Source organism: Lygodium microphyllum, chromosome 19 (assembly GCF_053477565.2).
Source record: "Lygodium microphyllum isolate KBCC chromosome 19, Lygodium_microphyllum_v1.1.10, whole genome shotgun sequence".
Taxonomy (NCBI): domain Eukaryota; kingdom Viridiplantae; phylum Streptophyta; class Polypodiopsida; order Schizaeales; family Lygodiaceae; genus Lygodium; species Lygodium microphyllum.
This window is the reverse complement of record NC_141153.1, coordinates 37,336,753-37,408,841: the sequence shown is the minus strand read 5'-3', so window position 1 is coordinate 37,408,841 and position 72,089 is coordinate 37,336,753. Positions and strand designations below refer to the sequence as shown.

The following is a 72,089-nucleotide window of genomic DNA, read 5'->3' as shown; positions in this document are numbered from 1 at the left end:
CATGGCACCATAACATGACTCGACACAACATGTCACTGCTCCCCCTTCAGGCTAGGAACCCAACACGACATAATAACTCGACATGCAAGTCGACATGACACGATATTGTGCCATGGCACGATGCCAACGCGTCACAATGGTCCACCTTAATTCCTCCCCCCAACGAGCAAGGAGTTCACGATGTCACCGGACATTTTTAGGTGCTCACGCAAAGACGCACCCTTGAAACCCTTCACTGTGTCACAACACCCCACTCACCTCTCACCCTACAAAAATTCTACCCATCCCCCTCACTCCCACTAAATGCACTCACCATCCCTACTCACCTATTCCGGGTGGAAGCCCCGAGCCATCTAACCATGCCTAGGCGATACCAACTACGGCCCCATGGCGCCGCAATGCACCTGGAGAGCCATGTATGTATGTATGTATGTATGTATGTATGTATGTATGTATGTATGTATGTATGTATGTATGTATGTATGTATGTATGTATGTATGTATGTATGTATGTATGTATGTATGTATGTATGTATGTATGCAAAGTTATATATATGACTCTGTGTGTGTGTGTGTGTGTGTGTGTGTGTGTGTGTGTGTGTGTGTGTGTGTGTGTGTGTGTGTGTGTGTGTGTGTGTGTGTGTGAATATATCTCAAACAACATAAAATACAAGAGTCAAAAGAGAACTGTATGTACATCAAAGAAACTAAAAAGACCACAACATGCCAAGAAGCCAAATCATCCTTGGAAAATAAGACCGACATGGTGTATGGTACTAGACTACCAATGTAGAAGATCTCTCCAGCAACTAATATTGTTATACATTTCAAAATGGGAATTGGATTTACCAAAAACCCAATCTTATGGGTGCATGGATACCCTAATAACAAGGGTTCTTCACATCTGATGCAGCAATGATGCACTCGATGGTGGTGAGAATTAAGTGTAGCCATGAGCTAGAGAGCAGTTCCTTTTTTGTTTTATTCACTAGATAAAAGCTTTATATGTGCAACCCACAAAGCTACGTTAATCAATTTTCCAACCATGCACTAGGCTATAAGAACCACTCCCAATCAAGCAAATATGTCATTATAAGAATACTTGGACATTGTCAAGAAATCTAATAACATGAAACCACCAATTATCATCTCATGTGGTTCCCAACATATATAGGCTAATTGAGAGTCTATTTATGCTCAAATGAAGACTTTCTCAAATTCATGAAAGTTAATAATCATTATTTTATCATAGCAACCAAGTCACTAGAGGTTTCCTTCATTGCATAATACATCCAAGTTCACTAAATCTAAACCATCATTTCTTTCAAGTAATTTACATCATGTCTACAATGAGGATTGTAATTACCATTTTTATGTCTTCGTAATCACAATATCAATTGAGTCCTTATTACCACAACCTATAAAGATTCTTCAATCCTTTCAAATCTATAGCTAATATACTTGCAACTCAACACTTTTTGTACAATCACATTGACACTACCAACTTGTAGCTTCATTAAGTCCAATGCAAATATTGCTTCTTTGGGCTAGTATTATGCTACCTAAAGGCTACCTAGACATTGCATTACTTACATTGTGGATGGCACTACCTAGACATTGCATTACTTCCATTATGGATGGCACTATCCTTAAACCATTCACTTTTGATAAGTAAATTAAAAATTATTTGGCTACATCCTTCTAATGTGATGGTGCTCAAAAGTGTACTCTAGTATAGCTCTATTAGAGCTTACAACATGTCATATTCTAAGTATTTGCCTTATTGATTCCAATAAGAATCAATGCCACTAATATTCATCTCCATTGATAATTTTTGCAATTGATTATTGTGATATCCTAAATTTTGATTTAAAATCTTCCCAACTTCTCGCAAAATGGACTTGAAGAACTCTAAAATCATTAAACAGAGAATATCTCGAGCAAAAAAAAACCCCCCGAGGATCGTAACTCGACATTTTTTTCAGATTGACAAGCATTGTAGCCACCCGTCACGAAAGTTACCACATGAACAAGAGTTATGAGCCATGTTAGTCATTAGTGTCAGTGTATATAGTATGGATGGTCCAAAAATACTAGATTTTTGGACAAAACTTGCATTTTTTTTTATATTTTGGATATTATTTATTATAAATATCCTAAAAAGCTATGAAAACTTCTAGAACATGTCATGTAAAAAAAGCAAGTGGCTTTTTTACCCAGTTTTGGAGAGTTAATGCAAAAAGAAGGATTGGCAAAATCGCACACATCGCGATCGCAATTTACAGGCAGTAAACAACACTCCGAATGGGGAAGAGTAATCTGAAAGATTTTTGACCAAGTGTCTTAATGTTTTATCCCCCTTTCGGATTCAAGGGAACCATCAAATTTGCGATTTGAGCATCAGATTGGATTTTGGAAGCTTTAGATTGTTGATTTTGCCAAGATCTCCTCCATAAAGAACTCTTCTTCTTAGCCACAACCCTTCTTCTCTAATTTAGCTATAAATAAGAGACATGGGAAGCAATTGGGAGGGGTCCAAGCAAGAGGAGAGAGACCCTTCTCAGGAGTATAGAGCAAGAGGGAGGAAAAGAGAGGGAGGTAGAAGGATACCCCCCCGAGAGGCCATGAGAGGGAGCTAGAGGGGGGGAGAATTAGAAAGAGAAAGAGAGGGAAGAAGATCCCAAGAGGCTACGAGAGAGAGAATTAGAGAGGGGATTAGAGAGGAAACGAATTAACTCAACCTCCTCTGTCTCAATCTTCAACTCGGCAAGCTGCTCTCATGCTCTCCCATCCTGAATTCATTTCACCTTCTATCTCTCGAACCCACTCACAAACAATGGCTCCAAAGCAATAAGACGGAAAGACCATGAAATCCACTGCAATAAATCAAAGAACGAGTATTGCCAGAGATACGGGAGTGCTCATGGTTGCCAGAATTACCACTACCATTAGAATATTGAGAGTGGCGAACACAAGCACAAGCAAATACGAAATTTTCAATGATGTTGTACCAAACTAGGTTATTCACAACTCAAAAATAGGCTATTATTTTCATATTGCCATATAAAATAATAGGATTTTTGCTAATATTTTTTTCATAAAATGTTAGGTTTTGCATTAATTGATACAAAAACTACTTGTTAAATTGCATGGATAACATCCATATAAAAAGTAAGTACATAAAATATTAGCTTCCATATTTACACTTACACAAGATGTCGATTTCATCTAGAGAGTATTAATATACGCACAAACGGTTAACTACTACCTATGATTTGTAGATAGATTAATCGAGATTATAATTCACAGAATCATGATGGAAATAGTTACATGAGGTTATTGCACGAAATGAGTAAATGACATTATGCGCACTCGAGATTAGTAAAATGACTCGATATATTTATTACCAAACGCGACAATGGTTAAAATTTGATTAACGCTTAAAAAGTGAAAGCCTATTTAAATAATCTTATAAATCATCTCGTTGAATTATTATCGCAATACTTTTCTAAGTACCAACTAAAGAAAATTCGCTTATGTTAAGTAAGTTAGTCCTAAACAAAAAATTCATGTCTTTCTTAGCAATGTTGAGAGATTTGTACTCCACACTTATTTATAGAAAGAATAATCCTCACTAGAATGTAATGTTACCTTGGGTTAAGGATCTACCTTGGCTATGTGAAGATGTGAACTGTACAATGGTGTGATTGTCATTATTTAAAAGGATTGTTTGTGTTTGCTAGAATCTAAATCTCTAATTAAAAACATTGACAAACAAGATAAAATGATAAATCCCGCTAGGCTATCCCCAAGCTAGCTGCAAGATCCTACTCCAATGGGTCATGATTATCACTTCAAGAGACTTAGACGGGCTGCATAATGGAAAGATCTATCCGTAGGAATAGTCTCAAGCAGTAGAAAATGTGGATGCCAGGGGGGACTCTGGCCGTAAATTATGCATTACTCCTAAAATCCAACGAGCCCCTTCGCGACCCAAGATGGGATCTTGGAACCCTAATACTAGTTACAAGAAAGGAATCTTGGTGGATAGAATACCCTCGTGAAATTCTGTATATCTTTCATGGGATCAGAAAGATGAAAATTGTAATAAACTTCCAATATAATAAAGAAATTTATTTTTTTTCACAGATTGTTTGAATTGTATGTATGTCTGTGAAATAAATTACGTAAAGAAACTTATGATTTAACAGAATAATTAAGGAAGCTGGTTGTATATGTTTCAATAAATGTGATGTAGGTAATTAAAAAACTAAAGATGATACTGTCATCAAAGAAAAGCGAGTGGGCATGATCCTCAAAGAGTCCGTCCAATGGTAGAGTGGTCCCGGTTAGCGAGGAGCTTTTCTAAATTGGCAATAGAAATAGGAATATGATAAATTGACCAACTAAATTGTTAGGTAGAACCGACTTGCATTGTTTTAGGGGAACGGAATGAAATTTTTCCTTATGGGCAGAAGGGTTCATATACTGCACTTCCTGTGTCTCCCATTCTCTTTAAACCAAGTACAATGGCAAGTTCACTTTAGTTCGAGTAATCCTGTAGGAAGTTGAACCTCAAAATTATTGACACTAACTGACTGTTAAGAGACTCATCTGATTTTAGGAACCCGAAAATTCAAATCAATCCTAGTAAGTTCGACCGAAACTCTTCTGTTGCGATGTAGACTCGATAGAGCCTAAGTGATAAACCCCGTGACACTCCAAGGGAACATTGGGTGGCGTCATTTTGAAAAACCTACTAATTAACTACTAAAAGGTGCGCCTTGGATTGAGACTACTGGACACCTCACAATTATTTATATAGTTTGTATACTATATGCATCCTATTGTGTAATTTATAAAACTAAGACTAAACAAGCAATTCGTTGCCTCCAATTATCATGGTAAAAGAGACTTCCATTAAATTTATATCTAAAGTAAGGAATCCAAGAGAAATCAAACCTCGCCACATTTTTCTTGCTTTGTCTATCCTAAAATGTTCAATGATTAGATTCGATGACTTGTCTCTAGAAGAGACACAAGGAGTAGCTAGGTTTGTGATTAAGCTTAATGAGAGTGAGAGTTTTAAGTGTATAAAATTAGACAATGTCTCTTACATCTTAATAAATAGAGCACTTTCATCAAGTACACATAGTGATTCAATGTCATTTAATGTTTGATCTAAACACAATGTCTAATGGCCATTAGCTTCTAATGTAGATACAAAGAATTTTGATATAGTATATTGGGTTTTCCATTAGACTTCAATGCATAATGTTATTAAGAGGCAACAAGTAAGAGAAAAGCTATTTGTCAAGGGATTTGGATACTACAAGTGGCTTGTTTAACTTTATGTGCACAATGCCTTGTTGCATGACTAATCATGGTTGGATTAGCTAGACCCACTTTCTTATAACCTTAGTTTCACCAAACCCTTGCCTATTGCATATAACCAGTTGCAATTAGGGTGGTTTTTGTTAAGTCGTATAATGGAAGAACAAGAATAAAAGTTGATTTGGGGAGGAATTAAGGCACACCTAATTGACATGCGATGCTTTAATCATGCTAAGTGATGTAGCACACATCCTCCCCACACAAGTTATGAGTGAAAGCATATTATTTTTGGATGAGGGGAAAGTGGCCTTGCTACATCATAAAAAAGTACTCACCATGGTTCTCGCACACATGACCATGTGTGTGCGTGTTGTTGTTGTTGGGGGAATTGATGGCCCATGGGGTCTATCCGAGCATGGATTATGGATATTTCGTACAAGGTCCCACATATGGATCCCGAATTGATGGCCCATGGGGTCTATCCGAGCATGGATTATGGATATTTCGTACAAGGTCCCACATATGGATCCCGTTATGACAAAATAAAGTGAATGACCTGCAGTGAAGGGAGTTGGAGAACTCAGCCCCTCATGGCAACGTGGTTACCCCCTTTAATCGAATTCATGCCCTATTCCTCTGCAGGCAGCGTTTCCACCAAGTCACGTAGATGGGGAATTTCCTCGGGGGAGAGATTCGCTCTTCAAGGCTCAAGCCACCAATTCACCAAAGTTCAGACCACCAATTCCTCGGGGACTCGGGAGAGACACATGGTCGCCCCCACGGGCTCATTGATCCGAGCCTGCCAAGTGGTGTGCCAACTTCTGGCAAGTCCGATAAAAAAAGCATGAGGAAAAAGAGAACTTTGCCCTTTCCTCCCGCGTACATGGTGGAGATCTTGACAGATGTCCACCTGTTTATTAGACCCCTAACGATTGTGTATATGAATGGAGATCTGGCGGCCGATAATGGATGCATGTGATATTATTATTAGATAATTTAGACGCAGAGAAATCAGGTCCCATGCACTCATGACTCGTGACTGGCTCATCACATGGGTGATGGGACAAGATAAGGACTAGGGCAGGCGGCCCGCGAGCCGCCACAGAAGCATGAGAACAGATGGCATCACGGCCGTGATATGGTGTCCACAGCATATACGATAAGCCTTGGGAGCTGCACATTATCAGTCTATCAGGGAGAGAGAGTATGTGTGCGCGAGAAGCTTTGGGAGCTGCAGAGTCCAGACTAGCAGAAACACAGAGAGAAAGAGAGAGGGAGAGATAACCAGCCCGGGTCATACGCGGATTAGAGAAGGAGAGAATTTTTTTAATTATTAGTAACTATAATTGTAATATTGAGAGCATTCGGAGCTAGAATACCATCGAGGGAAGCTCGCTAGCTACGCGCGTCTACAAGAAGTGTTGTATGTGTACACCCTGTGTGTGCGCCAACGCTGCAAGCTGCAGAAGCTCGCGTGGTTGCCATATAGCTAGCTAGACCGATGACGGACAAGAGGCTTGGTGGTCGCTCAAGAGATCAGCTCGATCGTTCCCGTTTGCCCGCTTCTGTTTCGACGAGCCCTCCCCCAGTGGACTCCCTCATTCCTGGCCTTCCCGACCAAGTGTCGCGCCTCTGTCTGCTAAAGGTGCCGCGTGTCTACCATTCGTGTCTGATCTCGGTGTGCAGCTCCTGGCGCCAGCTAGTGCGCTGCCGGGACTTCTACCAGGACAGGCGCAGCTATGGCTTCGCCGACGCCTGGCTGGTGCTTGTGTCGACGGACACGATGGTGTCGACGGCGCTGACGTACACGGCCTACGATTTGGGGGGGAAGCAACTGCTCTTCAAGGCGAGCCTGCCGAAGCAACTGCGGGGCGGCAGGAGGGATGGGGCCGAGCGGCCAGGCTCGGAGGCTGGAGCTGCTGCTGGTGGAAGGTTGGGCAACAGCGGCGGCGGGGTGTGCTTCGGAGGCTTGGAGTACTACCGGGTGGCGGCGCGGGACGAGTACGTGGCGGTGGTGGGGAAGAGCGGGGAGACGAATTTCATGGCGGTGTGCGACACGGTGAGGAACGAGTGGAGGCTCGGCGGGGAGATGGAGGTGTGGCGGCGGAGGTTCGGGTGCGGGGTGATGAACGGGAAGCTGTACGTGGCGGGGGGGGTGAACGGGCAGGGGCAGGTGGAGGGATCGACAGAGGTGTACGACTTTGGGGAGGGGAGGTGGGCGAGGGCGGGGGCGCGGCTGCCGGCGGGCATGGGGGAGGCCATAGAAGGGGACGCGGTCTTCGAGGGGAAGCTGTACCTGCGGTGCGCTGGGTCGACGCCAGGCGGGTCGGGCAGCTACCGGGCCGTGTTCTGGGTCTACGACGCGGAGGCGGACGAGTGGGCGGAGGCGGGCGGGCTGGGTTGCGGGGCCGAGGCCCTCCGGCCCGGCGGCCTGGTCTCCTCCGAGAGCTGCATGTACGCTCTCAGCCTCGACGCCGAGCTCCACCGCTGGGAACCGGCCTTTGGGGAGTGGACCCCCGCGGGCTGCGCCGCCCCAGCATCGTCGCCGCCGCTCTTGGCCCCCTTCTCGTCCACCTCAGCATTTTCGCCATCGCCTTGTCCTCTCCCGGGCCTTGCAGCTCCCTCCGGCCCCGCTCCCCATCCCTCCTCTGGCCAGCGCGCCTTCGCCTACCGCGACGAGCTCTACATCCTTGACTCCGCCTGCCCCCGCCGCCCCACCAGCTTCGCTTCCTGCTGCAACGGCCTCGTCAAGTGCCATCCCCTCTTCGTCGACCGACCTTGGTTCCGAGCTGGGGCCATCGTGCGAACCTAACCATCTGGAATCCATCCATCATCATCGCCATCGTCGCAATCACGATCAATGGCAAGGAAGAAACATGCTTGGACGGTACAGTATGAGGCATGCATGCATTCGCAGGCTGGTCTTAGCCTGGTACTCGTGAAGATGAACAATCTGGGTCGCTCTGCCTGCAGTCGACTCTGGTTCTTTCACGCTTGGATTCGTTATAAGTTGGATGTTACTCTTGAGCCTGTGCCACACGAAGCCTCGTTGCACGCCAAATGGCCGATGCCCGCTCTGCAAAGTATTAACCCAATCAAACAAGTCAAACTCCCTACCCTCTTTTGGACCAAGAAACTTCCCTTAAACAAGTGAAGTCCTACCCACTTCTGGACAAGGAATCTCCCCGCCCAATTTATAAAGTGATAGATAAGGGTATACGTTTTGCATATGCAACGATAAAAAGATTATAAATATAATAATTTTCACTTTTTTGCAAAGTGTCTTTTTCATGTGAGTCTTTTTTGAAGGCTTGGTGCCCAGTTTTAAAAATTGCATGCCCACTATTGGCAAGGTTTGGACATCCGCCATTTCGTGTGTGGCCAACCTCAACCTCTCACTATCACATATTGCAACATCAAGTATGTGTCAATCATGTATATTATCTCCTACAATTTTACATAAAACTCTTGCCATTCTACCATATATTTCTCATTTCGAACAAAGGATCCCAATGTAAGGTTCACAACAAAATTGAGCTTTTATATGAACTACATGGCAAATTTTTTAAAATACCTTCTAAAAAATATGTGCAAAATCTTATTATGAGTTTGATATTAGTGAGGTCAAAAACTCATTTGTTTAAGAGGATACATATGAATAGTCCATAAAGAGAGAGTTTTTTAGGTCCAAAGGTGTTTGAATGAGTTACACATACATTGTATAAATACTGAAGAGAAATATTGCAGTTACAATTTTGGCAAATGGAACTAGAGCTATTTTTGTTAGGTGAGTAACTTGAGAGTAACTTGTTAGGTGGTTCCCAACATGTATAGGTTGAGTAACTTGTGAGTCGAATTTATGCTCAAATGAAGCTTGCCTTACAATTTTGGCAAATGGAACTAGAGCTATTTTTGTTAGGTGAGTAACTTGAGAGTAACTTGTTAGGTGGTTCCCAACATGTATAGGTTGAGTAACTTGTGAGTCAAATTTATGCTCAAATGAAGCTTGCCTCGAATTCATAAAAGTTAATAACCATTATTTTATCATATCAACCAAGTCACTAGAGGTTGCCTTCGTTGCAAATAACATTACGTAATACATCCAAGTTCACTAAATGTAAACCATCATTTCTTTCAAGTAATATACAACCTCTACAACGAGGGTTATTAATTACCGCTTCTATGTCTTCTTAATCACAATATCAATGGAGTCCTCATTACCATATCTAAAAAAGATTCCTCAATCCTTTCAAATCTATAGCTCATATACTTGCAACTCAACACCTTTCATACAATCACATTGACGTTATGCAACTTGTAGCTTCACTAAGTACAATGCAAATATCACTTCTTTGGGCTAGTGGTGTGCTACCTAAAAACTGCCTAAACATTGCATTGCTGACATTGTGGATGGCACTACTTCCATTGTGGACGATGCTATCCTTAAACCATTCACTTTTGATAGGTAAATTAAGCATTATTTGACTACATCCTCCTAACATGATGGTGCTCAAAAGCGTACTCTAGTATAGCTCTATAACTTACAACATGCCATTTTCTAAGTATTCGACTTATTGATTCCAATAAGAATTAATGCCACTAATGTTCATCTCCATTGATAATTTTTACAATTGATTATTTATATGGTTTATATGCTACATGCAACCTATTGTGTGATTTATAAGACTAAACAAGCAATTGGTTGCCTCCAATGACGGTAAACGTGACTTTCATTAAGTTCATATCTAAAGTAAGGAATCAAAGAGAAATCAACCCTCACCACATTTTTCTGGACTTGCCTATCTTGTAATGTTTGATGATTAGATTCAATGACTTGTCTTTCGAAGAGACGCAAGGAATAGCCATGTTTGTGATTAAGCTTAATGAAAGTGAAATTTTGAAGTATATAAAATTAGACAAGGTCTCTTATACCTTAATAAATAGAGCACTTTCATCAAGTCCACATTATGATTCAATGTCATTTATTGTTAAATCTAAACACAATGTTTGGTGGCTATTAGCTTTTAATGTAGATACAAAGGATTTTGATATACTATATTGGGTTTTCCATTAGACTTCAATGCATGATGCAATTAAGAGCCAAAATGTAGGGAAAAATCTATTTGTCGCACGATTTGGATACTACAAGTGGTTGTTTAACTTTATGTGCACAATGCCTTGTCACATCATCAAGCCTTAAAGAACTTGTCTCTTACTAGGCCAAGCTTGCTAATGGGTGACTTTAATATGTACATTAACCCTTTGTTCCATAAGTTATTTAATCTATTGGAGTTTAAAGGGTATAATATGTCATACCATGCTAAAAGCACACTTAAGAATAACAGAGGATTCATTAGTAGAGATATTTTGAATATTGTGCACAAGAAATGCCCAAACTTAAAGAATCTTGCACAAGAAACAAGCCTAAAGATATACTTGAGACGATAAAGATACAAATATCATATTCTTTATGAAGGATGCAAAATCATGCGATTACAAATCCATGGATGATATCCCCTTTTGTACCATTCACCCAGGAAAAACAATAGTAAAAGGCTACATATAAAAGGTAATGGCAAATATTAAAATTTTACATGTAAAAGCATTCTTCATAGTTTGTGACTTGGGGACAACAAACACTATTCCATTTCATTCTTCATTTCAATCTCTTGGCATACAATCTTTAGTAAGCCATATATTGCCTTGCTTTTCATGCATCATGAGCCCATGCATAGTTAATCTGTCAACCAACAATGATACAATTTTCTCCTCTCATGTGCTTTATAAATGATTACATGTGGGTCTATGACTACAAGAGAGACCCAAACACAAGAGAATCATTGACTAGACTCTAGTACATGTACCTCCATTTCACAAGGCTACCGACATTTCTCTAGCTAAAAGTTCAAGCTTTATATCATGTATGCTTATAAAGCATGATTAAGCAATGCCAACCTTTACATTTGCATCAAAACTATAGAGATAGCAATAAGATTGCAAGGTGCAAATATGTGCAAATATCATTATTGACTACTATCAAGTAAAGCTATAATAATTCACACTTGAAGCTCATTTTAGGATGTTAAAAGAGTATGGTGTCATGAAGCCACTATGAATTTCTAACTTCACTTTAAGTTTAGCTTTTAGATGTCACAAGTTGATGTATGTTTTCTTTTACCTCCAAATATGGAAGTTGATCATCCAACTTAAGAAATCCTAGCTCATAACACGACATATAGTAATTCTTAAGATGGTAAATTTTAAACAATTATAGTAATTGAACCAAATTTTTAATTGTAAGCAACTATAACCATGAATATAATATCAATGTGCAAAAGGATGACAAAAACGAAACTATATGAAAGGTGAGAAGGATCGAGGCTTGCACTCCAGAGCTATGGCGAGAGAGCAAGAGCAAGAAAGAGAGAGGCAAGAAATGGGAACTCCAACAGTCACAATGTGTGACCGAGCCTTCCTTTATTCAAACTGTCACTAAAAGAATAAAGAATAAAGTGATGGTGATAGGCGCCCGCCACCTGTAATGTGCAGTGGCCGTGACTGTCAATGTAGTAATACACGGGCGCCTAGGCGGAGGCGCCTTTATCCCCAACAACCTTCCACTTAAAGACGAATTTGTCCTAGTGAGGAGTAAAAAGAAAAAGAAAAAGACAGTACAATATGTACACATGTACAACAGGATGAGAAAAGACATCATCTCAACCCACGCCCATCAACCTCCTAAGAAAGGCAAAGCACTCTGTAGAGAGGCTTTTCGTGAGCAGATCTGCAAGATTCTGGTCAATCAAGATCTTAACAAGATCAACAGACTTGTCCTCAACGACCCCATGTATAAAGTAATACCTTACCTCAATGCGTTTCGTCTTCGCATGAAAGATCAGATTCTTGGCTAACTAAATAGCACTCATAGAATCCGAATGCAGTGTAGGGATAGCATCAATACCAAGATCAGCAACCAAACGACCCAACCAAATGGCCTCCTTGCAAGCCTTAGTGGCTACAACATACTCGGCCTCTGTAGTAGAAAGGACCGTGCATTTCTGCACCCTGGACATCCAAGAAACAACACCTCCAACATATGTGAATACATAGCCAGAAGTGGAGTTTCTACTATCTGCATGTCCTACATAATCAGATTCAGTGTACCCCAGGACTCCCATATCTTGGCTGCCATAGCATATACACATATCTACAGTGCCCTTCAGGTACCTCATGATACCCTTCACAGCATCCCAATGCTTCTTGCCAAGTGTAGCCATATAGCATGCCACAACACCAACTGCAAAGGCAATATCTGGACGAGTGGCTATCATGCATACATCAGACTACCCACTGCGGATGCATAGGGAATCTTGGCTATCTCAGCCCTCTACTCATCTATCTGCGAACAATCAACATGTGATACCTTTATATAAGAAGGCAATGGACAACCAATAAGCTTTACGTCTTACATGCGAAAGCGCTCAAGGACTTTATGAATGTACTCCCTCTGTGACAAGTAGAGGAGTCCCTAATGTGTGTCGTGTCTAATGCACATACCAAGTATGTGAGCAACATGTCCCAGATCTTTCATCTCAAAGCTCTTCTTGAGCTGAGCCTTAAGAGTATCTAGCTCATCATGAGCTTTCCCTGCTATCAACATATTATCCACATAGAGGACCAAAATCAATAAAGAACCATCACGAGCTTTCTTTGTATAAAGACACGAATCCATAGCACTCCTGCTGTAGCCCTGTGACTGCATAAAGACGTCAAACTTATGATACTACTCCCTGGGTGTCTGTTTCAAGCCATAAAGACTTTTCTTCAATTTGCACACTAGGTGCTCCCTACCAGGTTCTGCAAAGCCCTTGGGTTGCTCCATATAAATCTCATCATGCAAGTCCCCATGTAAGAAAGCCGTCTTAACATCCATCTGGTATAATTCCAAGTCAAGCTGAGCAACCAAAGCCAAGACTAAGCGCAGGGTGGTCATCTTAACCACAGGAGAAAAGACATCATCAAAGTCCACACCATGCTCCTGCTTAAAACCCTTTGCTATCAATTTAGCCTTGTATACCGGCTTGGGGTGTCCAGAGGTACTTTTCAACTTATACACCCACTTGCATGGCAAAGCCTTCTTACCCGTAGGCAAGGAAACCAAATCCCAAGTGTCATTCTTATGCAAGAAGTCTATCTCAGACTCCATAGCCCTCTCTCAGAAGCGACTGTCACCCCTGCGCATAGCCTCATCATAAGTGAAAGGCTCTCCTGCATTTGTAACCAAGACATAATGTATTGAGGGCTGAAATCTATTAGGTGGACGTCTGTCTCTAGTAGACCGTCTCACGGCAGACTGTGACGCATGCCCAGCTGCATGTCCAATACCCTAACCATGAGCATCTGCTACAGCTGTAGGCTGTCCAACTAGCTGTGCCGGAGCTCTCGGCTCCTCTTGAAATATGACCATGCGGATCTCAACAACTCTCTCAAGCTGCCGATGCATCTTATCTTCATGGAAGACTACATCATGAGACTGTGGATGACTTTCCGCGCCTGTGGATCCCAGAGACGATAACCCATCTCGCCTGCATCCCCATAACCAAGGAAAATACATTTGACACTCTTAGGATCCAGCTTACTTCTCTTGTCCCTGGACACATAGCAAAATGCCTCACATCCAAAGATACGGAGATGCGCATAAGCGGAAGGTTTTCCAATCTATACCTCCTCTACCACATGGAAATCCAAACCACTAGAAGGTGATTTGTTTATGACATGCACAGACAGCTGTACTAACTACCTCAGCCCAAAAGCTCTGTGGTAGGCTTGCATAGCTAAGCATACTACGTACACGCTCCTGGATGGTTCCATTCATCCGCTTAGCCAAACATTCTTGCTTAATACCCCTCAAATCACATAGCTACTTAAAAGCACATGAGACATATTCACCCCCATTATTTGTCCTTAGGCATTTTAGCCTATACCCAGGCTAGTTCTCAACCAATGCAAGCCATCTCTAAAGCACAACCAAGACATCGGATTTTAGCTTAATGGGATAAGCCCAAACTTTCCATGAAAAATCATATATAAAAGTAACAAAATTCTTGGCACCACCCATAGACTGACAAGGCATGGATCCACAGACATCTGAATGTACCAATGCCAAGGGCTCACTCATGCGTAGCCTACCAGACTTCTTATGCGTAGACCTAGTCTCCTGTCATAAAGACAATGCTCACATGAATCAAAACATGCATAATCAAGAGGCGATAAGTACTGCAAACGAGAAAGTATTTTCATTCCCTTCAAAGACATATGGCCCAAATGAGCATGCCAAAGAGATACATGTGGGATAGAACCCACAGACAAAACATGATCAAGGAAAGAAGCTGATGCAATCAAGGGATAGAGGCTGCCAACCTTGGCACCTCTCACAATCACAAGTCTGCCATGAGTGATCTTCCATGCAGAGTCTCCAAAAGATACATGATAACCTGCGTCATCAAGCTGTCCAACTGACATGAGATTGCGTGTCAAAGCAGGTACATGACGTACATCCTGCATAACAAAATTGCTGCCAAAAGGAAACTACAACCTAACATCACTAATATCCACAATATCAAGAGAGTTGTCATCACCCAAGCGTACAGAACTCGAAATAGTACAGTATAAATGAAACCACTCTCGACAAGGTGTCACATGAAAGGACGCACTTGAGTCCAAGAGCCAACACTGTGCATACATAGAGTGTATCTCTATCATCTGCGAAGCACTAGAAGAAGCTGCAAGAATATAATCATCATCATTAACATCCTCAGGCTGCATAACATTGATCTCTTCAATTTTAACACTAGACTTTGCAGGCACTATCCTGCGATCAGAAGACTTATCATGCACTTTGTCTTTCCCCTTATCTTTGCGTCGTTCATTGCGCAAGTCATGGCATTGTAGCCTGATATGACCCTTTTTCCCACAATGGTAATAAGTAACATTTGTATTTTATGCCATGGGATTTGCTACATGATTTCCCACGAGAGACCGAGATTTCAGAGAATCCCGTCCATGGCCATGGCCACTGCCACTATCACTGCGATGCTTTCCATATCCATCATTCCTGCCTCTAACTGTCGTAGCATGCGATACACGAGAGGCATCCAGATTCTTACGGTTAACCTCTTTCTGCAAAAGAGCACTCTCAACATCAGATAATTTCAAGGTAGCAGTAGAGACACATAATACAGTGCGAAATACATCCGATGACTCATTAAGAGTACCAAGCAAGAAAATAGGAGTGACATCCTCTACAAAAGAGATGTCCTGCGAAGTCAAGTTCTTGAGTATAGCATGGAACTGGCTCAAGTGAGCAGACATAGTCATACTCTCCTTCATGCGCAGATCTATAAGTTGCTTCATCCAATACATCTAACTCGCTGGACTTATCTTGTCATAGAGATTCTTGATTTTATCCCACTACCATGCACTCTGTTCTCCCTCAAATACATTGTAATAAACATGTTCTGTGAGAGATAATACAATAGTGGACTTGCATAACTCATCAAGCTCAAGCCATTTCTCATCTGGCATAGTTGCAAGCGAATGCTTGCTCAACTTCAAAGATTTAATCTGCGATTTTTGCACCAACACCTGCAAAACCTGACTCTTCCAATAAGACTAATTCGTACCATCAAGCTTAGTAATGTTGAAAATAGCATGATTAGTGGACAAACTCACCATAATGCTGGCTCAAAGACCGTAGACAATTCAAAACTGCTTGTTGCTTGCTACAGAAAATGACAAAAATCACCAAAATCGAGAGAAAATTGTAAAAAAAAGTGTAACCAAATCTGTTGTCCACCAAGTACTAGTGAAAGTACATCATTTCAGAATATTTCAACATGAAAAATCCATGTCAGTCCATACATATATGCTTGCTGTAATAAATTACAGATTTCAATAAATGAGAGCTAACAGTGCCAAAATCGAATCCCAAGTTAATCAGGTACTGCTAAGACCAAAGCCGACATCATGCAAATATAACAGACATATGACAGTCGATAAGCATGAATCCAACACCCAAACATGTCATACAAACATCTGCTAGTGAGTAAACACAACCCTAGTCAACGGGGCAAAGTGTTCATGACACTACCCAAACTTGATACAAGTAGATGTCAGCTCACAAAGAGAGGCCCAAAGCAAAGAGTTAGCTCATAAGTATCAGAGGAACCAAGACATATAAACCATGCATCATCCTAAAGGGTAAAAGATCCCATATTGTCTCAAAAGCTCAAAGAGCATAGACCACCTGCTCAATGGCTGTCAAGCATCCAAAGACGCTCACACTGACACAAAAGCCGTAAATATCAAGCAACAAAGCTCGAACAAAGCATGTACAAGCACCAGTGACAAGTGTTCAAGATCAAGCATCAATGATACATCTCGAACCTGTAGGCAGTAGAGCATCTGTATGTAGCATCCATAAGCATGTAAGACATCACGTACATCCCAAGATACAACTTTGGCAAGCCAATAAATAGCTCAAATAAAGCTCCGAGAATCCAAGGTCTTGACCAAGCTCCAGTAGCAATAGACTCCAAACAATGTAACTAGCATGTAGTAATGGCATAGGCTAAGCATGTCAAGACCGATCAAACATAAGCAACATACATACCATGACTACATCCAAGACGAAGCATCCAAACGCTTTGCAAAGCGAACTCAAGCTCGACCAACGATTCCGAATCAAAACCAAGCTCTATGTCAAGCCCCAAGTGTCAATATATCACCATATATACCCAAAACATAGCTCAAAAAGCATAGGCATAAGCATATATGAGTAAAATGACTTCAGTCCAACTGTATATAGCAGTGATTTACTGGTTCAAAACTGAGAATTTTTCCTTACATGCACTGGCTGGAGAGAGAACAGGGTGAGCTTGAATCACAACAAAAAGAAGATGATAAAAATGAGGCATCTGAAGTGAGTGAGATCGAACAAGATGTCCATGTTCAGTTGGATACAGATGGAATATCCCTAGTGAAAATTCCAAGTCTGCCAAAGACACCAGAAAACATTACAAGATCGGAATCTTTGGAACTGGGTGCTCGAATCATACGACAGCTGACTGGAAGAAATTTACGTGGAATAGGCTTGTCAATAACTGCTGACAAAGCAAAAAACAACTTTCGAAATATTGACAGTGCTAATGGCGTTATGGTTGGCATCATTAGTTTACTTGGGGCCCTTGTTGCAGAAGGCCATCTGAGACTTCCAAGTTCATCTCTTTCCTCTTTCTCAACATTGAATGCTCCACCAAATCCAATATCAGCACCAATACAAACATCAGCATCAACACCAACATCATCAAGCACCAAAATCAGCTCTAAATGATTGCCAAACAAAAGACATACATTCCCCTAACATCTGCGCATCAAACGGGACCAACCAAGCATCAAATGACAATGCCAAACAAGCTATAGCATCAAATGTCAGTGTAACACTAACATAAACTGCCTATGGACTGCTATGATAGTCCCAAAACAGTATTAAATCAGTCCAAATGCTATGCCAACACATCAACCATCAAAACCAAGCATCAAAGCATGTTCATATGCTCGAACTGGAGCCTTTCCAATTGCCAATGGAGGAAAAGAGTTGCTATTGTGACTATCAATATTGAAGACACATATAGGAGGGTTGCGTGATTGCACCAACTGTAAATGTTGGTCCTAGGGCTGCAAAAAATGATAGCCAAGCTTCGAAGGGGTCCAGTTAAAGCCAATGAAGGCCTCAAACAAGCTCCAGTAATGGAAGAGTAGCCCACATATGAAATGAGAGCTGGGAGTGTAATGACTGCCCTACTTCAAGAGGACTGAAAACTAAGATAAACCCTATAAGGAGTGAATCAATACCTCTGTGAATGCCTTGAGGGGGTGCTCGGAAAGCCAGGGAGCAACGTAAGCTCGAAGGAATTGGATATGGTTGCCGAGAAAGAGACCCAATGCGAGTGGGGAGTTCATGGAAAGCTGAGAATGTCACGAACCAAGCTCAAGAGTCGAAAAGCCGAGCTTTGATACCAATCAGAATGTGAGAAGAATCGAGGCTTGCACTCGATAGCTATGACGAGAGAGCAAGAGCAAGAAAGAGAGGCAAGAAATTGGAACTCCAACAATCACAATGTGTAATCGAGTCTTTCTTTATTCAAATTGTCACTAAAAGAATAAAGAATAAAGTGACGATGACGAGCGCTCGCCACCTACAATGTGCAGTGGCAATGATTGTTAGTGTAGTAATACACAAGCGGCTAGACGAAGACGCCTTTACCCCCAACACTATATAACATATAATGTTTCTATTTCAAGGTCTTAACAAAATTTTGTAATCATCCAAGCAAGACTTATGTAAACATCCCACCTATAATCAATTTCTACATTATCAAAAAAATCTATGACTATAATTGTCACAGAGGTAATAATCTACAGTTCAAACTTGCACTCAAAGTAGTGAGATTTATAACTTTCAAGTCACACAAGCGGCTAGACGAAGACGCCTTTACCCCCAACACTATATAACATACAATGTTTCTATTTCAAGGTCTTAACAAAATTTTGCAATCATCCAAGCAAGACTTATGTAAACATTCCATCTATAATCAATTTCTACATTATAAAAAAAATCTATGACTATAATTGTCACAGAGATAATAATCTACATGAGATTCTAAAAGCCCTATCATTCTTACACTTCCATATGTCTATTATTACCACCATAACTATATCCCAAGTTTCATGGTTGTCATCCTTACTATTGCACTCCACAAACACAACTAGTTTGAAATCCATAGATTCATCAAAACAACTTTACCAATCTAATCCTTCACTCTTCTCCATACCTTTATGACTTTTTGATACTCCCAAAATAGATGCCATACTTGATCAACTTCTATTCTACAAAAAAGACACATATGCCACTTCATTGAGCTATTCTCATGGGATATTTATTCATAATCATTCACCATAAGGCAAAAATCAACTTCTTGGAGAGGGTCTCCCTCTAGACCTTCCTAACTATTCTTACCCAAGTATTGATTCTTACTCAAGAATGCCAAGTTCTCTAATATACAGCCATGTGCATAAAATACTCCATTTACCTACTTTTAAAGCATCCTTAAACCACACCACCACCAAAACAAATTCCCATTAGGTGCAAAGAGAAAATCGAATTCACATTATTGATTGTCCTTGAAATAAACTACAGATTATTGAGCCAATTCATAACTTGTTGTAAGTTAGCCTTTCCTTCCCTTACATTAAATTGAGTTTTAACTTTTGCCACCTCCACAAATGCCATCTGCCTATGAACCCACAAATATTTCCATCTTCCCACCCCTTTGGTTGAGATTCTTGGAGTCAAGTAGGGATTGTCTTCTACCACCCTAAAAGGCGGATCTACAAGTAAAGTTATTAGCTCAAATGATCTACATTAATGAAGAGTCTCATGTTCTATCCTAAGCATCTTCCCAAGTTGCATTCTTGATTATCTCCTACCACAACAATCCTCTATACATCATCATATTGAGAGATTGCAGTCTTCTATTCATCAAAGACAATATCCATCCATTGCATGGACCTTTAGCAATAACAATACTAAATATTCGTCAACCTTAATAAGGTTCAAATCATATCATCCATGAAAAATTAACATATTACTTGTGTCTAAAATAGGAATGCCTTTGATCAACTACCTTTGAGCTTTAAGCTATAGACTTCATGACAAGAGACCCAAAACTGAGGCAAGCAAAAGAGGACCAATGGACAAGCCCGACGCACTAACCTCTTCAATTCAAAGGCATTAGAGCATATCCCATTTAACATGAATAGGGGCTTGTAAGTATAGTTAGGGTTCCTACTCATGAGAGGCTACCTTAACCTTATATTACCATATATATTAGCAAATTCCACACATTGAGCTCTTTTATGGGCACAAACACATCCCTAAGGGTTGTAGGATCACAGTTTCATTGGCATGCTTAGTACTATGTTAATTTCTAGTAACTTAGTGATTACTACTAGCTTCCCCAAAAAAACCAAAATGAAATTAAGCCACTCATCTACCCCACATTGACTGATAAATTAATATGATAAGTGAGCTGGCATAAACAATTTGCAGTATTGTTTATCATAAATATGCATACCCATCACATTAAGCATGTTTGAATCTTGGAGCATAGTACAAGAGTTTACCAATAATATATACTATCAAACTATCAAATGTCAACCTCAAAGCATTCACATGTTACATTGTTCCCTTGAAGACTTATAAGAGATGAATCTCAATTTTCTTGCGCCGGAGTAGATATTGTGAATAATCGACCGAAAATTAAGTTCAGTAGAGTAAATGCCTACTTTTGTCTCACAATCAGTAATACTTAGGCATAAGATTTCCCACTCAGAACACCAGCCCAAAAGCCAGTACAATGAAAACTCTATGCTACAATAACTCAAACATAACATGTAGACTAGTTAGTTATTCGCTTAGCTACCCAAAGCACATGCAAAACATATTGGCAAACTTTAGACTGTCAATACCAAAGTCCAAAAAACAATACATATGGGAAACCAATTTCTCATCAATTTACTAGCTCACATCTTAGTCGTGTAGCAAACTTGAGTGATATTTAGAGGATACAAGGATCCTGTCTGATCCAAGGTCTTTGGTAAGTTCACAGAGAGTGTGTTTGCATGTATGTGCACTTCTATTTTTCAAAAAGTGGTGTTTTCTTTCCTTCAGCTTAACATGCTGACTACTTCCTGGTGCAGAAGATATTGTTACTGGAAGCAAATTAAACCACCAAACTTCCAATCTAGAATCATTATTTGTGTTGCGGGTAGAAGCCACTACCAATTAATATCATCAAAAAGCAGAAACCCTAGGCATCCAAAGGAAAAGGGAGGTCCAAATCCAGGATGGTAGTAGTAAGAAATTCCTTCATACATTAGCTAGCGCAATTCATTGGGTTGAACACAATTAATTGTTAAATTTATTCAGTGATTGAGACACATGCTCACTACAATAGCCAATTAAATTTATTCTGTGATTGAAACACATGCTCACTACAATGGCCAAAATTAAACAAGGTATCTATAACATGCCAGATTTAGTGCCACTTTTATGTGTACAAAACTCGTATGCCCAGTGGCCTTTTAAAACTTCGTAAGGGTTTTATCGCATTCAAACTAGCTTTGTAAGGATTTTACTGTTTAGCAATGGACAGTTGCCACATACTCACTCTGTTCATTGTTTTAGTGCTTAAGACTTCCTTTAGCATAGTCCATGGTTCAGTAGATGAAACCAATCTATACCACCTTCTAAACAAAAAGCCTTTGGCATACAAATAAAAATGACTCACCCAAAAAATAGGCCAATACAGTTTCATGCATAGTCAACAAAATGCCACAAAATCAAACTGATCAAATGAGAATATGTGCACACATTAATAAGGGTCTACAATTTGCAATGTATACGAGTACAAGAAACTTGCTTGAACCCCACCATAGGCTAATCTTCCTGACACTATACAGCTGAGAAAAAATATACCATTCCCTAGTAGTTACTACTCTCGTGATCTCTACACTTCTGTCAAAGTTTGGTCCCAACTAAGTGGCTTTACAAACATGCTAGCTGCCACAGGGTACAGACATCAATAGCCAAAAATCCACCAAGTTCTACGCACACTACATAGCTGAAGAAGAAATACTAAAATAGTTGTTAGTATGTCGCACTCTGCAAACTTCTAAGCTTCAGCCTTCATCTCATGAAGGACCACCCCCAATAAAGTGGCCTTGAAGAAAAGGGCAACTTCGCATGCAGCATGACAAAAAAAAACAAGGCCTGTGTTTTCTCCAGTATGAAGACTCTTACATCAAGGTTAAAAAGAGCATGACAACAAAGATTTCTGAAACGTTCAGTCATAAAACTGGAGCTGGAGGGACATCAACTAATGTTTGAGAAACACCAAGAATCTTTTAGAGGCCTCATAAAGAGGTTCGAAAGGATGTGCGAAAATCGTCCATGAGAGAGGGTTTTCCACATGTTTGGTCAAGCATAGAGCCTGACAGTGGAGTTGAAGAAATCTCAGACTAGACACACACAGAGCATAAAGAAGGTTTTAGAGGCATTTACTCTTTTTTTCTTGCCCCAGGAAAGAATCAATACATTAGCCCAGTTGCCTGTGGCAACACAGGCCTAGAGCTGACAAAAACTAAATTACACAGCTACTTATTGGCAGGCCTTCAGTTAAAACACATTCCTAACCAAATGAAATCACCCATACTTGAGTACTTTTTAATCAGGTTTAACAAATGGCATGCAAGCTTCAAAATAATAATTTAGCTCATTAATGAGAACTCACAGTGACCTCATGCAGGCATTATCAGCATATAGTCAATTAACTTCAAAGAAAATTACAATCTGCACCTAACCTGAGCTTTCAATCCATTTGTCCGTTGTTTTTAGCCTTTTTGTGAAGAAAAGCAAAGGTATAACTTAGTCCAGACACTTCTCGGCTAGGGTGCATATCAACATGTGTCCATCTATGTATTTGTGCTTAAGTCAAATGTTTCATCGCTCGCTTTCACATGTCAGTTTTTATCTGTTTTGAGAATGTATGTCTGCCTTTTCCTGTGCATGTGCCTTGCCTTAATGTTAGCGCAAGTCAAAAGTTTGTGCCTGAGATCTCTGTCTCTGCCTATGGGTACACGTACACATACACACAACACTACTAAAGTGACTGGCTCCCCAAAGTTCAAACAGAGCAGAAAGGGAGAAGCACCAACAGAGACAAAATATACCTTCTCACAGTGGATCCAGAAGTAAAACTGTGACTTAGCATGGTTCAAAATAGGAGCCACAGACCTTCATGCAGTCACGAGTAACAAATCATCAACACAGGCAGGACTCACACACAAACCTAATCTATGGGAAGAGCTAATTAAACCACAGACAAAAGCCATACAGCACTTCAAGCTTCCAAATAAAATATACTCAGTCAACTTGACCACATCCTATGATCGAGGAAACATTGTTTTTGCAGCTTCTCAGAACTAATATTGAGCTGGAATATCAATACCACTGACATCGGACACAACCACTGGTACCCCGCAACTGACTTTAGTGAACCTCCACCACATTCCTAATGAATGTATACTGCTGAACCAACTTGACGAGAGATGACAGCATATACCAGCCACAGACCAACATGTTGACTGACTCCAGACCCATGACGGGGTAAAAAGTGGTGACGCCGACTCTGGACCTCCGTGTGCAAGAAAGCACTCACTGGAACAGTGGCAGCAGCAAATCAATTGACAGCACAAGCACAATGCATAACTATTAGCCTTCAGTAGGTGCTAAAAAACAGTCAATGACTTTGGGAAGAGAATTGATTTATAGACCTCCACTCTTTACCATACATACCAGTTAATTACAAAAAAGGATTGTGCACAAACCTGGTCTGGCGAAGATGAGTTTCCTGATTGCTTTTTCTCTGCAGGCTTTTCTGCTCCACAGCTCCTTCGATTACATTTATTGCGGAAGGGGTAATTGACATTGCCACATTTCTCACAAGTCCAACTGCCACTTGGAGGTGCTGTATCTGAGGTTGAATACACAAACAACCTTAGCAATTATATTGCCCACTACAAAAAGCAGAATGTATACTAGAAATGCACAGAAGGATACCTGAAGCAGAGGACTTCCCTTGTGTTCTAGGTGCCTGGTCCATTAAAAATCATAAGTAAGAACTCGTAAAAGTGTCCACAGCAACTTACAAAGAAAAACTACATAATTCTCACCGGTGCTGCTGGTTTTGGTGTTTCACATTTCCGCATGTTGCAAGTGAGGCGGAAGGCAAAATTAGAATTACCACACTTTGGACAGATCCAATCACCTTCTGATGTACCATCTGGACCTACATAGAGCCTACTTAATATCCATCTAAATCATTGTAAAAAATGTAAAGCAGGAAAAACATCACATAACATGGCAACTGTAAGATTTGATCACCTCCTCGTCTTTTGCGGGAGCCATTCTCCTCTACATGCATTCCACTTCCCGATCCAGGCATCTGATCAACCAGAAACAAAACAATCAAAATCCCTCCATATTATTCCAGCATTACTGTAGTGGGCAAGCATATTTCAACAGAGTGAAAACTTCACACATCACAAAATGTGATTGCAAAAGCAATATTTTAATTACCCCTGGTCCTCGTCCCATGCTTAAACCCATTCCATAGTGCCCATCCATTACGGCCCCTGTACCATACCCTAACCCTACAAAAACCAGGACCCATTTAAAGAGTTTGTAATAGCAAACAATTGACAAGACTAAGGGCTAATGGCTATGATGCACACACATCAGGTTGTAGAAAAAGGAAGTCAATCAATTGCAATATATCATACAGAACTTACCTCCACCAACAAGAGTGCTTGGAGGACCGTATGATGAAGCACCATACGTTGATGCGCCATATGATGATGCCCCGTAAGTGGATGCACCATACGATGATGGACCATATGATGATAATCCACCATATGAAGAAGGAACATTCAAAGAGGTGGAATAATCGTAGGCCAATCCTGCAGGAGAGGGTACACCCATTGGCACACCATAATTCGCAGGCATTCCCAGTTGTACAGGTGGTGGTGCTCCAGGACCACCCATGTACATGGGTGCTCCAACCTGGTCATACACAGGTGCATTCATTGGTCCTCTCTGCAAAAGATGTGATGCAACAAACTAACAAGTCAAAATCCAGATCATAACATGTTTAGTTAGTAATACTTTTTTTTCACTTACATATAACTACCTGTGTACCATGAGATGGCTTAGACGCTCCACACTTGCGCAAATTGCAAGTGGTTCTGAATGCAAAATTCACATTCCCACATTGCGGGCAGGTCCAGTCACCTTCACCTTGAGGAGCTGCAAAAAACTTAGTTACTGGCATTTGCCAAATTATTTGAGTAAAAGCTGTGTGTTAAAAGAACAAACAAGAAAGTCCAATGGACAGAAATACGTCATTCTGAATGTTCAATCTTGTAATGACCACCCCAGCCCTCTTTTGTTCATTTGACAATGAGTTCTTTGATATGTTGTTAAAAATGTCACTGACAGCTACTCCAGTCCATTGAGGACTTCCTTACATCTGGCTCAGCTTAATGTCAATAGTGTTAATCTCAATAGAGTATCTTTTGCCATGCAAAGAAAGAATGCCGGTGATCTAAGAACAAATCCATCTTTTGGGCATCTTGTTTTGTTCACTGCGATCCTTGTGTTATTATTACCATATTGCATGATTGTAACATATAGCTTGCAACATAGTTTACAAGGCAGCCCATTCCATGATGAATGGATCCATTCAAAATGAGCAATCAAAGTTTACCAAGTGATATGCCCTACACCCCAAGATTTCTACATCTGCATGAATCAGAACATACCAATAAAAATGGTAACACTCAGTTATGCCACCCTCTGACAACTTAAACCCTCTATTATAAATTGCATGCTAGTCTGCTTGTGTTGTCTTTCAGTGCCTTGCCCCTTCTATGAAAGTGACTGACGGCCGTTGACATAAGCTTTCACAACATGCAAGAAACAGAGTAGGCCAACTTTCAATGCCTCAATCCCTCTGAGTGACCATTGACATAAGCTTTCACAATTGCAAGAAACAGAGCTAGGCCAACTTTCAGCCCACTGAGTTTACCTTTAGATACTTCTGAACATCAAGTTCTAAAATTTCATTACTTCAAATACTAATAATGAGCTTATCAGTTTGAACTTCAGTAAAAATGTACTTTATCAAGGCATCCACTATCAAAGTTTCCAACTGCCCACTTAGAATATTTCAAGTTTCAAACAAAAACTTTACCATCTCCACGTGCTCTCTTTTGACCACCAGCTCCTCTATGGTCCATCTGTTAACAGTCACAGTTCATCTCATCTCTCCTCTCTCTCTCTCTCTCTCTCTCTCTCTCTCTCTCTCTCTCTCTCTGTGGCCAAAAAGAAATATGAGTAGCAAATAAGGTTCCTCTCTAGCATGGAACTTTGCATCCAGAAAGCAGAGCTGGTACACTTGACGATTAGCTATGAAATACGGTGCCAACGTATAATAGGCAAGGCGTAGATTTCTCATTTTAGAATCATGCAAAGAACATATAACTAATACACTCGCACAATAGGCTCAACAGAAAAGACCATAATGAGCCAAGGTGGAGAACGATCGCCTTCGTCTTCTAGAAACTTTGAAATCAAACAATCAGGTCATAATTTTTCCCATAAGTTTTCCATATGCATATGCATGAGGATATCGAAGTGCATAAAAAGCAAAGTTAGCTCTCCTGACAGTCTAGACAGCTCATACGTGATGAACTATGCTGGGCATGGCTAGGTATTTTTCTATGGCCATTATGATGTGTATTTTGTGAGAATGCCCAGCAAAAGAAGGAATACGAATGCAAAGACAAAGGAACAGAGAGAGACTGCAAGAAAAGAAGAAAGAAATCTGCACTGAACAAGGAAAGAATGCTGAATATAGGACTGATCAGCCCCGGCATGCAGCCCACACATCAGTAAGAGCACCAGATCAAGCTGATGATGACGGCGGCATCAAAGACGGAGGAAGATGACAGAGTGGGAGTGTGCACTGTGCACCTACCAAGGAAGGAGGAAGATGGATGAATGAATGATCTCCCAACTGAGTGGGGAGGGTTATAAATAGCAAAAAATCCCAAAATCTGGTCGACCTGAAATCTAGGGCCAAAATATGGCTGACCAGCAATTAATGCTGGTAAAATGCCTGAAAATCTCAAAAAAATCCCGAAAAGGGTGGACAATGTCCAACAAGTGAGATAGACTGACGAATGTAGAAACTGCCCGAGAAATGCACACAAAATCCCGATGGAGGAGAAAATGCACTAAAAGCTAATAAACTGATAGCTCTAGAATGAGGTACCTCGTCCGTCAAAACAAGTGACAAACAAGTCAAAGCTCTTAAAGTCCTCGTGTGACTTTGAGGCTCACAAGCAGAATATGACAAGGCATGACAATCATGATTGTTAACACCCCCCCTCAGATCCTAGATGTGGCAAAAGGCCAAGGAAGAAACAAATCCTAGGTGGCAAGGGGAAGGCCAATGTTGATGAAGTCCGTTGATGAAGGCTGTTAACAAAGAAGCTCCTCACAATCCTAGGAGACACCCTTTGAAACACTAGGGTCCAAGGAATCCATAACCGCATCACCAAGATTGTCCCCCTCTGAAAGGGATGGGAGGTACAAGGGAACCACCGAAAAAGAGGGTGGGGAATGGGAAGGAACATGTGGAATAGGTGGTGCACAAGCGAGAACGGGTGTAGCAATAGACAACTGCCTCGAAGGACCCTGCATAAGAGAAGGAGAATGGAGCTTATAAAGCCCGCTCTTCTACCAACCTATCACGATAATAGCCCGTGTAGAAGAATCCTCAATACAAACGGCCTACTCGGTGAAGACAACCTGGGTACCAAGCCTAGTAAGGCCATAAACTGAGAGGAGAGAAAAGCCCAATCCGAAACATAAAGAGCCTATGAAAGGGAGCTCGAAGCACGGTCAGGAAACAAAAGCAAAGTGCCAACACCACTGATAGGCACTAAAACAATATCACCAACATTGATTGAACCCTTAGAAGGGCGTAGATCCTACAACAAATCACCTCGTGGAGTCATATAACTAGAAGCTCCACTATCAACAGCTTAGGCCTCTTAAAAGACAAGACTACTATTAAAGAAGGCTCCTCCAAGTCAAGAAGATGAAGAAACACTGACTCATGGATAACCATTGGAGTAAAGGAAGAAGGCTCGAATGCTTTAGCTTCATCCATCACTCCTCGACGAATGAGAGGGTACTTCTTCCAACATTCCTCTAGATGTGTCCCCTTCCCATAGTGTGGGCATTTAGGCTTCTCTGAAACAGAGTCAAAGCCAAAAGAACTCTCCTCATCTTTCTTCTTCCCCCCTCCCAAACCTGTAACAAAAGCTTTGACTTCTCTTTCTTCTTCTTCCCCCCTCCCAGGTTGAGCACACTCATCATGCTCCAAAACAAGTAGGGAAAGCTCCTCCCATATAAGCATCTAACAGGTCCTTGATGTAAGAAGGCTGGTGTAGAAGCCATCAAACTAGGAGATGGCATCTAAGTTAAAAGAACCAGAGCCATACCCTCTGAAGAGGACATCCTACCAGGGACACAAGCTCATCCTTCATATTCTCCAACCTATTAATATGATCCTTCACGGAAGGAGAATCATCAACAGCGAGCATCCGTAATTTCTCCTCGAGATTAATCCGATGGGCAAATGTCTTTTAATGGTACAAAGAAGCATGGTTTGTCCGCACTTCCGCTACTTTCCACAACCTGCGCACATGCACTAGAACAAAATCCTATAAACTCATAAAGAGGAAATATTGGACTCTAGAGTTGAGCCGATCCCATAAAGCCGCACGATCCATCGATGATCCAATGGTGGGATCCTCCACTAGACGAGAAATAAGGTGGCTAACAAACTCCGAAAGATCGAAGGTATCAAGAATACACTCCACCTTAGGTGACCAAAGCGAGTAGTTTGAACCATCAAGCCGGTCCTCTTTGTGTAAAGAAGTGAGTACACCCATCTATATAGAGAGTGCCATGGATGGCATATGCAAACTAGCAGAACATGCCTCTGTGAGACATGGAGAGAACTGAGAGGAGAGGATTCTTGAACAAATGGGCTATGTGACCTCTATTCTTTACAATCCGCACGATATTCACACCGTTATTCGGAGGAGTGCTGAGAAGGCTCCTCATCTGTATCATCAAAGCTGCGAAACTTTTTGTAACACATCTTCAAAATCTTGCTAGACACCCACAAGAATTTTGTGTTTTGGCGGTACACAACCCCGAAACATGAGAAAATGGCTACATGATCACAAGGAAGTCAATGTAGAGGGTTTGTTTAGTGTAAAAATACTAACCCTTGTGCAAAGAAGATGTCGCCTTCAAAAAGAAAGTTGTGTTTTCAGCAAAACGCTGATATGGCAAGACCGCCTGGCAATCTAGGGTGGTCTCCTCTACAAAAAATCTGCTCTCTCTCTCTCTTAGGCGATGATAACATGTGAACATGCGCAACTGAAAAAGGAACATAAACAAAGACAGAGAAACAAAAAGAGAGTGCAAGGAAAGAATAAAGAAATCTACTGAATACAAGAGGATGACTAGTCCTTGCACGCAACCCACAACATCAATAAGGGCACTAGATCAGGCTGATGATAATGACAGCACCGCAAACGGAGGAAGATGACAAAGTGGCAATGTGGTCCTGCCAAGGAAGGAGAAAGATGAATGAATGATTGACCTACCAACTAACTAGGGAGGCTATAAATAGCCAAATACCCCAAAATCTAGCCAACCTGAAATCTCAGGCCAAGATATAGCCGACCAGCATTTAATACTAGTAAAATGCCAAAAAACCTCGAAAAGGGTGGACAATGTCTAGCAAGTGAGATAGACTGACGAATGCAGAAATTGCCCGGGAAATGAATACAAAATCCCCACTAGAGGAGAATATGCACTAAAAGGTAATAAGCCGAGTGTTCTAGAATAAGCTGCCTTCTCCGTCAAAACAAGTGACAAACAAGTCAGAGCTTTTAAAGTCCTTGCTTGACTCAAACTGAGGCTCACAGGCAGCAAATGACAAGGCATGAAAATAATTTTTGCTAACATATTTGGGCATTTCTTGTTGGTCAACCTAATACCATTTATAGCATATTTTTGTTTTATTTATATAGTCGGTCACATCATTACTGCAAGTTCTGTTGGAGAGAGGAAGTTGATGCCAATGCCAACGAGCCAATGACTCACTATTGTGCGTGTCATTTTCATGTTTGGTTCTTCTTTACAGTCTTCTTTTGTATTTTTCTCTTCTGTCCTTGTGTTCATCAATCTATTACAACATTTGTTTATGCTTCCATTTCTACATCCAATTCTAACATGGTATTTGAAACCAATCTTCGTTCTCAAAGAGGGTGATAAAACCTGATCAAGCACACACTTATAACAATTAAGAAATGAACATAAACTGAAATGCACACATTACCATAATAATGTTGGATATTGGACACCTTGTTGAGACCAAAACCAATGCCCCTTATGGTATTTCTTTAATTTGAATTGCTATTGGATAGAGTACAACTAAAATTTCACATTCTCCTCCGCTAATCCAAAAGCCCCTTGCTGCCACAACCGATCAACAAGCAATTTAAGCCAATTGCCCCTTGCTCTTCACCCACAACTTGCACAAATGGAACCACAAACTGGCCAAATACTACCCCAAATCAAATGGGATGGGCCGGTGTCATGAGCACGTGTATTTTTGAAACCTCACTTAACATGTGGATTAATTTTTAATCACATGATTAAGTAAATGTTGCACATGTGAGATGCAACTGGGGTTAAAGTAAATTTACATGCCCAGGACCCAAAGAAATCACAAGATGTCAAAGGCAAAAGTTGATATAAGTCATGCCACACAAGTACTTGGTGGTTTTGGTGCTAGTTGTTGGCTTAGGTCATCCATTTAGCCATAAGTGTCAATTGGTGACACTAGAGAAGTGGCGTTTAATGGCACCTAACGCCAATTTGATGGTCAAAGATGGAGCAGAGATACTCGAGAATGGAAGTTGCCTGGCCAATTTAATTATTGGCTAGTCAGAAGGGCACCCCAAATAATTATTAGATTAATTTTTAGTATTTAAAGATTGTAAGTTAATATTTAATTATAAAAAATGCTCAAAAAACCATTTGGAAAGACTACCACTTATCAAAAATGCCCATGCAAGACTGAAAAACGTCTTTAGAGACTGGAGAGAGGCATTTTTTGAAAATTCAGCCTGCAAGAGAGAGGGAGGAGATGTTGCTGGTCTGATTTGAAGCCATTGGAGAACCTCCTGAGGTAGGCAGGGATAGTATGATTAGATATTATCATTGTATCACAGTATTATATCAAATCACCCATGATTTGAGAAAGAGTGTTAGCAAACTAGATAGCTCGTGTATGAGTCTGAACTATACCAAGCATGGCTAGGTATTTTAGACATTTTCTATGGTCATTATGATATGTATTTGGACATTTATTCCTGGCCGACCTAGCGCCCGCACTAAATGTTGGTTGACCTACTCCCATTTATGGCATATTTTCATCTTATTTATATTGGCCTCCCTCCTCAATCAATCACATCATCACCATAGGTTCAATTAAAGAAAGGGAGTCAATGCCACAAGAGACAAATTTCAATGCAATTACGTTCTAGAAAAATGCATAAGCGCAAGCCAACAGAGGACAAATGCAATTATAAAAGGTCAAAGTTTGGATCGCTTGAGCCCTTTTTTTTTAATATATAGTCAGTGTATGGTTTTCATACACGAAAAGAACCACAAAACCGATAAGTAAAAACAAAAGTGACATCAAAACTGCTACTTGTAGATTTGTACAAAACCATAACTTCAATGATGTGATATGTAAGGCTCACACTTTTCACTAATTGTCAATCAATAATGAAAGTCTAGATACAAAACAAATTCCAAGGCTCAAGCAATCAAGTCAACATTAAGCCTCTTCGGTATACCACAAACTATTGATTGCTTCTTGATAGCCCCTTTAGTCACACTTTGAGATCCAATGTTACAAGGTCATGAATATATAGCCCAAAGCTCTTGGAATAATTAAATTGTGCACATGTGGGATTAAGTTGAATGTGAGTCACAATAACAAACAACCCTAGCTTGGACAATGGGGGCATTAGCAAAAATTGTGGTGGACATGTGCCAATGGATTACTTGGGATAGATCTTGGCCAGAGACATTGAATAACCCCTTGGGAATGACTTTTAGGGTCATGGGGTTTAGTGAATCAAATCATTTAATGTCTCCAGCAAAGGTTTGTGGAAAGTTTCAACACTTTCAAGTTCAAAGTGGTTAAGAATTTAAAATTCGGGCTGGGCAACAACCAAAACTTGGCATGGCCAAGTATTTTTCCTTTTTTAATTTATTAATGGCTAGAAATTAGACAAGAGGCTGAGTTTGCATTAGCAGGTCTGCCACTTGACATTCAGGCATAAACAAAGCCATGTAAGGCTGAGGGAGGCCATTCACGACAGTTCTAGGGGCAGAGAGAGCAGCTGATTTATTATCTAAAGCAATTCACAGCAGCTGAACACAAATATGGGCAGTTTGATAGCTGCTACTTTGTCTGAGTTCACAATTAACCCATGTTTTGCAAAATTTATGTAGTCATCTAAAACAAACAGCAAAAACAAAAAGGAAAGTGTCATGAGAACATGTACTTTTCATCCATTGCTTAGCATTTGGCGTCAACATTAATCGAATGTGCACATGTGATATGCAAGTATTGGTTGGGTACTAGTGGGTGCTTGGAGTCAATTTTGCCCTAGCACATTCAATTGGTCAACAGATATCAATGGTGACATTAGGAACTAAATGCTAGCATTGTATACAAACATAAGACTCACCAAAACCCACCAAGCCATAAACTAATTTCTTCCCTTTCTTACTATTGTTTTAAAACTACATTTGGTGGGCTTTCCCCAAGGCGACACTGAAGATCTACCTCCTTTCATATGTCCCTCGCCTCCTCATATAGATAATCAACCAGTTTCCATTCCTTTAGCCGGCCAAAGGTTTTTAAATTAATGCCATTTTAATTACCAATAAACGCACAAGACCACTTGGGGGTTAAAATGGCCTAGCTAATTTCACTGTGGATGGGCATTATTGCTACTTTTCTCGGCAAGGACACAAGGCTACATTATTTTCAGAATTATTAACTCAAAAAAATAACTAAAAGTGGCTGAAAATCCATTTGGAAGGCTGCCAGGTGGCAAACTTTCCCATGAAAGGCTGAGAAATGGCTCTTAGGAGCTGGTTGAGGTGGATTCCAACCATTATGTGCATGGTGGAGGTTAGGAGAGACAGGAGATTCTGCCTAACTGATTTGCAACCACTCAGGATGCAACCAGCAATAGGTGACAGCCTAGGAGGGCCCAAGAATACAAGTGACAACATCAGTAGACATGGGAGCAGCAAGCAACCAGCCCTAGGGCTGAAAACTATAGGCGTCAGCATTCTTGGGGCTGTGGACACCCAGCCACTACTGTTTGGGGTAAATCTTCACGAGATAGAAGTTGGAGTTTTCTCTCTCCTCACCATTCTCTTACCTTCTCCAACCAATTCTCAACAATCTCCAAAGCCAAGCCCTAGTGAAGAGCAATTGTAATTTTGTTGCTGAAAACCCTAATTTACAACAAAATTTAAGGTTTACCAGCCACCTTGAGTCCCATGCCCAAAAAGTGAAGGCTTAGCACTTGGAATCAGTTGCTGGCAATTTGGCAATTTCAAAGATTCTGAGAATTTAACTTTCATGAGGACATGTATTTTTGAAACCTCACTTAACATGTGGATTAATTTTTAACCACATGGTTAAGTAAATGTTACATATGTGAGGTATAACTAGGGTTAGAGTAAATTTACAAGCCCAAGACCTAATGAAACCACGAGATGTCAAAGGCAAATGTTGCTATAAGTTATGCCGCACACATACTTAGTAATATCTAGTGCCAATTGTTGGCCTAGGTCATTCATTTGCCCATAAGAGTCAATTGGTGACACTAGCGAAGCAGTGTTTAATGGTACCTGATGCCAATCTGATTGTCAAAGATGGAGCAAAGATATTCAGGAATGAAAGTTGCCTAGCCAATTTAATTATTGGCCAGTCAAATTATTTTTCACGGTATCGAAATAATTATTAGATTAATTTTCAGTATCTAAAGACTAAAAATTCATATTTGACTATAGATAATGCTAGAAAAACCAATTTGGGAAGGCTGCCACTTGTCAAAAACGCCCATGCAAGACTGAAAAACGTCTTTAGAGGTCGGAGAGAGGCATTTTAGCGTATTCAACCTGCAAGAGAGAGAGAGGAGATACTATTGGCCATTGGAGGACCTTCTAAGACAGCCAAGGGCAGGAGAAGACCAATCAATAGCAAGTGACAGCATCTACAGGCTATTGAGATAGGGCAACAACAATAAATGATTGATTTTCTAAAGTTCTTTGTATCTACAAGCTATTGAGACAGGGCAACGATAGTAAATGACAAATTTTCTTTAATTCTTCGAGAAAAAAGTTTAAATTTTCTCTCTCCTCAACATTCTCTCTCATCTCCTAGCCTTTCTATAACCTTGCTCCGAAGATTACAACATTCAGATCACCAAAGGCTGAGAAATTTCTGATTTCTTTGTTGTAATCCCTAATTTACAACAGAAATTAGGGTTTAGCAACAATCTCAAGAAGCGTGCCAAATATTGAAAGCTCCAAGACTTGGATTCAACAGGCTGAAGCTGTTTAGTCAAATTCAAGTGAAGGAACCAGCAAATCAATGAATTTGGGACATTTTCCATCTCCATCAAAGCGGATGAAGGCCAATTGTCTGCCTAAATCAAGGGACGAATCAGATTGAAGACTTCCTAGTCATTTTGGATAGCAAGGGGAGTTGGAATACTGAAAGGGATTGGAAAAATCCCATTATACATCAACTTTTTCTTCAATTAAGTTAAATAAATACCAAAAGGGGCGCTAGTTTTGGGACCAACAAGGTATCCAGTGTCCAAGATTATATGGTGAAGTGTGCATTTCAGTTTTGTCAATTTGTTAATTGCTATAAATAGTGCTTAAGCAAGTTATTTACCACCCTATCCGAGAAGGAAGGCTCGTTACATTAACCCATCCCAATTGAATTTGGGACTAAATTTGATTGGTCTAAGGTCAATTGAAGGCCAATCCCCTGTCATGTCAAGGGACAAATGGTTTGAAGGCTTGCTGGTTATTTGTGATAGCATGAGGCATTGGATTTGAAAGGAGATTGAAACAATTTTAGTGTATTTCTTCCAATTACAATACAAGTTAAAGAAATATTTTAAGGGACACAAATTTATGAGGCCAATTGAGGGTCCAAAATTAATCGATAACATTTGTAATTCAATCATGTGAATTTATTAATTGATGTATTTAGTGTATAATCAGGTCAAACTCCAAAAAAGTAAGGTTAGTTCCAACAAGAACCTCTTGATGCATATAACACCAAAAGTGGATGTGGTATAGCCTCAAAACACACCCAAGGTAACTAAATGAATATATGCAAACGTCGTTTTCAAGGATATGGTCCAAAATTGCATAAGAATTTCAATCATACATACTCTATGCCTTTGGTGCAGCAAGCATGTCTCAACATGTACATCCAAAATATTTTGGTGGTGGATCTCTATTTCTTGCTATGGCTAAGTCCTAGTATTGTTTCTTTTGGTATGCATGCCAAAAATATATTTGGTGCTCAGCAAAGGATGCATGGAATACATGTGCAAATGTATCCTAGAATGGCAACTGGTACACAAAATCCCATGTACAATCACATTGGTGTGTATTCAAAATGCAAACAAGGATGTTTGGTAATGCATCTGCGGTTCTTAGCACATTAGGTACCCATGGGATTGGGGCTGGTCCACAAAATGATACATTTAATGCTGCTTACAGTGGTATTACAGCAAATGCATCATTTCTTTAACCATTTGTTTATGAAAATTTGGCACCAAAGGACAAAGCAAAAGTTTTTATGCATAGGGCAAAGCTATAAATTCTAACACTTTCAAATGGTACTCAAGTTATGTTGAAAACCTTGACTTTCATTCAACGATTTATGCAGCTTATTCTTGGGATAACTTCACTAACTCCTCAAAAATGTGAAAGACTGCAACTTTTCTTAAGGGTAATGCTTTGAATTGGTGGACTTCTCTTTTGATATAAGGGTGGAGCACCATCCACTTGAGTTCAATTTAAGCAAGTCTCCTTCAACTTGGTTGACAAGCACTTTTGAGGTGGATGTCATGACTCCTTGGCACAAATTGGATGCTCCACAATGTGCTACTTTGGAAGAATAAAATAAGAATTTTGGGAAGCTTTCGTATAGACTTGTGCCTCTTTCTAAGTAAATTGAGAAGTATTGTTGTGGTTTACCTAAGGAAATCAGAGACTTTTGCATAAAGATAACTATGAGTGTCATGTCTCAGCTGAAAGAGACAGCATGTACAGCAAAATGCTTTTGCTGCATGGAAAGTCTACAAGCTTCAAAAATGGTAACGAAAACATGGCAAGGTTGAAGAAGCTAGATAAGACATCATCTAATGCTAAAAAGAGGAGAAATGGATCATTCAAATCTTGGAAAAACAATGTTAACCACAAAGAACTGTTTGCTGCAAACAAATGCTATGTATATATACAAAAAGGGCATAAGACAAAAGATTGGCCCAATAGGCAACACTCTCAAAATTTAGAGGATCTAGCTAATCCTAAGGCTGAAATGACTAGAATCTAATATGGATTTTAGGGAAAGAAAGATTAGAGGTAAAGTTTCCAAGCACATGGATGCAAATGGTGACCAAACAGATCATCCTCATGTGCTGCAACTTTACCTCAATGTTCTTCAAATAGAGCTGACTTTGAATCAGCCTCATTTGGGCTCAATAGATCGAAGAGTCCAAAGTATTGCATGGTGTTCAAAGTTAGCACCTCCACTCCCCTAGGATGGACTACCTCGAGTATATAGTGATCTTGGATGTACTTTGGGTTCATTTAGGATACTACATACTGTCAGTATTTCTATCCAGATTCCAAAGGATCACTATCAATGGACTAGTCAATGTGGTTTGTTGTGCAAATGTTTATGGTTTATACAATGGCTCTAAAACTATATATTTGCATGGGTTACATCATATGGCAATACAAATTTTTGGAAAACCATTCTTGTGGGACATCAAGATTGTTTCTAATGGCTTTTTGTTCCCCATCATTGTATATTTTATCGTATTGACCACCCATAAGCTAAGAGAGGATATGAGCAATGTATGTTTCATGGGTGTTAGGCACTATATTAGGCTTTGTATTGGATGTTGTATGAGCAATTGAGCCGTCCATTTTAGGGTTAGCTCATTTGTCTCAAATCTCTTCCCAATGTCTATTCATACTCCACTCCTCCATTCTTGTAGCATAGAATTGTTAGCAGTCTAGTCCGCTTATGAATGAGTCTTTGCATGTGCTTAAGTGGGACAAGCATTATTGATTATTCTAGGCATTTTTAATTCGTCATTATGAGGGTGATTTTGGCATTTATTGCTAGCCCACCTAATCATTTGCTTGGCATATTTTTGGCCTCTATATTCAGTCTCCCTCCTCCACAATGAGTCATTCATCATCTACAAATCATAGTGACAGGAAACGGCCGGAACGGCCCCCCGGCACGTGGAATCGCCGTCCCCGGAATGTTTCCGTCATGGACCGCATTTCCAAATGATGAAACGTTCCCTGTCCCATTTCAAACAGGGAACGCCACGTGGCAAAACTTACCTACGCCCAGTCACATCCTGCTCCCGCCTGCATGTTGCTCCCGCCTGCATCCTGCCCCCAGCCACCTTCATTCTCTTCCTTCTTCTTCTTTCTTCTCTTCCTTCTCTTACCTCTCTTCCTTCTTCTTCTTTCTCTTCTTTCTCCTCCCACCTCCAACCTCTTCCTTCTTCTTTCTCTTCTTTCTCTTTCTTCTCTTCCTTCTCTAGGTTTGGCGTTCCCGTTCCTACTTACTTCATAAATTTTGATTTTTTAAATGCCGTTCCCCTTCCCACGTCCCCGTTCCCTAGGTTTGGCGTTCCCGTCCCCGTCCCTGTCCCCGTTCCCCGTTCCCGTTCCCCGTTTCATGTTTCTATGCTACAAATTCTAGTGCATGCCCTGTAGGAGAGAGGAAGCCGATGCCAATGCCCACATAGCCAATGACTCACTATTGTACGTGATTGTCGTGTGTTCGGTATATGGATTCCATTTCTCGAGAATACCTCTAAGTTCTCCCTTTGCAATGTTCTTTTGTTTTCTTCTATCTTCTCTTTTCTCTCGTGTTGTGCAGTCTATTACAACAGTTTTCTACACTTCCTTTGTTGCACCCACTTTTGGCATAGCATCAAACATCTATGTTTGAGCTTCGGGTGCTATTTTCTGATGTAAACTGCTTGCCCTCACAATTTTCTAGTACTAATTTGCTTTTATCCGTTTGTTGCAAATGGCGACCAATTCTTGGGACTTGCAACATTTAAGCTTCTTTGTCTCCACTTTGACCTGCAACATTTGCATTTTCAGCCTCTTGTGCTCCTGTAGACTAGGCGACAAGGTTTTAAGCCTCCATCCATCTTTGATTGGCTGATTCTTCCCATTTTTTGGGATTTCGTGATTAATTACCCTCAACACTGCATGTAGACTCCTCATAGTGCAGCCTATGTTGTGCTCTCTCTCTCTCTCTCTCTCTCTCTCTCTCTCTCTCCAAATGGCTCTTCCCTGTTATTCTATTGATGGCAAACTTCTTGGCCCTAATTACTTAACCTGAAGTGTTGTCATGAAAGCACTGTTTGCACAGAAGCAATTGTGGTACATGATTTCTGGAACTATTGAGCATCCTCAACCTCCCACTCCTCTTCTTGATGATTGGGACCAAGACAAACCAAAAGAAAGCTATGCTAACATGAAATTCCGATGATATCCATGTATATTCTACTCTTCCTTGGTGTATTTCTAAAGAGGTTCTTCCGACAATCACCTCCTGCAAGACTGCTTCAACGATCTAGGTGAAGCTTCAAGTGTTGTACGAGGCTCACTTGACTAGGCACCCACTTACCCTCTATTGACAGCTCCAGCACATGAAGTTTGAGCCAAAGGATACTATTCAATGATTCTTGCTTTATGTAACACTAGTACAAGATTAGCTTCGTCACATGCAATCCGCCCTTTTGGAGACTCATCATGAGACTTATAGGGACTGTGCTCTACGAGCTTCCTCTAGAGTTTGGTCGAGTAGTCAATGCTTTGTGGGCCCAAACATCATTGTTGACTGTAAGCTTTGTACATATGTCCTCGATGCTACTTGAGAATGAGGCATCTTTGCAGTTACAAAGGAGGCTTCCATCTCAGTATGGTGGCTCCAATAAGGAATTTGTAGGTTCAAAGGGGGTGATAGGAAGAAGAAGTCAAAAGCCCAATGATATCACAATAGTAAGAAGAGACATTAGCGTAAGGAATGCAAAGAGTTAGCTGCTTCAAGGAAAAAGGAGAATAAGAAGTAGCAAGATACGGACTAATCCATTGACATCCTCCTCCTCCGACTCCGAATCAGATCCTCCAACCAAGGCGAAGGCCAAAGCATAAAAAGAGTCATCTTCTTTAGATCGAGGGAAGGGCTTGGCGGCCCCTCCTTCTGCTACATCCTAGTCCAAGTGATGCAGTCATCTCTCACAACTCTCCAAAGCCAAAGATATTGTATGAGAGGGTGGTGGGTATAGTTGCCAGGAGTTTCCGAAATGGCGAAATGGAAATGGGCGAGAAACGGCAGAAACGGAGTTTCGGTCCCGACAAGAAACAAGAAACGGCGAAAACAATTTAATGGGAAAAACATGTAAAACATAACAAACTAAACAATTTCATTAACCATTGTATACAATTGACCATCCAAATCCAAATCAAAGATGAATATCATTTGATTTCTCCCACGGGCCACTCGACCCTCTAGAGTCTTCATAAGTTCATAGACTCTTAACTTTAGTCCACAACAATCAATTATTAGAGAACACTAATCAAATTAAAGTTCAAGAGAGATTACACAGTACACATGCACTTGCCACCATCCATGTGTGTCTATATCATTTCAAAAAGAAGAGTACAAGATACTGTGAACATGTGCAATCATGCATGGATAGTGGATCATCAAAGCAAAATACCAAAAAGATAAAGAGTTAAGGCTCAAGCCTCGATACAATCATAAATAGCTGAAATGTCTGAAACGTGTTTGGAATCTAGACTCTGGAGTGACTACTCATCATCTTGATCCTCGGCCTCTGCATCACTAGTAGATGCACTAGAAGAAGTGGAATCTAACTTAGGATGAGAGCTAGTAGAAGAGGGTGAGGCTGCAACTACTCAAGTGCTAGCGCCATCCCGTCGCAAAGTGGCCCTCCATGAAGCTCGTGTGCGATGGGCAGGAGCTGACATCTCCTTATACAACATGATGTAGATGTCCAACTCCTCACTAGGAATATTTGGTATGTCTTTCACCTTCTCTATGTCTACCTTGTCGACATTCACCTCGCAAGGTTCAAGAGAGGTAGAGGTGTGCTCAAGAAGGCGAAGGTTGCAGTGACAAAAGACCAGCCTCTCCAACTGAGATGTGCTCAAACGATTCCTCTTCTTTGTATGGAAGAGGGCCCAAGTGCTCCAATTTCTTTCACATGGGCCTGAGCTGCAATCCTGTGAAAGAACTCGAATAGCAAGGCGTTTCTGTCACAATCCACAAGAAAAGAAATTTCAAATTGCACAACATTTCTAATGCGCAATGTATGAACACTAAGTACTTAAAAGCTAGAGCCTCAACATAGAACTTACTAGGGTAGGTGCAGATGCCCCATATTTCTCCCACCAAGACACAGGTTGCAACTGTGTCTCTCGAAGCTGGGCTGTCGAGCGACCAAAGGAGAGGCTATGGTTACGAAACAGGAGAAGCTCATCCTCAAGCCTCGTGACCATCTGCAAATCTCCATCTGCCCACTTCTCAAAGTACTCCTGAATGCCATTCTCTAGCTCATCATCAGCAAACTGATCCTCACTATGCCATAGGGGATGCAATACATGTGCAACTGCATGGATTGGTCTATGAAACCAATTCCATCATGTCTACCATACACATCGAAGCTCCTCGATCTTGGATCAAGATGGGCAATTGAAGCTATGGTGGATAAACATAAATTTGCAAACCATAAATGATAAAGCATATTTGCATAAACCATAAAAATCACTTACTTTCTACGAGGAAGACATGTATTGTTGTCCAAGGCCTCTCCAATCTTATCCATGTACGCATAGAGTAGCCCCATGGTGCTCCCCTCCATATCAGTAATGCGCAATACAGAGTAGATGGGCTGGATTGATTTCACTAAGGCTTCAGCCTCCTCCCACCATCCTTGATCCATTAGCATCCGTGAGAAAGATATGTGTTTTGCATCTTGGCTATCCTCCAAAGCACACCACTCTCGAGACACCACTGTGCGTATCAAGTCCTTGCGCACTCGCACAAGCCTCTCCACAACAATAAACATATATGCAAACCTTGTGCTCGGGGGCTTGAGTGGCTCTAGCTCACTGTGTGAACCGTAGATACTTTGCACCTTAGGCCACTTTGTGACAAAATGCTCCCTAGACTTGGCTGTTGAAAAAATCCTATCAACCCAATCTAACTTCTCCAAGTCCTCCATAAGCAAGTCCAAAGAATGAGAAGCATATGGGGTCCACCTTATCTTCGGAAACTCAGCCTCAAGCATGCAACCCGTGGAAATACAATTGGACCCATTGTCTGTGACTACTTGAACTACATTATTTGCCCCTATCTCCATGATTGCCTTGTGTATATGCTGCCAAATATATGAGCCAGTGACCACTGTGCCAGCCGTTGAAGCATCAATGGCCCTCAAGGACATTGTCCCCTTGCAAGAGGAGACTAGAATGTTATAGACACTTCGTCTACGTACATCAGACCACCCATCACACAAGATCGTGCAACCATACTTAACCCAAGTGGCCTTCAATGGTTGCAATTGAACCTCTATGCGGGCTTTCTCATTTTTAAGCTCTCTTGTCCGAATACCCTCATACGATGGCCCTTCCCACTCACATCCAATGCGGCTGATAGCCCTCATGGCAGATTTCCATCTCGGCGTGCACAAGACATGGAAAGGAATGGCACACTGAATGAATAATCGAGTGAACTCTCTAGTGGCCTCTGCAATGGCTTGCTTTTGAATACCTGCTTTGATACTAGCACCCTGCAATGAACCTTTTGTTGCCCGAGGTGTCCCGCGTGCTCCACCAGTAGAACCCCCTATATGTGCACCACTCATTGTGTCAGTCTCTGAAGCTCCTCTACTCCTCTTTATAGGACCTCCTATTGCTGAAATTTCATCATCTCCATGGTTTCCCTCTCCTGTACTAGAGGCACCTCTAAGAGCCAAGCGGCTAAGCCTCCAATGCTCCATGGAAGCCATAACATCAGCAGGCACATGTTCACATGGACCAATGTCTTTATTGGGCACATGGGCAAGATGATCTTTGATCCTTGTGGCTGCCCCTCCTCTTTGAATGCCACAATAATTACATTGCCACCGCTTAGAGCCACCACCAACTCCGTAAGCTTGAAGCACTATGACATGACTCCATGCTTGATCCTTTGGCATGTTGATTGTTCCCGAATCCCACCTGAATCCTGAGTTTGTTGCATCATGTGCACATGTGAGAGAGAGAGAGGGGGGGGACGAGAGAGAGAGAGAGAGAGAGAGAAACTTGCAAGTGCCAAGGCCCAGACTCCAGTGCCCACGATTGTGTGTGCACTGTGTGTGTGTGAAAGAGTCTAGAGAGAAAGAGAGGCTAGAGCTCGGGAGGGACTCGTGAGAGAGAGAGAGAGAGCAAGCCAAAACGCAAGTGTGTGCAGAGCCCATGGCTGCCGGCAGTATTCGAGAAACGAGCATGCGCAGGCTGCAGCAATTTTTAAATCGGGACTCTCATTTTTTCACGTGGGGGCTCAAAAACATAGGGCAAATTCGCCTAAAAAGGCCTGAAAAGAATGTGTTGAAAAGTCAAAAAAAAAGCGAACGGGTTAGAAACAACATTTCTATGTAACGGAAACGACAAGAAACGGTACGCCGTTTCTGAGGGCCAGAAACAGCGTTTCGTGCAACTATGGTGGTGAGGTAGGGCATGTGCGCCTCATCTATACAAGTATATCAATGCACAAGTCCCAAAGAGGGACTTTCCTAACTCATCAACTAAAATCTGACTGGTTTTTCAAATACTAGAACTAGGATTCCCATCCAGGTTCATAATGGGTTGTTTTTTATAGAGAGTGGGATTGGCTCCTAGTCCAAGCTCACACAAGAGGACACTTTGGCAATCTTGACCATAGCTGCATCTCAAAGGCATTGATGACAAGATGGTCATGTATGCTACTACAAGCCATTGTTGATAAACACAAAGAGCTATTATGATTCTTCTCTACTTTCAAGTTCTAGTAAGCTTGATATCGATCGCATTCTCTTCGAGGCACCTTGGTGGTGCCTTGATCACCTACTACTTGGATATCCATGGTCCTATTCTAGTGGTCTTTGTTGTATCGCCTATAATGAGTCATTATCATTGTATTATTATATTGTATCAGATCGTCCATGATCTAAGAAAGAGTATTAGCAATCTAGTCAACTTATTCATTCTAGGCATGTGTTGCAATGAAACAAGCATTACTTATTATTATAGGCACTTTTTATTTGTCATTGTGGTGGTGATTTTGGCATTCATTACTAACCAACTTATTCATTTTCTTGGCATATTTTTTGCCCTTATATTCAAGCTCCCTCCTTCACATTGAGTCCTCCATCATCTGCAAATTCCAGTACAGGCCCTATTGAAGAGAGAGTCAGTGTTAGTGCCCACACAACCAATGACTACTATTGTGCACGACTGCCTCGTGTTTGGTATATGAATTCTATTTTCCGAGCATACCTTGTTTTCCATTTGCAATGTTCTTTTGATATCTCTTTTCTCTCATATTGTACAATTTATTACAGCAATTTTCTATGCTACCATTGCTGCACCCACTTCTAACATGGATCGTATCCATTTGAAGAGAGTCTAGTGTTGGTCACCACACATGCCATTCACCTACGCGGTTTATACAATACATCACTTGTATTGTGTTATGGATTCCATTGCCCATTCATTCAATATTTGATTTCTCGAGTCTTTGGAGTGACTACTATTGTGCACGACTGCCTCGTGTTTGGTAAATGAATTCTATTTTCCGAGCATACCTTGTTTTCCATTTGCAATGTTCTTTTGATTTCTCTTTTCTCTCATGTTGTACAATTTATTACAGCAATTTTCCATGCTACCATTGCTGCACCCACTTCTAACACAGATCATATCCATTTGAAGGGAGTCTAGTGTTGGTCACCACACATGCCATTCACCTATGCGGTTTATACAATGCATCACTTGTATTGTGTTATGGATTCCGTTGCCCATACATTCAATATTTGATTTCTCGTGTCTTTGGAGTGTTCTCCTCTGTTCTGTGTTCTTACAATTTATTACAGCTATCTCTTTTGCTTCCATTGTTGCTCCCCTACACTAGCACATCTGGGCAATTCTAAGCAATGACAATGGCTAATTGCTGACCTGGAGTAATTGACATGGATAAGTGAAAACTGTCTTATGCAACACTATTGCCCACATGACCTCCATGAACTTTTTTCCTGCACAACCTGCTTGCTACATTTGTAACAAAAGTCTACAAACTGGATGGTCTCAGGGCAATCAACTTAATGTAGACTCTCAGATGACAAATTAAAGAATCTTCACCTACAAATGATAAAGGCCTCAATTCTAAACGATCTCAAAGCTATCTGGTATATGGCAGATTATTAGTTCCTTCTTGACCACCCCTTTAGACACAGCTCCGTAAGAACTGTCTTATACGACACCATTGCCCTATGTAACTTTACTTTGGCCTCCCTCCACTGGTTCATTTGGACCTTTTATTATCTGCAAAGTGCAGCTAGCAAATCAAGCGGGGAAAGAGATAAGAAGACTATCGATGATCGATAATAAATCAATTACGGCAAACTATTAAGCGCTTCTTGACTGCCACACCTCGAGTGAGAGCTGCCTCGCTAAAACCATTGTCTAGAAGGCTAGGCGACATCATTCTGGCCTCCCTCCCTAAAACTTTATTTCCCTAAACAATCTGCTGATACGCTAGCTCGCAAATCTATGATGGCCGATGAGTCAACGTAGGCTCTCAGCAGCTTATTAATCGATTCATGACTGCCACTTTATTTACACCACAAGTGAAACCCTCTTATGCAACAGCATTACCCTAAGTGATTTTGTCCTGGTGTCCATTGAATTCTTTTAACTGCACAATCTGCACGCTACACTTTGCAGAAGCTATTCCACTCGCAGATCTATTGTTGCACAACAAGCGTACAAGCAAGAAGCACCCTTACTAGGTCGATTGCGAGAACTGTGCATTGCGAGACCCCTATGACTGCATCCACCTGAATTGATCACGATGCAAACAAATGCACGCAGTTGCGAGAACTGAAAAGAGAGAACAGCAGACCAACCAGAAAAACAGCCGCGGACCCCTCGCTCTGTTGACGAAGAAGAGGACAAGCGAAACACTTCCGTTCTCCCGGGCTGAGATTTTAGGTTTTTTCCTGTTTTTCCTTTCTTTGATGAACCTTTCAACCTCGTTGGTCTTAGAGATCCGGGCGGACACTTCCAAGAAGGCCATGGCCAATGTTAAAACGAGGTGAAAATTTTTCACACTTGCTTTGCCTTGAAAGTACCTCTTTTCCTTTTCAAAGGAGAAATATTACTTGATCATGTGGTCAAAGTAACACCAAAATCTCGTTCTAACATCAATGGGATGAATGTTTGTTGTTCGTTATTCATCAGTGTTCGCGAAAAACATCTTGCAAAGCAATGCAAAAACCTTCAATTTTAAACTAGGTTGACACGTGCAGCCAAGTTTAGATAATGGGATTTTGTATCTCCAAGTTTGTGTTCTTGAATATTTCAATAGAATCTATTTTAGTTTCCTATGCTTGAAAAAAATAGTTCTACATTAAAAAAATAAATAAAGTACAAGTAGTCTTAAAAATATTCACAATGAATTGAAGGTGACAAATTCCGCTGATGGATGTAGAAGGAGCCTGAGGCATCGTATTAATGAAATGTACATTGCAAAATATAAAATCAAAACTCGAAAATTTGCTTAGTTAAAATTTGAGATGCAGTGGCTTTGACATTTCACTATAGTTTTGGTTAAGGATTAGCTTGGAACTTTATGAAGTATAGCAGTAACACAAAAAACGCATGAACATGCTATTCAAGTAGCATGTTGAAGGATGATGATTACACACCTAGCATGTAGTAGAGGGAGTGATAGGAGGATTGAGACATGTAGTGGATCTTTAATAGGCATTAAGTGCCATTAAGGCATTAACTACGCCTGCCGCAAAGAAGGGGTTGGGGGGTGGTTTTGGGGTTACGACCTTCATGAGAGTTCAAGTCATAACCTATCATGAGGCGCTTAAAGGCACAGCAGAATGGCACACAAGATATATCAAGAAGGAATCTTTGTATTCGTGATATTGAAAGATACAATATTGAGGCACATCTCAAGACTACACCTTGATCCATGACTTGCCTTTGTCTCCATGCTTCTTCCCAATGGATACTCTAGCACATGAATGCCCTGTCTAGAACTCCTTTCTAGGCCTCCTTGATTGGTTCGACAATGAGATCCATGGCCTAGCGGAAGCCATTGATTGGGTCCTCTACCTATTGGTTCCCTCACATGGAATCCTATGATATCTAAAAAGTGTGCATGCATCCTCTAGAACCACTGCAAGGGGATCCCCAAGTTCTAGGAGCTCTTTGACCCACACGGGATCAAAATCATTATCAAAGTCAAATGTTCATTTTCCCTTATACTTTGCTATCTCTATCACAAGACCAACCAATGCAAACAAGGAGGAGGAGAAGCTCAACCTACCCCCCTCAGAAACAAGAGAATACTGAAAATTTGCATGGGCAAAAGACTGCTAACAAGCCCAAAATCCCTTTAATAGTTAGATTGTGCAAACATAAAAGAAAAAGGGCAGGAATAAGCCATCAATCAAGCACCTTGCCCACCAACCTCTAGTCGATGCAATTTTTACGCTACTTTTGATGATGATGAGATCATGGATGATGGAGCCGAACTCTTCTATGACATATGTTGCTCAGTTTCTCTTTTTTCTTGGAATGTGAGAGACATCCGCTCCCATGGTAGGAATTTGGCCGGCATGGCCATCATAAGGAGAAGGAAACCTAATGTCTTGGCTCTCTAGGAAATCAAACTCAACGAAGGTGATTGGCCAATATACATATCCCTGGGATATACATTCTTCATGCTAGCATGATAATCAAGGATAAATGGAAGCCAAAGATTGGATTCAAAGATGAAGATAATGCATTCCTAGCTTGCTCACTCGATGTGTGGCACAAACTAGTCACTATAGTCTCCATCTATTCCCTGATTTAGTTGTGCTTAGAGCAAAGAAATGGTGGAGTCTTGAGCCTTGATGGTGGCCCAACCATCATCTCTAGGGATTTCAACATGACCCAAGTAGAAAGTGATAGGTCCCATGGTGGTAGCTCCATGCTAGAAGAGGAAAGGGTAGTGTGGGACTCCCTTTGCATCACCCACATGCTTGTGGATACCCTCCACATCTCAATGCAATTGAGTAGTGGAGTATTCACCTAGCACAACCATCAAAAGGATATTGCTTGGAAAGCTGACCACCTAGATTGAGTGTACCTTAATTAGGATGCATAGTGGATTGCCACCCTTCCCAAAGTCCAACCTATCTTTGAGGTATGTGATTCTATTCATGCCCCCTAGAAGTGATCATCCAAATCATTGATCCTAGTAGCAATTTATGCAGCCCACTGCCATTCAAGCTTAATACCTCATTTCTAGGGCAAAAGAAATACCTCACAATAAGATCAAGTCAATGTGGTCCAAAGTCAATGAACAATGTGATAACCTGATGCCAGGAGGCATATTTCACAGTGGATTCCATGCCACGGTGGATTCCGTGAGGTTTTACGGTGGATTCCGTAAACTTTGTTGACCGGGGCTCATACACAAAGTGGATTCTTTGTGCAAGAAGTTGATGGGGACGCCTATCCTTTTCGGGCATTTCATTAATTTAGTGTGTACATGGGTGATTCCATAGCGGGTGATTCTGTAAAATACATATTAAATTAATAAATGTTTATGAGTTTAGAGTGCGCACTCGTGATAAATTAAGGTTAGGATTGATTTCTAACCAGTTGATTTATTTATGTAGCTGAAGACTGCTAGGTATTCACTTTTGTCGGTTTAATTGTATTATTTTACTAACGATTGTGAATGCTTTAGTTGATGTGTAGAGATAGTAGCAGTGGCGGAGGAAAGCATTGGAGGATAGCGTGTGTTCGAGTTATCACTTATATTTTGATGGGCGCATACCTTAGGCATGGCGCCTATATTTTGTCACGCCTATTTATCGAGGCGTTGGATATTTATTTATTATTTTGTATGCGCATGGACGCACGATTATGATATTTGTATTTGGACATTGTATTGGGTATGCCTGACTCATTGGGCGCCCGCCCATTAGCTTTATTTCTATTTTGTGCTAAAGCAAACTCAAAAGCTAAAAGCATGCCATTTTGTAATTTGGGCTATTATTTGAGCATGAAGATGATTAATATATAAAATACATGCTTTGTGGAGCAGTCACACAAGGCATGGGGGGAGATTGCACCCAATTGGTCTCTTGTTCATGTCGTACATGCTTTCTACCTTGAGTTTTGTGCAAAAAGTAGAGTTCTTTTGTTCTTGGGGACCTTCCGACGTTCACTACGCGAGCATACGGCATCTGATCTGCGCACTAGTGGTATCAGAACGAAGCTGAGATCGAGAGTTTCCAATCGCTACCCATCTTGTGCGAAGGTGGAGCTCCTAGAACGATCGAGCTCTACATTTAATCTCATCGCGAACGGTCGATACGGGTGGATTCCTGGCGGTCAAGAACCTCTGTTTACAGCCTCTGATCGTGAAGGACCGGCCTATAACGGCGGAGGACCACTCCTACATCCTCTTCTCCAGGACGTTTTTCCACATTCAAACAGATAAGCCTCCATATCTTTAAAAGTTCAAGCTTAATTCAAAAGCTTAAGTAAGCTTAATAAGCTTACTTAAAAGCTTAAAAGCCCCCAAATCTCATCGTTTTATATCGCGGCATGCTGACGTCGTGATTAGTGGCGCAAAAAAAACGGCCCCCCCCTAAATTTCATCATTTAATTCATCCTAAGCTTTAAGCTTAGTCAAGCAAGTCATCAATCACACAAATCCTCCAAGTTGATCAAGTTTCGTAAGTTTGCAACTCTGCAAGTCAGTCAAGTCACCAGAAGTTAGAACTGACTTGTGCCCAAAACTCCCATAAGGATTGTTCCTGCGCAGAAGCATCGAACTGCAAAGTTGTTCCTTGGAAGACTCTGTTCGTATACGCAGACTTGCTGAACCAGTTTCAGCACATGCAGAAGGTCAAACGTAGATTTTACAAAGATTTCAAATCCCGCAATTGCTAAAGATGAAGACCGTGAAAGCCAAATAAAAATCTATAAGCCTTGTACACCCGATCTTGAACTACACTCATCCCGCTAATTGGATTTTGAGAGTGTGAGGTCTTTTGAAGTTTTGTAGGATGATGGAACCACATATGGATGATTTAATGGCTGAAGGCGATCTTCCTGAACCTACGGTGGAACAAAAGTTGGATTTAATTATGATGCAGTTGGACAAAGAACAAAGAGCCCGGCAAGCATTGCAAGTTCAATTGGCCAATTTACAAAGATCGACTATCGACAAAGAGGAATCACAATTCGAAGATCTTATCCAACGAACCATTGATGCGACTCTCGAAGCTCAATCCATCTGCAAAGAAACAAAGATAAGTAAAAGAAATTTCAAATTCCGTACTTTCAATGGCACTCGAGATGGAAAATTTGTTCTTGCATTCATCAGTCAGTTTGATGATTACTTTCATAAGGAAACATACGCTGAAAAAGATAAAATCAAGTGTGTTACTAATCATTTAGTGGATAGAGCATCTCTTTGGTGGACCGTGGTTCGTAAGAGTATAGATTGTCCCACTACTTGGGAGAGTTTCAAGAAGAAGTTTATGCAAAATTTCCTTCCTCCACAATTCCATGATAAAAGCCATAAAGCAATGGGACCTTCTTCAGCAAAGAGATCATGAGCATATTCCTCAGTACACCGAACGCTTTTGGAATGCCTTACTCCAACTACGCATGCTTGAAGACATACTTGAAGCGACTCACAAGCGCAAGTATATGTCTGGATTACTTGGGCATTACTACGTTGAAGTCAATATGTTCAAGCCTGCAGCTCTTAAAGATGCAATTTCTTTAGCTCATGACACTCAAGACAAGCTTCGAGGAAGAGACAAGCATCCACAACAATTTCAAGCAAATGGTAACTATGGTTCTAAGCAATTCAATTCAAATTTTAGAAGATTCACTCAAAGTTGATTTCCTTCATCGTCTTTCTGTAAGTCTTGGACAAAACCACATGCTTTGCCATCAAATACCAATCAAAACCCTAAGCCATCTTCACAGCCAAATCCTAATTTTCCTAGACTTCCTGCCATTGCAAACAATGTATCTAAAGCCAAACCTATAGTGTGTTACAAATGCCATCAACCTGGACATCTAGCAGCCAATTGCCGATCGAAGAAGCCACTTGTCCATATCAACTATCTTGGAGCAATGGAAGATGAAGAACATGAGGAAATGCCTGACTTTATGGAAGATGAGGATGACGTTGCTATTCGTTTAGATACTTTACCAGGTATGCCAACTCCACATTCTTTGTTGACAATGAAATGTTTAGTGCATGGAAAAGAAAAGATTATTTTGTACGATGATGGTAGTACACATGATTTTATTTCTGCAAAGTTAGTGAAAGAATTGAAATTACAAACTGTTCCTACGCATTATCGTATTAAAGCAACATTCTTAGGCACAAGGCATAATGGAACACAAGAGGTGCATGATTTAGAAATTCAAATTGGAGAATATACTGAAAGAATAAAATTTCTAGTTGTACCATTACAGTCCAGTGATATTATTTTAGGTATGCCTTGGCGTCATCAGCATAATCCTGATATAGATTATTCCACACATTCAATTAATATTCATTTTCAAGGAAAACACATTACATTATATGGTATGCATGTATCTAATGCTTTTCCACTGCTTATCATACTTAAGCTAAACGTGCATTACGCAAAAGTAGTAAATCTTATCTAATTTGGGTGAATGAATTGCAAGCTAAAGAAAAATATATGCACCCTAGGCATAAAGAATTCCTTGCACAATTTAAAGATTGTTTTGTTGAAGATGTACCACCTGGATTACCTCCTTCATGTTCTGAAGACCACAAAATAGATTTAATTCCTGGTACACAACCACCTTGTAAAGCACCATATAGGCATAACCAGATAGAGCAAAAAGAAATTCAAAATCAAGTTGAGGAATTATTAAATAGAGGATTGATTAGACCTAGTAGTTCTCCATTTGGTGCACCTGTTTTGTTGGTAAAGAAGAATAATAATACTTATCGTATGTGCATTGATTATTGTGCCCTAAACAAGATTACTGTAAAGAATAGATATCCAAATCCTAGGGTCGATGATCTTATGGATAAACTACAAGGTTCTGCCATATTTAGTAAAATAGATCTTAAATCTGGTTATCATCAGGTGAGATTATATAAATCTGACATATTCAAGACTGCATTTAGAACACAATTTGGTCATTATAAATTTTTAGTGATGCCTTTTGGATTGACTAATGCACCTGCTACATTTAGTAGAATTATGAATCGTATATTTTTGAAATATCAGCATTGTGTTATAGTATTCTTTGATGATATCTTGGTATTCAGTAAAAATGAGAAAGAGCATTATGAACATCTGTCTTTGGTTTTCAAGTTGTTGAAAGATAATCAATTGTATGCTAATCCAGAAAAGAGTGAGTTCTTTCAAACAAAAATTGAATATTTAGGTCATATTGTGTCATCAGATGGTATTAAAGTTGACCCTAAGAAGATAGAAGTAATATTGAACTGGCCAATACCTAAAAAGATACATGAGTTACGTTCTTTTCTAGGTCTTGCTAGTTTTTACACGAAATTTGTGCGAAATTTTTCATTACTTGCTTTGCCTTTAACTAAACTTTTAAAGAAAGGTATTGTTTATCATTGGTCTAATAATCAACAGAAATCTTTTGATTTATTGAAACATGCATTAACCCATGCTCCTGTATTACAACTACCAAATTTTAATAGACCATTCTTTTTAGTAGTTACTGATGCTAAGCGGATCTGGAATAGGAGCCGTACTTATGCAAGATAATCATCCCGTAGCCTATTTTAGTTGTAAACTGAAACCCTCCGAACTTAAATATTCCACATATGATAAAGAATTATTAGCTGTTGCACAAGTTTTAAGACAATGGAAACATTACTTAATGGGTTCTGAGTTTATGATTAAGACTGATCAACAAAGTATTAGACATTTACTTAGTCAACCCCAAATATCTGACCGACATATCAAATGGGCAGCTTTTATTCAGAGTTTTCATCCCCTTATCCAATATCAACCAGGTAAAGAAAATGTAGTGGCCGATCCATTAAGTAGAAGACCGACCATTCATAATATCTTTGTTATATCATTTGATTCTCTAACCCCTATGAAAGATACATATCATCAGGACATTACTTTTCATGCTGATTGGAATAAATTAGTTGGAAATAACTGGATTCCTATTGATTCACTGTCTTACAATGATAGATTCATGTTTTATGAAAAGAGATTATGTGTTACAGTTCAATTTAGATCTTTTGTTTTGAATGAGATTCATTGTCCTCCATATCAAGGTCATAGAGGTATCATATCTACTTTACGTACATTGACTGAAGGTTTTTATTGGCCACATATGGACACTGATGTATCTAACTTTGTTTCTGAATGTTTGAATTATCAAAGAGTTAAAAGACATCATGGTAAACAGTATGGTTTGCTTATGCCTTTATCTATTCAATCAAGACCATGGGAATAGATTTCTATGGATTTTATTACTAGTTTAACTAATACTAAAGCTAACCATGATATGATTTGGACTATAGTAGACATGTTTAGTAAACAAGCATATTTCATTCCATGTAAGAAAACTTTAACAGCATCTCAGGCAGCACAATTGTTTTTGAAAATTGTTTTCACTAATCATGGATTACCAAAAGTTATTATTTATGACCGTGATTTTAGATTTTGTAACAACTTTTGGATTACTTTGTTTGCTAACCTAGGAACAAAGATTGATTTCTCATTTGCATTTCATCCTAAAACTAATGGACAAACAGAAGCTACTAACAGTTCTATTTTAGATCTTGTACGTGCTTACACTATTTCTAAACCACAGACATGGGACACACATTTACATTTACTGCAGTGCATATAGCAATACACCACACACACCTACAAAGAAAGCACCGTTTGAAGTGATTTATGGTTATAGATTGTCTACACCTGTTGCATCTTTATCAAATAGAATTCAGAGTGCTGATGATATTGCTAATATGCACGCTACTATTTTTTATGAGGTTAAAGACATGATTGCCAAAGCCCAGCAAATTGCATACAAAACAAGCCAATAAGAAAAGACAGGCTATGAATTTCAAAGTTGATGACTATGTTTAGTTAAGAATAGAAAAACGTAGATTACAAAGTGTACTTAAACACCCTGTTGTGAAATTAGCACCTAGATTCTATGGACCATTTAAGATCATTCACAAAATCAATGTTGATGACTATGTTTGGTTAAGAATAGAAAAACGTAGATTACAAAGTGTAGATAAACACCTAGTTGTGAAATTAGCACCTAGATTCTATGGACCATTTAAGATCATTCACAAAATCAATGACAATGCATTCAAGTTAGAACTACCACCTCACTGAAAAATTCACAACACATTTCACATTAGTTTATTACGACCCTTTAGAGGCCAATTACATGACACCCTGTTTATGAAAACCCACCTTTGTTACATGAAGAGACTGAAATACTTGAACCTGAAGCTATCATAGATACTGACTTTATGACCACTAGAACTGGCCGTAGATATTCTAGATATTTGGTCAAGTTTAAAAACCATCCTGTTGAGGAAGCCCAATGGATGCACACTAGAGACTTAAATGATTTCCCCACTCTGTTGGCTCCACATTGAGCTAATAGCAATTGAGGACAATTGCTATCCCAATCCGGGGGTATGATGCCAGGAGGCATATTTCACGGTGGATTCCGTGAGGTTTTACGATGGATTCCGTAAACTTTGTTGACCGGGGCTCATACACAAAGAGGATTCTTTGTGCGAGAAGTTGACGGGGACGCCTATCCTTTTCGGGCGTTTCATTAATTCAGTGTGTACATGGGTGATTCCATAGCTGGTGATTCCACAAAATACATATTAAATTAATAAACGTTTATGAGTTTAGAGTGTGCACTCGTGATAAATTAAGGTTAGGATTGATTTCTAACCAGTTGATTTATTTATATAGCTGAAGACTGCTAGGTATTCACTTTTGTCGATTTAATTGTATTATTTTACTAACGATTGTGAATGCTATAGTTGATGTGTAGAGATAGTAGCAATGGCGGAGGAAAGCATTGGAGGATAGTGTGTATTCGAGTTATCACTTATATTTTGATGGGCGCATACCTTAGGCATGGTGTCTATATTTTGAAGCACCTATTTATTGAGGCGTTGGATATTTATTTATTATTTTGTATGCGTATGGGCGCACGATTATGATATTTGTATTTGGACATTGTATTGGGTATGCCTGACTCTTTGGACGCCCACCCATTAGCTTTATTTCTATTTTATGCTAAAGCAAACTCAAAAGCCAAAAGCGTGCTATTTTATAATTTGGGCTATTATTTGAGCTTGAAGATGATTAATATATAAAATACATGCTTTGTGGAGCAGTCACACAAGGCATGGGGGGAGATTGCACCCAATTGGTCTCTTGTTCATGTCGTGCATGCTTTCTACCTTGAGTTTTGTGCAAAAAGTAGAGTTCTTTTGTTCTTGGGGACCTTCTGGCGTTCACTACGCGAGCATACAGCATCCGATCTGTGCACCATAACCCCTTCACTCATATCAATGAATGCATTAGTGCCTAGGTAGTTGTTAGCAATGAGTATGGATGAAGAGCTTTAGCCAAGGCTAGGACTAAGCAAAAAGTCAATGCCCACTAGTGTCACAAGTCTCTACTAGACCATGCTGACCCTACAACCAAACAACCCCATCCTGATGTGGCTCCAACAAGGCACTAAGACCTTCGTCAAATCTAAGCTAAGCATACACTTCAAGGGTATGAAAATCCATCTCCAAATTTGACATTGAAGGTGAATCTAATCGTGTTGCCTTTTTTCATGCCCTCAAAGTCAAGCAGATGAAGGAAATTATAGTGGAGATCCGGGTTGTAGAGGGTGTCACCCACAATAAAGATTTTTCAATTATTCGGGCCTTCACTTCATACCTATTGGCTATAGCAAGTTGGGTATAGCAGGACCCCCCCCCCAATGATACCCAGATGGCTATGGTGAAGACATGGTGAGGCTCTTATCTCCATGCATGTACAAAGTCGATGCAACCACTACCTCACTCATAGCCCACCCGTTCTCAATGGATGAGCTAGAGTTTGTGGTCATGAATATGAAAATGGGTAAATCTCCAAGCCTGAATGGCCTCCCAATGGAATTCTATCAGCACATATGGCAAACTTGCAAGCAGGATGCCAACCAGTTTAGAAGAATTGGTAGTCTCCCAACAATTATTAATCATCGGATAATTAAATTATCCCCGAGTCACATGACAAAAGCACCATTTCAATGGTCATCCCTCATAATTCTCAACACATCTTATAAGATTGTAGCAAAAGCACTAGCTCTCACAATTAAATTCATACTCTTAGAATACTACACCATGATCAATACGGCTTCCTCCACAATCGGCAGATTCACGATGCTATCCTTAGTCTCATCCTATAAATGGATAATGCCTTGGCAAGTGACCAGCAATTTGTGCTCATCAACATGGATATGGACCACGCATATGACTAGGTGAGATGGGACTTCATTCTAGCTACCCTTGAATGGATGGTGATCTTCTACAAAATGATCAGTGGCTTGTTTTCAAATGCCTCAATGGCTATCAACATTAATAGTAAGATGTCAAATGAATTCTCTCTAAAGAGCTCCATACATTAGGGCTACCCCATCGCCCTCCTTCCCTTTGTGGTTATTACTAACCCACAATTGATAATGATAGAATATAAGGTACAAGCATGTCTTCTCAAAGGGCTTCCCCTCCCTGATGGGAAGTAGTTCTACTATCAACTATTGGCAGATGACAACTTCAACATCCTTGAAGCTTCAAAGCCTAACATTGATTCTCTATTAGAAGTTTATGACCTATTTTGCAAGGTGTTGAGCTCAAAGATCAATGTGTGGAAAATAGATATGCTTCCCCTCAAACACTCTCAACCCTGCAAGCATGGTGACTTGACTACGAGTATAAGCTCATAAGACCTTGGTAGATCTTTCGATACCTTGGCTTCCCACTCGGGATAGCTCTCACAGAGAGGTAGAAGTCTAAGTGGCTCAAAGCTAAGGTGGAGGGAAAAATCAAGCTGTATGTCCCCCTCCCCATGGGACTTTGTGGTAGGATCATTATTGTTAATTCAATAATTAACCCAGTTGCTTGCTTTTTGGCAATTGCTTCCTCCTTTGGATTTGCTAGAGAAACTAGCCAACAACTTTGTATGGGGTTTTGCAAAATTTGAAAACTAGCACTCAATATCTTGGGACTTCCTCTGTGAGGTAAAGAACAATGCTGGGCTTGGAGTCTCTCTTGTCCAAGGCGGCTAGCCTACTCTTCAAGTTGGTAGTCAAGCTTGAACTGGATCTTCCATGGGTACACCTAATGACATCTTGGACGTAGGGTGCTCTACTAGCCAAAGGCAAGTGGAGGGAGCTGGAGTGGACATATGTCCTTATCGCAGACATGGAGTTTAAAATCAAGCAATCCCCCATGGCTAACTCCATCTTGAAATCCTAGAAGAAGTTCATCAAGGGCATGAAGTGGAGTGTAAATTCTAGTAGACATGGGGACCCTACTCTAAACCAACATATGTGGCTCTCCCCATATGGGTACAACAATGGCAAAGTGCCGACCTCTTTGCACACCAAGCTTGGATCATAAAGGAATTTGGAGACGGAAAGATATTTGTTTAGCTGCTATAGGAGAGTTCATAGGGATGAGGATGAGATCAAGGGAAGATTCACTCTTAACCAAGCTAAGCTCATTGGTCTTAAGTAGTTCTTATCAAATAGAAAAGAGGTTTGACCTACGGCACATACTTCCATCAAGGCTCCCATTGGGAGAGTCCTCCACATGGCCAAAGGCATCCCCCTCCATGCAGCAAAAAAAGGCATGACTTTGAAGCCAAGAGGAGTGACAAATTCACCAAGCTGCAAGAAGCCTAGAATGCTACCATCCATAGGGACCACTAGAAGGCATGGAAGTTGTGAATTTGCAAGCTATGGACCAGCATTGTGTCTAATAGCTCAATGCAATGCTCTAGAGAATTTACTCTAAGAAGCTAAGCACTAAGGATAGGTTGACTAAGCTCACCAAAATGTCCCCAATGGCACCCTGTGTCCTATAAAGTTAAGGAATCTATGCCTCATCCCCTGTGGCATTGCCCTGTAGACCAAGCATCATGATGAAGGATGAGAACATGGATACAAAAGGCAAGTCTCAATCCCAACAGCAAAATGAAGACATCACTTTTTGGTGATAAGGGCAAGCTTGATGAAGAATCTCTAAAAATATGGAATGCCATCAGAGCCCTGTGCCTTAGAGCTATTTGCAAGAACATGAATGAGGTAGTGATGGCCAAGGAGAAGAGAATTATGCCTAATTGTTTGATGGTCAATGTAAGTAGAGAACTCCTAGCTTATATTAGAAAGATTAGGAAAGAAGGCTCATATATTTAAAGTTGGATACAAACTTCTAAAGAGGATTGTTATATAACTTCGATTTTGGGTAGTTTCCATTAGGCTCTTCTTTTGCCCGAGGAACCTCTAAAGTGCATTGTATATACTTATTTCATAGCAATATCACTTTCTTCACATTATAAAAAAAAGGTAGCATGTTGAAGAGCTTGCACAAGTCTCTGCATTGTTTTGTAATTATAGGAGAATACTAATTAATCCAAACCTAAGCCTCTTAATAATAACTAATTACTAATTAATTAGTTTTAACTAATTATTAAAAGTAACCTATGTCTTACTAATAATTAATTAGTTAATGTAAGTAATTAAGCCACACCTTACTAATTAATTAGTTTTAACTAATTCCTAATTATTAACTAGATCACATCGATTTAATTACTAATTAATTAGTTTTAAATAATTATTACTTATTGATTAACCCATGCCTTACTAATTAACTAATAAGCCATGCCTAAGCCCCCCTAGTAACTAGCTTTAACTAATAAATACTAATGCTCTCTTCAACCCCCAACTCACAATCCCCTGCCACAACAACTAGGGGCCCCCACTAATCCCCTAGTGCACTGTCATAATGTCCAGGGCCCCCCACCACAACACCCCAAGCCAACACCCTACCAATTTTCTTAGGTTAGCCTCCCCAGCAACCACAATGATAGAGACAGAAGGAGAGGGGTGTCTACTTAGGTGTGTGAGATGGAGGACTCGGTGAAGAAGCCATCATTCTTGATGGTGCCTTGGGAGGTGAGGTCATGGGAGTTGCTAGAGCCCTCGTAGGAATAGAGGACATTGAAGGAGGATTGTAGAGAATGTTTACACATACATGAACTTGGCAACCCTACTCACGATCATGGCGATTCATGATCATGATCAATCACAAAACAAACTCAATCATGATCACCACTTGAACTCAATCATGAACTTGGCAACCCTGCTCATGATCATGAATGAACTTGAACTCAATCATGATCAATCACAAAACAAACTCACTCATGGTCACCACAATAAGAGTGATATGTCACAATATCATAATCAGAATGCTTACAAAGGTTTGAAATCACAATGAACTGACTCACACAATAGCAACTACATGACATTATAAGGTTTTTATTACACTCATGGAGTGCTTGAACTCAAAATAAAAAATAAGCATTGGTGTTGCTTTTCATAGCATACATTTGATTTTTGGCTTGGCTTTGCCTTGGAATTTTCAAGAAGAGAAAAAACCAACATTTGATTTTTGAGAATGGAAAAAAACTAATAAAGTAGAAAAAACCTAGGAAAAAGATAAAGTCATAACGATCATTAATTGCATGTGTAAAAAACAAGTTTTGTTCAAGAAATTGGACAACATTCACAAATTGTAGCCATACTTATCGATTTCAAAACCTTCTCTATAACTTTTGTGATTTGCTTTTACAATAAGTTCATACATTTTTAGACACTATGTGTGCCATTTTAAGAAACATAGAGAAATGCAAAGTGCATCACACAATAAACACAATATTGTGAATGCTTAATGAAGAAGAGCATGTGTAGCAATGAGAATGTACAAAGGGGCATTAAGACTTCATGTCTCAAAGATTAGGGTATAGGTGAGTTTAGACAATGTGTCAAAGATCTTGGTAATAGCTCTTAAAGTGTGTCATACTTGAGATGGATCTCAAACACAATAGTAGTCCACCTATCCAATGACAAGATAATGTTGACACACCAGACCTGCTCCCATCAGGCATTGGTTTGCAGTTGGATGGGAACTCTTTAGCACACCCACAAGTTCTCATTGAGTTCACAGTCGGATGATGAATTTGAAACCAAGACAGGCCACAAGAGAGAGCATTGTTCGAAAAGGTTCGAAGCTAGCTAACACATGTGAATTTTTTTCATAATGGTTTCTCATTTTTCTATTGGTCAACACAATAATTGAAGCCTTTGAAATTTATTTATAATTTACTTTACCTACTACAACAAGCTCACACAACTAGTTAGGAACCTTTCAATGGTGGGAACAGGTTCTATGTATCTTGAAATGGTTTGGGTAATGCTAGATAGGATCTTGGGTTTTGACTGCTTGCTACCATCCAAAAGCAAATATACATGGTCAAAACCATCAAAAGTGATTGGCCTGCATTCTTAATAAATTCATGATGTAGTTGTGTAAGACATTGCAATGTGGATAGGGGGAGAGAGAGAGAGAGAGAGATGATAACATGCTTTTGGAAATTGAGGAGAAATATTATCAAATTCTCTTTTCACTTGTTTGCTTAGTTGATGCTTACAAAGGATTTATAGCCAAGGCAATCAAGCTAGCAATGACTTGGATGACCACTTATGGGGGCCTAAGGTCAAGCTCAAGCATTGACTTAGCTAGATACAACCTCTTCTCTCTCTTCCTTTTTCATCAAGCAATATTTATAAAAATAATTCTACTCTCAATCAACTTTCCATTACCTTCATTCTATTAACTTCTATTTTTGACAACAAAGATGGTACCCTTGATTCATACATTTTCATACCAAAAACTCAAAACCTTAGATGCAACATGAGACACACACACACACACCCGCACATGATACCCTATAGAAAGACCATTACAATGTGGAGAGGACATCATGTAGAAAAGACCAATGTATTATAGAGGGGACACCCTATTGAAAATATCAATGTAACATAGAGAGAACACCATATGGAAAAGATGACTGTGACATAGAGAAGATGCCCTATTGAAAGATGAGCACGACATGGAGAGGACACTCTATGGAAAAGATGAGTGTGGTGACCTCTAAGGTGAAAATCCTCAACAATCTATGTTTAGTGAGGCTTTTGAGGGATCAATAGTACATAAGTGTATCATGAAATAAAAGCCCATTTGTAGCATACATGTGATAGCAGACCATGGTTCATCAATCTTGTAAACTATGGCAACAAGTGTGGCAAATCAACATTAGATTTGGGGCATGCTACAAAAATTTAATATCTAGTCATTGCATTCCCCCAATGCATATTTATTGCATAGCACTATTAGACAATATTAGATATATTGTCATGCTCATAGCCATGCATCTATCTATACCTATCACCATTTCTTAGTTGTTATCACCATTACCAACGTGTGTAGCTCACCATCACCATAATGAATGGACTCTAGTACAATCCCCCTTACTACTTGTATGGTGTCTACTACCATAACTTGCATCAAAATTTATTGCTATAGCTCAAGTGTGGTCTACTTCTAGCATGATGAGAGTGTAGATGTAAGGAGACGAGAAACAGAGGTATAGGATGCAACACTCCTATGAAGAACAAGGAGGTGATTGTCAAGGAAACCACCAATGTATTTGGGTGAGAAGATGCTTTCTATTGGGGCGGTGCTAAACTCACATGAATAACAAACAACAAACCTAGGGATTATTGTTTATCTACCACAAAAACCAATTGCTAAAAATAGTAGCAATTGAAATTTGAATGCTAAAAATAAATAGACAATAACAAGGTGAGAGCCAAAACAATACAAAAACAATATTTGAAATTATTTTTTGCACTAACACTACTAAAAATAGAGTTTCATAACTTATTTCTATGTGTGAATTTTGGTGGCAAATCTTAAGTCCAAATCGTGGAGAAGGTGTTGATCATTTTAGAATCCAACTATGTCTCCTCTTGATCTACCACCGCTCCTCTCTCGATCCATCTATTGCTACTACTCCATTGTCATGAGGAGGAGGAGGAGAATGGAGCTTTTGCTCACCACTTCATCACTCACAATCCCTCTCACTCTCTACTTCACTCAATACCTCCCTCTCGTGCACTCACCAAGATGGGAAGAAGAAGAAAAAGAAGACAAGAAGAATGATGAGTAGCTTCACCTCTTTGAATCACTCACTCTGTCACTATCTCTCTCTCTCTTTCCCTCTGAAGCTATGGTGAAGCAAGCAAGAAGATGGAGATAGAGAAGAATAGGCTCTTGCAAGAATGAGGGTTTCAGTTTACTTTCAATTGGGCACCCTTAAACCCTTCTCTCTTGTGATGGCCGATCCTTCTCTTGTTTACATTGCACTTGGCCTTTGTGGTCTACTTGTGGTGGACTTGTGGACACAATCTCTGGAAAATGAATAGACCTCGCATGTAACCTCTTTAAAAAATGTGGATATTCTAAAGATAAATCTAGATTTTTACAAATGACATGAGAGTGGGCCTATCTCTTAAGATCCTTTACTAAAATACAAAAACTTGTATTTTTCAAGGATAAAATGGTAAATTTTTGAAACATCTTCCTTGTGGACTTATATTGCCTAAAATAATTACAATGAAGTCCCAAAAATTTTACAACACTTGTTTGTTGCCATAAATAGCAAGAGTGGTTGGCATATTGTATTTCTTATTATCTAGCTTGACTAGCGTTTGCTTTAGGTTATATGCTCTTTGGTTGGGTTAACAATAGAGCCTATGCTCATGCTACCAATTGGTCATATAGAATGCAATATAAGAATGGAACGCAAGAGAATACAACCATTTCAAGCATTTAGAATATTTATAACTTTCTTTCCATGCATTTATGCAATATTTTACCATAGAAATGCATGGTATTTATTTTAAAAATCTCATGTAACATGTGGAGATAAGGCATGGAGCTACCATGATCTGCTTGCACCATGTGCCATTGGTTGCATTATGGACTTACTACATGTTATTGGGGGCCACGGCGAGAGAGAGAAAGAGTAGAGAGAAACACTAAAAACTAGAATTCACAACCATTGAGGATAAAATCTATGTATTATTGATCATTATCATCAAGAAGGACCAACATAAAATGATTGAATCTCTCTCTCTCTCTCTCTCTCTCTCTCTCTCTCTCTCTCTCTCTCTCTCTCTCTCTCTCTCTCTCTCTCTTTGCATTTTTGTGGTGGAGTTGGTGCATCATGTCATGGTGGTGTAAGATTTTTTTCATTTGGGATTTACCCTTCAATCATTATATCAAGGCATTGAAATCTATTATATTAATGTAAATCTTTCTAAGGCTTCAAAAAATGTAAATCAATGCAATGCCATTTCAATTTCCATTCTCTTCTTTGTCTTTGTCTTCAAGCACTGCATTACTATGTTGACAATGTATAGTGCATCCAGTGTGGCTATTGTGGCAACATGAAAAATTTGCATTGGTTGTCTCCATGATGCATTCTCAATTGCAATCACTATATGCAATCTTTGTGTAGAATAGGAATCTCAAGCAAGAGATGCGCCACCAAGACTAAAATTCAATAAAATACATGCTTTTAGTATGTCAATGATGGGTTAGGATTAGGTTTTATCTTTGAGAACTTGATGCGTGTCCATTTGGTAAGAAAAACACAAAATCGACTAAGAGAATGCATCCCAAAGTTGGTACATATAATGACTAGATAATATTCATACTCATCCAACTAAGTTAGAAATCCCATAAGCATTGAAATAGGGACTCATAAGTAGAAATTGCATACAATTTTCAAACTTTTGGACAAGTAGTTTTGAAGCTTTTGAGTCATCCAATCCAACTTGTATGCATATCATGAAAACTAATGATTGACTAGTCATACAATCAAGACTCTTTCTTTTCGTGCAAGAGTGAATTATGCTCAAGCTTGCACTAAACTTTCCATGGTTTATTTTCATTTATGATTGAATTCATTGTGTAGAGCTCATAAACTAGTTTGAAGCCCATCAAACCATCATATATGCCTCAATGGATTGGTAGACCAAACTTGAAGCAGTAGAATATATGTAAAATGAATCAAGTATGCACAAAATGTGATTAGGCCACTCATAAGAGGCAAACAATTGGTTTTTCATCTTGAGAAGGACATATGTTTTCATTTTACTAATTCTTAGCTATTGAAGTATGCCCAAAATGTGCCAAATGCATAAGAGACTCAAAGTAAACTCGACACAAATGCTCTCACACAACATGAAATGATTTTTATGGATGTTCATAGCTTTTAACAAGTTTTGTACATTCTTAATCTACTATTTTCTTTCTCTAATCTCTTTCTTTTCTACATATTCCATCAAATCAAATTCTATTGATTTGGCCTTCATACTCTAGTGGATGGGTTTCACAAGCTACCCCTTCTTAGAAGGAGAGCAAGCCACCATTTAATCCTCCCAATCAATGACCAATTTCCAATCCTCCAACCAATGAGAACATGAGTGTGGAAATATGGGGTTTTGTCATGATCCAAACAATGGAACCAATCTGTTGAGGGAATTCTGGCTCAATATTGCAAGATACAATCCATGTATATTATTTCATGGGTTTTCCACTCTCAACCAAGCAACTCGTCTACCTCCCACCTAAATCATACTCCAAGCTCTAAGCCATCTCTACTCTCTTCACCCTTTTTCCCAACAATGTATGAAAGCCAAAAACAAGTAGAATATCTTATCACTACCTCAATTTTAGACACTATAGCCTAGCCTCGTAAGAATGCTTAATGGTTAAATAATCGTCCATGAATAGGTAATGTAAGCTCCTCTTGAATAATGGCCCTAATTTGATCTCTAAAGTAGTATGAGCAAAAAAAGAAGAAAGGGAGAGAAACGATGGCTCAATAGAGAGGAACACACACATACGTGCACACAATTGTCTAATCCCATTGTAGGGGTACGTAATTCCTCATTGCACCTTCCTAAACAATAATTAACCACCTCCTCTTGAGCTATGCTATGAGTACTCTAATATTTACATGATTATTCCTCTAGCACTGCTAGGCCTGTAGTTTGTATTGCATCTAAATCACATAGGTAACTAGCACGACCTAAACCAAATGGGGAATTTATTGGAAATAAAGGTGATCTTGTTAGCCCTATCGGCATACAATATACATTCTGCCATTCATTTGAAATCTAGCCACTAGTACGAAAATGAGGTATATATATCCCACTGATACAGGAAACTACTCATTGTTCACTTATTACTAAATGGCCATTGAATTTGTTGCAACCAAATAACTGCTAATACATGGGCATGAGCAAGGTACACTCATAGAATCTAGTAAGTTAACCCATCTTATAAGAGGACTTGGATGACAACTATGGTAGGTCACTAACACTTGCAATATGCATCAATATGGCTTGTTCTTACTAGGTATTGTTGTATGGATGCAGGTAATAGATCTACCACCTACTCCTATCGTGGTGTGTTATTGTTCAAACCATGTATTGTAATTTGCTCATTGATATTAATATGTTGTGATTTGATGTTTCATTTGGTTCATGGTTCCAATATGAAGATAGCATCTCTATGGCAGTTAATCCTTTGTAAACAACATATTCTAACTCATATGATTAATCATATGTAAATATATATGCACAAATGTCTTGGGAATACATAATTATCAACTTTTGAGATTGTAGCAATGTCAAGCTCTCACTCTTTGACACGCTCTCTAATTCTTTATATTGTTTAAGTTGTGGTGAAGGAGGAAGGAGAAGAAGATAAGAAAATATGAGTTCTCTGAAGTTTACACACACAAAAGCAAGTCATCTTTCATTTTTTGAACTTTCCATGCATAGAAATACATCAACATGCACCTTTAGTACTTCTCTCTTGTATCTTTTCCATACAATCACTCCAGGCCTTTGTATAGCTTACCCAATGAGTTTAGATTTAGCGCATACAACTCCTGGGATTTCTAAGTTTACTCATGGATTCACATGGATTACATGGAGTTTGCATATTAGATTCAATTTATACAATTTGCACATAAGTGAGTTGGCACTCTAACCTTGCATTGGATATTATCAATGTGTTGTAGGATACAATGGTAGAGAGGCAAGTTAGTTGAGTCTTCTATATCTTATGAATCTTCTTGCTTTCTTTATTTCCATGGATTTGAGTGTGTGTGCATACATACATACATACATACATACATACATACATACATACATACATACATACATACATACATACATACATACATACATACATACATACATACATACATACATACATACATACATACATACATACATACATGCATGCATGCATGCATATGTGTGTGTGTGTGTGTGTGTGTGTGTGTGTGTGTGTGTGTGTGTACATATATATATACATATAGGAATATACAATGTGCAACGAGATATGAGTCAGCTATGTGAGAGGTAGCATGAGCCATAGGTTGGAACTCTTGAAAGACTAAGAGCTCTATCAATGTCCCATTGTCACATGTAAGCCACGACATTTTCGCTCCATTGCTAGGACATATATAGAATCAACTCACTTGAAAGGTGCTCATATTCTTACCATGTGGCAAAATAGGAGACATTGAGGTGCTTTAAAAGTATGGAAAAGTGAGGAACCACTCTTCCATTTGTATACTTCTCTTATGTTGAAACATATATAGCTAGGTAGGAAGCCAAATCCAAACACAATAGGTTTGAGGAAAGAAGGTAGCATAGGATAGAGAGCAAGTTAACCCCTTAAAAACCACAACAATCTCGTGTGGGATTATGTTTATGATTTTGATCAAAGGTACCTTTTTATCACATGTCATTATTGTATGGTCTGAAGATCTCTAAGATTATGACTCTTTAGTTTGTCTTTAAGACTACCTATCATCTCCAAGTTTGCAAAACTTTAGGGTTATGGATGTTTAGGATTAGTTATCTTTGAGAGTGAGCATCATTAAAGAGTGTGTCTCTAGGAGTGAAACACAACTAATATATCTATGATAGATGGTAGGATAAACATACCACTACTCCATAGGGAGCCAACTTATTAGCAAAAGGCATGACTTGTTTTGGGAACACTAGCATGCTACCTTTTTTCCATGACTGTGTAGGAGATCTCTAGAATTGTATTGTGACAATTATGTTGTACTTTTTGGGCATCATTAGCATACCATGGCTCACTAGAAGGAGATCTCCATGGCCATTAGCTTGAAACTTGATCGTGGTTGATAAAAGTAGCATGATTTTTCCTTACTTTCTGTGCTAATCATGGCTATCTATTACTTTCCACCCATGCTGCTTAGCTACAAAACGAGGACTACATGCCTCACTAAATAATGCACAATGACTACTAGGAAGCATTAGCAAGATTGCGACTAACAGCTCCTCATCACCACTACACCTATACTCATCATTGTGACTTCTCTAGCTCTCTTGGCCATGACTATAACCTAACCTTTCATATAGCCATTGCAAGAAGCCCTAATTCAATTGTAGGTACTGAGAGAGGGAGGGAGATCAATAGAAGCATGCAAGCAAGCACGAGTGCGTGCACGCATGTGCACACACACACACACACACACACACACACACACACACACACAGAGGATTGGTTGAGATAAGAGTGAAAAAAAGAACGAAACATTGAAAGAAATAGATTCCATAGCTATGGAGTGGAGGAAGAGAAGAGAACAAATTGGGTCTAACACTTGCAACCAAGCTCTTGAGGTAAGATCTAAATCCTTCTCTTCTATTAAGTTAACATGGATACTTGAGGATGAATTGAAGAACTTGCTTCTCTACCTTCCCTCCATCTCATTGTAGCCTATTCTTTTCACCTATGGAACATCCATCTCCTCTTGCCACAATCCTATTTGATATTGCCTTGATTGCACCTCCTTTTACACCACCAATCTCTTGCTTCTAGATTACACTAAACCAAGACCACCAAGATATGCCAACTCTCCATTTCAATGAGTGTGAGAAAATAATCTACAAAAATGATTCAAGAAAACCATAATTGTGCTTTCTAACGGTTGCCTAACCATTATTGCATAAGCAAAACCCCAAGTATGCTTTTTGGTTGCAAACACCAGGAGTCATTCATCATCAAGTTACTACAATTGCAATTATTGTTTGATCTCCACAACTAGTACATGATGACATCTCCATGAGTACGAGAAGTGCCATACCCGATGACTATATCTCACTTGTTGATCTCCACCATCAAGCACAATTAGCACTTTCTAGATCTTGCATCCATAAGGTTGTGACCTCTAACACTAAAACCAATCTCTAAGATTGTTAGAATCCACACTATCCACAATTGTTTATCAATTGACATCTCAAAATTTACTCAAGAGGAAACCATGATTGTGCTTTTTTGCATCTCCAACTCCACCACTACCAGATATTGGCATCATAAGGATAGTTGAGCATAGCTTCGTCACGAGTGTTAGCAAGAGGATCTCCATGATTGTGTTGATGCATTATTTCTCCATGATTATTGGATGCTCCATCTCCACACTTGCTTGACCACTACATCTACTAATAGAGACAACCTCTAGGACTAGACATTTGTTACATATCCAAGGCTTACATGTGCATGATTACAACCATCAAGTTTACTTGAATCTCCTGTCCTAGAGCCAAAATCTCCATATGACTGAGACCTTATCATATCCATGACTATTGGGCAGTCCATTAACACCTATAAAAGACACCACATCATTGTGGACACCATAACTATCAACTAGCCTAAGTGCTTGTCATCCTCATTGCATTTAGAGGAATAGTGTGGAATTGATCTCTCCCTGGAAATATGTAACTTTTACATGTTGAAATATCTAGAATAGTAGAATGAATCATCTCCATGATTGCAGACCTAAGATGACTACAACTACAATTTGAACACATGTTTGAGCTTGTTTGCTTGCTTGGCTTCTTGTTTGAGTATGACTATTGCATTTGGCATAGTATATTTGCTCCTTGGAATTTTGATTGCTCATGAAATAGACAAGGATTTTTTGACTTAACACTTGAGGTCATATTGAATTTTAAACATAAGCAGAGATTTGGAAGTGGACTTGATGTGGATAATGTATTTTGTGTAGTCTTGAATTGAATTGTCTATTTAAATGTCTTGAAAGGATTGCATGATTGTGGAAAATTCAAAAGAAATTTGATCAAAAGCCTGTTTTCATACATTGAAGCAAAATTGAAACAACTAAATCTAGTTAGACTAAGAAAGAACCTAAAATATTGAACAATTAACTCAAAAATCTAGTCTCTAGAAACCTTGAAAACTAGACTACAAGTCTTGCCCAAGAGGCCTAGGTCTGAAATCAACCCTTAAAGATGAACCATTCCTATCATTTGGAGTTGTAATTTGGACTTGACTATAATATAGACAGAGAGTAGAATTCTATTTAGAATGCAACTATATTGACCTCAAATCATAGGCAAGTGTACCGCTGTAGAAACTACAAAAACTCCAATGATGAAAAGAGTACCTTTGTAGACTCTTGTGACCAACAACCTTTAGGAACTTGGGAGACTAACACTTGACTAAACAAGCAAGAGATTGAAGCAAAAGAAGAAACCTAAATTAGAAAACTAAGTAAGTGAACAAATCAAGACAACAACGAAACCAAAAAGCTTTCTCTCAAAGAAGTAATAATTACATACATGAACTAAAGAGAAAACAACCTGTAAAGCCTAATCCTTATAAAAAGAACCTCATCGACCAAATTGGATACTTAGAGGCTAAAGTTGATTGATATGCTTGAGGACTAAATCTGAGATTAAGAACCTAGCAATATGTAGATTTCCTAGTCTTGAGTGAGATGCAATAAATCAAAAGTTTGAGAACATTCTCATCCCATAATTAATAGATCATATTATCATGCTACTAAACCAAGAAATCGACCTAGAAAGAACTAGTGGGATGGTAGTTGTTGGAGAGGTTATAGGAACTTAGGGAGTCCTTACAAAACTTTGAAACATAGATGGACTTTAATAAACACAAATATTAGAAAACAATTTTTCACCATAAACTACAAAGTCTAAACAACTAAGGATTAGATACCTCATGATCTAGCTTAAAGTTGTAGTAGGTGCCAAGGCAATCGAATGGGTAGAATCATGCCTTATCTTGAACATCTGTATTTATAGCAGCATTGCCACCAAGGTTGAGTAATCTAATGGAGTACGGATTATCATATTACTAAGTGGCAAGATAGATCTTTCATATGGGATATTAAGATCTACTACCACCATTGTCATAGGGTTCTTATTAGCATTCCTATTGAGTTTAGCGAGGAAGGAGGGATTGTTCATGTCATACATCCTCTCTCTTGGCTTGAATTTGACTACCATAAGTACGAGTAGGCTGATTGGTATGGCATGGCCTATCAAAATGAAGAATGGGTCTATAGTTTATATTTTGACGAAGCTTCATGAGGGCCTGCTAAGCATGGGAGTGTTGATATGGTTATTAAAGATTCATGATGTAGAGTCATTATGAAAATGGGAATCTATTTAGGCACCGCTTTTACTAATAACATGGTAGAACACAATGCCTTAGTCATGGGGTTGAATATAGCTTGGCATAGTGGTATCTATTGTTTATTGGTGAAAGGCGACTCGCAGCTAGTGATCAATCAATTGAATGGGACCTATAGTGTGAGGGATCCCATTCTGCGGGATGCAACATCATGCATCCTTGGATATACTTCAAATTTTTGAGACAATGACTTGTCAGCTGGTTCCTTGTCAGTGGAATTGCTTTGCAAATTCGTTGGCAAATTATGCCTTTGTTGAGGATGTATTTCTCAATTTTGGTGGTGAGGGGTTATTAGAATTGTTTGATCTTATTAGCCTAGGACTACAGTGGGGATTGCTTATTGACATGTCTTGTTATGGTCGCCGATGGTTAGTATGGGTGATGAGCCATGCGATTGACCATCTTCCTATTCTTTCATTGGACACATATGATCATTCAGTGACATATTCGCCAGACACCTCTTGCCATTTATGCAGGGGGACTAGCTAATAATTTGATGCATTTAGTGTAGGGCCTGAGCGGCCCATCCCTTGGTAGGTTTGCTTTCAGCAGTAGGTTGCTCAATGGTGTGCTATATGGTTATATTTCATAAGACCAAGAGGACCACTCCTTTCATAAATGATTTATTTTGTTAGGCCAAGAGGGCCATGTGTCTATTTGGTAAGGGTGCATTTGATGGTTTTTTATTTTAGTCTTGCACCAAATAGGTTTGAAGAAGTGTCTAGAGGGAGCCTCTTGTTGCACAAAAGCTTCTTGTGACCAAGTCCAAGTGTTATTCTTCCTTTTCGAGCTTTTTACCCCTTAATCTAAATGTATATGTGTTTGTGCGAAATTTTCTTCTTTGGGGGGACTGTTAGGTCAAGGCATAAAGTCCGAAGGTTTGGTTCGATATATTTGGGGGAGGTTTGAGCAGTTTTTCGCCTCCTGTAAAGGCATTGCTAGGTATTTAAAGATTTATTTTGAGGCCGTCTTTAGTGACCCTGTCTTGCTTGCCTATTAGGCAGATGTTTCTAAGAGCTTCTATTAGTTGTGAGAGGTAGCTAGGGAAGCTTGCCGAAAATAAAAGCAGAAAATGATAAATATATTTGGAAAACCTAGTATATAGAGGTGTGTAAAAAAGAGGTTCTAACCCAAAAAATAAGAAAATAAAGGAAGAATTTTTCTAAGAACAAATGATCATTGTCTTACGAAGGCCTGGTAGGTTCCTAGCGATGAGTTAGACCTAGGGCCAATGCCTTGTCTTCATAGGCGTGACATTTAACTGACAAATAAATAAGGATACGTTTGGAGTGAAAATAAAAGTAAACGAAAGAAAAAGTATTTAGTGTCGCCTTGTGAGTGCTTGGTAGGGTCTTGGGTACCAAGACAAGACCTGAGGTTGATGCCCTGTTCTCCTTGGGTCACAATATGCTTAGCTTCCTCCTTTTAACAAGCTTGAGTGTAAAATACTAAAGAAAAATG

The 72,089-nt window shown here is 39.8% G+C and overlaps 2 protein-coding genes and 1 pseudogene across 7 annotated transcripts; all 3 read right to left on the bottom strand.

Moving 5' to 3' along the window:
- Nucleotides 1-15,767: 15,767 nt before the first annotated feature.
- On the bottom strand, nt 15,768-45,862 carry LOC148019758 (Ran BP2/NZF zinc finger-like superfamily protein). 6 transcript variants are annotated; one of them, XM_087699925.1, is made up of 11 exons: nt 45,724-45,862; nt 26,265-26,310; nt 25,203-25,318; nt 24,805-25,108; nt 24,593-24,666; nt 24,398-24,458; nt 24,187-24,302; nt 24,074-24,107; nt 23,842-23,987; nt 16,066-16,115; nt 15,768-15,978 (listed from the first exon to the last, which is right to left on the bottom strand). In XM_087699925.1, exons 2-11 carry the CDS (start codon nt 26,308-26,310, stop codon nt 15,945-15,947), a joined length of 981 nt encoding a protein of 326 aa, XP_087556051.1. In that variant the 5' UTR covers nt 45,724-45,862; the 3' UTR covers nt 15,768-15,944. The 6 variants fall into 6 exon arrangements, with proteins under 6 accessions (XP_087556051.1, XP_087556049.1, XP_087556052.1 ...); XM_087699923.1 differs by having other exon boundaries at nt 15,930-15,987; XM_087699926.1 differs by lacking the exons at nt 15,768-15,978; nt 16,066-16,115 and adding an exon at nt 20,565-22,015.
- Nucleotides 40,478-41,340, bottom strand: LOC148019760 (uncharacterized; annotated as a pseudogene).
- Nucleotides 41,139-42,975, bottom strand: LOC148019759 (uncharacterized). The gene has a single exon (XM_087700830.1). It carries the CDS (start codon nt 42,778-42,780, stop codon nt 41,350-41,352), a length of 1,431 nt encoding a protein of 476 aa, XP_087556956.1. The 5' UTR covers nt 42,781-42,975; the 3' UTR covers nt 41,139-41,349.
- Nucleotides 45,863-72,089: the final 26,227 nt, after the last annotated feature.

Bases quoted from the DNA above. Each gene is read 5' to 3' on its own strand.
- LOC148019758 (XM_087699921.1), bottom strand. From the start codon at position 26,310: ATGGACCATAGAGGAGCTGGTGGTCAAAAGAGAGCACGTGGAGATG. The intron at 24,303-24,397 runs GTGATCAAATCT...GGCTCTATGTAG, and splicing joins CTCCCGCAAAAGACGAGGAG to GTCCAGATGGTACATCAGAA. The intron at 24,108-24,186 runs GTGAGAATTATG...TTAATGGACCAG, and splicing joins CACCAAAACCAGCAGCACCG to GCACCTAGAACACAAGGGAA.
- LOC148019759 (XM_087700830.1), bottom strand. From the start codon at position 42,780: ATGCCAAAGGATCAAGCATGGAGTCATGTCATAGTGCTTCAAGCTTAC.